We start from the raw sequence: 69,844 nt of genomic DNA on the forward strand, positions 1-69,844 counted from the left end.
AAGGTTTTGACAAACTTTTATCATGTTTTGTTTTGGGGACCAATTCCGCAACATCTTTTAAAAAGATTTCTTTGATTTTATTTTAAAAAGCATAAACGAAATCGGTCTTTTCTGGCCGTGAAATTGGGGATGTCACAGTTGGTATCAGAGCATTAGTTTAAGCAAACTAGGAATTTGTAGGATGTATATACTTAAACTTAGAATGCTAAGCGATGATTGTGAGATGAGTGCCTGCTATATTTTAGACACGAGCACAAGTTTATTTTAGGAAAGATGCCTAAAATGATTTATGTGTTAAATATTTTATGTTATAGCTATAAAGATGCCTTATATGCTATTATTTGTTCGGATCTATGGTCTGTTGCCGACCGGATCTGGAAACTTTATGTGTTTAGGATTCTAAGCGTATGACTACGATATTAGAACTAGCATGTAAACGTTTCGAAGTGATAAGGAGAATTATACGTCTATCGTAAATAAAGCTTTCCTATCTTAAATTCTCACCTGGTACAGCGAACATCTGCTTGGGTGTAAAAAAAAAAAAAAAAAAAAAAAAAAAAAGAAAAAAAAACGTTATGGTAAAGACTTGTAGAGAATTGAGTAGATGGAGGAAATGAAAAGCGTATGATAGTGAATGATACCTATCAGAAGATATCATAAGAGTGGTATCTTGCCTTTAGAATATGTCTAATAAAATAATGGAACGTTTAGAGGGGTACGGTACGTCTGAAGTACACCTCTGATTGGCAGGATGATGGAATGGTTGGTGTAATTCTTGAAGTTATTCCATCGTTTGGAATTTCCATCACCAACCAAGTTGAAGTAGAATTGATGATTGAAGATACACGTGGAAGAAGTCCTAGTAGAGTCTAGGAAAATTCTATGATTAATTGGACACATTCGTATGTGTTAAATTGTTTTGTGATTTTAGGACTTGGGGACTGCGAGACAGTACTTGGGACGAGTATGAGTAGGTGTGAATAGTAGTAGAGATCTATACTACTGGAAGCACAGGACTCACGCTTGGATCAGGGAAAGTCACAAGGTTACCAAGAAACTAGTGATTGATTCTGTTTTATTCGGATATGTCATTACCCTTGTTTCAGTAATGACTAGTAAGTTGGTTGTTATTCCGACCCTAGTGGTCATATCAAATTGAGTCCGACTACGATGAGTTTGTTACATGGTTCGGAGGACCAAGTTCGATGTAGCATCTGACTAAAGTCAGAAGGTTGAAATAAATGCGATCGATAGCATCGCGCTCGTTGTTAATGAAGCTTGTAGCTGGAAATGCTATATGCTAAAATGTGATTATATCACATTAAGATACGAACGAAGGTATATTCCATTCTGGAATTTGACTCAAAGAGACTTGAGTCTAGACGTTGCATCATCCGATGAAGGACATTAGAACATGACCCGTCGATCTGTTACAATAGATAAGGGGAAGTACTTATCCTAAGAAGAAGAAGGAGTCCTGAATAAGGATTCATTTTGTAACTTGTAGGTTACGATTGACAGTCCAACCTAGTACAAAGAGCAGGTGTAAGATTGAGCATTATGGTTATTACTTAGGATGGAAAGATAACGTATGGAATCATTATACAAGTCCTATTTTCGTTGATGATTCCGGGACATAATCATCCTAAGGGGTAGATAATTGTAACGCCCGTAGATCCGGGCTAGTCAATTTAGAGACGATAAGCATCAAAAATGACTTTTTGATGGAAGATTATTTAGAAGGATTAATCTTAACCAAGTTGTAGTATATGTCTCGAGGTTTCCGAAAATATAAACAACGCCGAAATCCGAGTTACAACGAAGAAGTTATGGCATGTCGAAGTTTCGCGACAAAACCGGCACAGTGCCGAATGTCGTAAAAAGTGAGTTTTTTATAAACTAATTTTTAGCCTTAGTAATCTAAACGAAACTCGTAGTATACGTTAAACCGAGAAGTTCGATAAAAAGAACACCCAAATCTGACTTCGTATAAGGAAGTTATGATTTTTCGAAGTTTCAGCTTAGCAGTAGACAGCTAAAAACTCGAATTTTAGATCGAGTGATTTTTAACCCACACAACCTAAACGAGAATCAAATTTCTCGTAAATAGTAGCACAACGGTAAAAAGTCTGACGAAAATGGACATCGGATGAAGAAGTTATGAATTTTTAACGGATTTCCTGTCCCGGTCTGTTAAAAATAATAATATAAAAATTAAAAAATTAGCCAACAAAGTCTAAACGGAAGTTGTAGAGCGTAATTTTACCTACGCGTGCATATAAAGAACGTCAAAACGGAGCTCGTATGCGAAAGTTATGATTTTCGCAAGTTTTTGGCACAAAAATCAAGAAAATGTGGAAAACCGGGAAATTTCGCTGAGTCACCTCGGACACGTCATCCCTCGCATGCGAGGCCTACACGTGGCACCTCCTGATAGGACCGAGCTTCGTGTGTCGTCTTCTGATTGGACCAAGTCCGCGGTCCACTCGCATTCGGACAGCCTCGCAGGAGACACCCCGCGGAGGCTCCTCGGACACCCCTTCGCATACGTGTACTCTTCTTATTGGACCGAGACTGCTAACCAATCTGAAGCTCGCAGCTGACCAATCCGAGCCTCGCCCTGCTGCCACCTGGTCTGAGCCTCGCAGACGCATGCCCTTCCCTCCTCGGTTCGGATCCAAGCCTCGCTACTATATATAGTATTGGCTACGAGACTTCCCGGGTAGAATCCGAAATTTGTCACTTTTCACCCATTTTTCATCTTTTTATTCATTTTGACTTCCCCCAAAGCCCCAGTATCATTTCTAAAGCCCGAAATACGTTCCGAAGTTCCCGAAGACCCTGAAAATTTATCTTTTCTGTTTCGAAGCCCGACCCTTCGCAGAGCCCGGTTTCTCAATCAAACTCCCGGTTTTATTAGAAACGATCGTTTTAGGAAACGAATTGTTGCCCGATTTTCATTAAATCAGGTGAGTGTGTAGTCACTTTCATATTACACATAGATATGAAGTATTTTATATAAAATACGTGCTATGTGTATATATGTTGTTTGTTTATTCGAGATGGGTGTTGAATGAATGTTTTATACATGTTTAAAATTATTTAAAATGCATAAATATTTTATCTTCGTATATGTTGGGTAAAACATGGGTAGATAAAGTATGAGGGATAAAAATACAGTATAGATGTACGTTAGTAGCTATGAATTTAGTACAGTATAGATGTACGTTGGTAGCTATGGATTTAGTACGTTGGCAACTATGGACTTAGTGCCTGTTGTGTAAACCTTGGCGACGATGTGACTTCGTGCCTATTTGACATAAATTGCTAAGGAAAGCAGTGTTGTCACCACGTTGGTTGTTTTATTTGACATAAATTTCTAAGGGAAAAGCAATGTTGTCACCCCGATGTTTGTTTTGTTTGACATAAATTGCTGAGGGAAAGCAATGTTGTCACCCCGATGTTTGTCTTATTTCACATAAATTGCTGAAGAAAGCAATGTTGTCACCCTATTGGTTGTCTTATTTGACATAAATTGCTGAGGAAAGCAATGTTGTCACCTTATTGGTTGTTTTATATTAGGATGTCTGGTTTGACCTAAATTGCTGAGGAAAGCAATGTTGTCACCCCATTGGTTGCCTTATTTGACATAAATTGCTGAGGAACCCCCGAAGCAATCTTGTCACCCCTAATGAAAATCCTTAGGCTAGGTCCCTTGTGATAGTTGTTTTAGGGACGTAAGGTGAGGATAACGGGAATGGGTAATTAGGGTTGTTTTTGGTTGATGAAATTAATAAATTATTTGTTGATTGATAAACTTAAAGAGTTTATTATTTATTGTGGGTTGAAAACCCTATATGTTCACCAGGCTTCCAAGCCTGACCCACTCAGCTTTTTATATTACAGGTAGTGTACCCCGAGCATAGTCGGATGATGAAAATTAGTGATTTTTGGATTATAGGCCAGTAGTTGTAAATAACTGATGTAAGGCTTATAATGTCTTGTTTATGCTTTTGATCTGTATCGGAACATGACATCCCGAGGTTTTGATATAAAAGGAAATTATATATTTCTTAAAGAAAGGTTTTGACAAACTTTTATCATGTTTTGTTTTGGGGACCAATTCCGCAACATCTTTTCAAAAGATTTCTCTGATTTTACTTTAAAAATCATAAACGAAATCGGTCTTTTCTGGCCGTGAAATTAGGGATGTCACAGTAGCCATATGTTGCCTCCTCTGCGTGATCGAGAGATCCGACCTGCACTGTAACATATGCAATTCTATCTCTCTGCATCTTTTTCCTATGCAATTCTTTCTATCTGTTAGGCATATAATGTCTCCTCTGCGTGACTCACAATCCGACCTGGTACACAGTATATGCATCATTCTTTTTCTCAATCCCTCTGAAACTTCAGTTAGTCATATGTTTCATCCTCTGCGTGATTGGAAGAGATCCGACCTGGGTGTATAGCATATGCATTCTAAATCTATCTTCTCTCTTAATAATTGTCTGCTCACCCGGTGTAAGGAGTATTCTGGAAATTCTTGATTACTGGAGCATATCAGGAAGCGGGAAACATGTTCTAGTACAATTAAAATTGAACACATACAGATTGTCTGTAGATCTCGCTGCTCAATTTAGGTGGACAACAATATCCCTGGTCGTCGTCAGCTAAATGGTCCCTAGGAAATATATCTAAGAATATAGGATCAAAATGCCTTGTCATTCTTAGTTTGTTCAAAATTGTCACAAATTTTTCGTGTTTAAGTGGACCACAATACCGACGATCGATCAGACATACACATGAAGATAAAGGTACCGATAAGTAGACTAAGGCTGTCTAACAACTTTGATCCCTAAGTCACAAAAATCATATTCAGTGTTTGTTTAGATAAAGTTTAGTCTATTTTGTCTTAAATTTTATTTTTGTTTTATTTTATTTTATTTTCTAATTGTCAAAATTTTAAATTTTAAATTTTGGAAATTGTTTTGTTTTGTTTTAATTTTAATTTTATTTTAATTTTTATTTTTATTTTATCATTAATTCCATTTTTGTGTATGTCAAAATTTTAGAAATGTTTAATTTTATTTTTATTTGTTATTTTAATTTTATTTTTAATTTTTATTTTTATTTTCAATTTTATTTTTATTTTTGTCTCAGTTTAGTTTTTATTTTGTTTTATTTTTAGTCTTATTTTAATTTTTAAATCCTCAAAGTGTTATTTTTGAAAATTTTTGAAAATATTGGATTGTGCCTTACACATTGTGGACAGCAGGTAAAGGTCAAAGGTATATAAAGGGGTTTACAGCCGGAAACCCCTTCACTTCTCTGATTCTGCCCGCAAACTCCTTCCATTCTCTCTCAACTTCGAAAAAAAAATTGTTTGTTTTCGTGAAATTGCTCCGTTCATCTCGTAGGTAAGAAGATTCTGACCAAGGATATGCAGCTGCTTCTTGAAATCGATGAGTTTTGAGGCCAAAATCGACGAAAAACAAACTGTCGGAGTTTACGGCCCAAGCTTACGGCCAAGAGTTTACGGCCGTAAACTCAGTTTACTGTCGTTAGCTTACGGCCGTAAATGGGTTTACGGTCGCAAACTCCAGTTTGACCGTAAACTCTGTGTTGACTGCAAACTTGATTTTGGTCAAAATAATTTATTATTTTGGGCTAAATTTGAAATTGCTTTAATAAAATTAAAAACATTCATTGCTCAAATGTCTTTCGTTTCTTATTTAGTATGTTTTAGTGCAGATCAAAAGGCAGCTTTAAAGTTCGCAGACATGCACAATCTGGCAATGGTACTGGCAGATCCTCCGGTGGCACATGGAGAATTCAAGTCAATGATTCATGGACTGAGGGAATGTTGTTTGGCCTCCGCCATCACCATGAACACCGTCGTTTATCAGAAAATTATCAGAGAGTTCTGGCAGACTGCCAAAATGAGAAGAGACGATGATGGAGCAGTGACAGTATATGCAGTCGTAAAAGGATGCAAAATTGTGATCGATGAGCCGTTCGTCAGAGAGACATTGTTGATCAATGACCTACCGAATTTTCCCACTGAAATTGGTATTGAAGATGCTTAGGGAATTTTAAAGAAGATGGGATATGAAGGTGATTCTCCTCCTACAGTGAAAAAGCTTCTGCCACCCTATTGGAGATTCCTAGCCCATGTGTTCGTGAGCTGCATCTCCGGCAGGAGGTCTGGTGCGGATGAAATATCCCTGAGAAACACTGGAGCTATTGTTTCTCTTACTGCGGGGATTGGCTTCAACTTTTCGAGGTTTATCTTGGACAAGTTTGTGGTCAACATCAATTCCATCACTCGGGATACCTTCCTGATGTACCCTAGATTCATTCAGCTCTTCATCAACAAACAATTTCCTGACATGGTAAAGGAGGGAGAAACGCTTGATATGAAGTCCTTGGGCCCTCACACTATTGGGCTCATTAAACAAAATCGCAAAGGGAAAGTTATCTTTCAAGGACTGTATCTATTGGTTAAATTCGGACGATTTGCTTAGCCAAATGAAGCGAACGAGTCCCATGAATCTTTTGATAAGATATCTTCGGGGCCTACTTCATCAGAAAGGGTGATCTCGGAAGGAGATGTGATCATGGTATCAGATCAAGAAGGGGAAGAGACAGTTGCTCCTAATGTATCCGTAGCTGAGGAGCATGACCTGTGATCTGTCCAAGTTGAAGACGACTACAATGAAGGGTCTTCCAAGAATGCCACTAAGACTAATCAGTATGAAGACCTTGATCTTACAGGTTTTGATAGAGAAGAGATTCCAACCAACTTTGGAAGCAATGATGACATTTTGTCGAATGTCCACCTCGACACATTGATTGATAATGTTAGTGATGTTGCTCACCCGACAACGGAGATAAGGGATTCAGAAGACGTTCTCGAGTCGACACCCATGTCTACAGATCAAGTGGTTGTTTCTACAACTCCTATGGTGACAGTGTCAGGGACCCCTTGACGTTGCCTCACCTACTATTGAACCACTTCAGGGTGATGATACAACAGACCAGACTTTACAGCCTCCATCTAAGAGAAGAAGACGTGATCCTAGGTTTGGGCCTTTGGATTTTGACTTGTCTCATGACATGCCGATTACACCAACTACTACCCCTGCCATCGTATCAACAGAACCATTTTGTGGAGGTCCTAGCACCACTTTTGAAGTTGGAGGCTCCTCTGCTCCACCAGGATTCTCTCCTCCTAGGATAGATCTTGATGATGCCTCTGTGCGGTTAGCTATGCATCTCGCTCAGAATGAAAGTGTAGATCCTTCTTCTCGTGGCAAAGGAATTTCTTTCAATGAAGGTCACCAAGGAGCAGATAAACCGTCAGTAGATGAGCTTCAAAAGAAGATCAATGTCCTGGATCAGAGGAACATTGAACTTGATATTCAAGTCAATGAGTTATTGAATGAGAATGCCAAACTGAAATCTCAAGTTTCTGATCTTCAGGATGATCGAGCGATAAAGACAAAGCAAATCTCTGATCTTCAAGACCATTTTAATCTCCTTACCACCAGTTACTTTGATTTGAAGAAGAAGCTTGAAGAAGATTTTGGTGACAAATACAAGACATCTGCAGATGAGTACAGGATCAATCTACATACTGAAGCTCATCCTGTTACCATGCCAACCGTTCAGACTCCACGGGTCGTAAATCGTTTCGATGAGGAGCCAGCTCATGCTCCCCATGTTGCGGCAATTATACGTGATAGTCAAGCTGAAGCAGCTGGAAAGGGACAACTCTTGTTCAAGAGGAGTTCTGACAAGAATGCACCTGGAGATCAACCAACAATCACCGTTACGGATCTTGGGGCTGTACGCTTTAGAGATACGTATGGTGATAGGTCTCGGATTATTTCTTGGGGATTTCATGATACTCTTAACATGTGGATTGTACGAAGAAAGAGTGGCAACACTGAGCTATACAAACACAGTCATGATTTCAATTCATGGACTAGGGTGGATCTATCAGAGTTATCACGATCTCCTTTTTCAAATCCCTCGGATAATCCACAGGTAACTCAATTCAAACACTTCCTAGAAGACCAGGTGAAAAGGGGTTTTCCTTCGATGAAGACTGTTGAGTCTGTTATCAAGCATTATCCTGATGTCATAGATCCCAAGACTGGTCATCCTCTTCAGGTGGTGATGTAGCCTGCAACCAATCAGGTTAAACAAATTCCTTTCCTTCAAAGTTACCAAGATGGATCTCTAAGCTCCATGGAGTACTGGGTTTTCGACGAGACTACAGCGTCTGCTGTTATCAAGCTTAAAAATGGATGCATCCGTCTTTATGATCGAAGGGATTTGTTCCAGTTCAGGAAGTGGGATATTCATCATCTGAGTCTTCATCAAATTATAGTTGCTGAGGAGATTTTTGAGCAAGCAGCGAAAGAGTACACGTCTATGGTTGCTAAGATCATCAATAAACGTATGTGGAACGGGGAAATGGGGCAGGCAGATGTGATGGTGGTCGACAAAGATTAACTTCAAGCTAGCATCAAACCAAGGGGGAGATTCAAGGGTCCAATTAATGGTTTGGTCTAGGCTTTTGTTGTAATAGGGTCTTTTGAGTCGATATGTAGTTTTGGTAGTGTTGATGGTAGTTTACGGCCATGTTATGAGTTTACGGCCGTAAGCCTGTTTACGGCCGTAAACCCTGAGTCGGCCCAAGTCCACTATATATAGAGGCTGTGTAGGTCATTTAATGGTTGTTGATGCCACAGAGTTCACGGTTGCTGTAAACAACTTGTACCAGACGTTTTTCGTTAATAGAAGCGTGTGCAAGCTTGTTGTTGATTCTGTTTCTACTTCATTCTATTATAATCTATTGTTTTGTTTGTTTTGATCACTGGTAAGATCCGTTTCAGGACCTTACATATGCATAAACCAAATGCCAACTTCAAGTAAGTAAATAAAGAAAGCAAACTGGAGGAAGAGAAAACCAGAATTATGTAGATATGGCAGCTGGAAGCAACATAAATCCAACAAGAAGTTCCGTCATCACTAACCTGAGCATAATAAGTTCAAATTAGTAAAAACAAAAAAACGGCTTATAATGCAGGTGTTAGAGCTTTAGCTACTATATCGGACCAAGAAGACATGAAATTACATACTAAGTCTCATTGTTAAGATTTATGGAGTCTTGAACAAATTGACAAGTTCCTAAGAGTTCAAGGGTCATAAATGTAACATTACATTTAACAATTGAATTATTCAATTGTTGTCGGCAAACGTTTGAATTAAATATTTAAATGGTCGGTGGACAATTATTTAATATTTGTTGGACGGCTAATGTGAATGGCAAAATTTTCAAAGTCAATCTTTGCGGCAATCTTGTGCATATTGCGGCTCACAAATATACCTATATATATGCATGTATGTTTTGCATATTTTGTGTGCAAAAACTTGAGAGAACATCAAGTGTAGAGTGTCAAGCCAATTGTAATCTTGTGAGTTTTAATAAAATTCTCTAGTTGCAGCCCGTGGATGTAGGATTTGCACCGAATCTGAACCACGTAAAATCCTTGTGTTCTTCTTGCTTTATTTTCGTGAGTTTGGGTGTGTGTGATAGTGTGTTTTCGCTGCGTGTACCCGGTTCGGTTCATAACAACTGGTATCAGAGCCAGATTAGCGAGGTTTGGAGGGTACAATCATTTTTTTTATCACGCACGAGTGTACCTGATTTGTATCTTGTTTGTCGTAATGGCTGAAGACAAGGTTGTAATCGAAAAGTTCAACGGTTCTGATTTTAGCTGGTGGAAAATGCAATTAGAAGCATTGCTATGTCAGAAAGACTTGGACATGGTACTCGGAGACAAACCGGAGAAAATGGAAAAAGCTTTTGAAGATGCGTGGAACTCAAAGGACAAGAAAGCCAAGGCGGTTATTACATTGTCGTTGACGAAGAGCGTTGCTTTCAACATCATGAATGAAACCACGGCGCGTGGTATGATGAAGGCTCTGTCAAATATGTATGAGAAACCATCGGCGGCTAACAAGGTGTTCTTGATGAAGGAGTTGTTCACTACAAGGATGAATGAGGAAGGCTCAGTTACGGTTTACATTAACAATCTAAATTCAATTATGTCCAGATTATCATCTGTGGGAATTAAATTGGATAACGAGACTCAAGCATCACTGCTACTAGCTTCTCTACCTGATAGCTGGTCTGGAACAGTTACTACTGTTACTAGTTCCGTGGGGACCAGTGGTATGACTTTTGAAGGGGTTAGAGATTTGGTTCTTGGCGAAGATATCAGACGCAAGAATCAAGGTGGGTCTTCTTCTTCTGATTTATTAAATGTCGGAAGAGGTAAAGGGAATAGCAAGAGCAGTGGGAGTCGGGGAAAAAGTTCTTCTAGAACCTTGAAGAATATGAAATGTTGGAACTGCCAAGAGGTGGGACATGTTAAGAGTCAATGTCCAAAGAAAGAATTAAACATTGCTGGTGCTGAGAGTGTGTCTGAGGATGATGCACTGATACTCAATATGGAAAGTTCTGGGGACTCTTGGGTCATGGATTCAGGGGCTTCGTTTCACGCCATGGACAACGGGGAAACGATGGTGAATCTAAAAAAAGGAGATTTTGGAAAGGTACGGTTAGCAAATGACGAGATGCTTCAAGTAACGGGCATGGGAGATATTGATCTAGTTACTTTATTGGGAACTACATGGAGCCTGAAGAATGTCAGGGTTATTCCGGAGCTGAAGAAAAAATTGATTTATGTTGGTCAGCTGGATAAATAAGGACTGCAGGTAAGGTTTGGTGGTGGTAAATGGATGGTGGTCAATGGTAATTCGGTGATTGCTCAAGGTATGAAGCGTGGGTCATTGTATATGGTTGAGGTACCTGCTGAGGGAAGTATGATCATCCCGATTAAGCAAAACAAAATCTGGTTCGCTAAATCTACTGCTAAGAGAGTTCATTTTGCAAACATGAATTCTGGAGCCAAGGGGATGTTAGTTGAACGAGTCGGAAATTCTAAACCATTCAGGGGATTCTGTGACAGTGGGAGCACGGGGTGTGTTCCGGGTACAGTTACAAAGAGCCGTTGGGTTTTGAAGACTAAGACTGGAAAATTCTCTCTTGTTGGAAGTTTGCAAAGTTTGGAGAGTGTTAGTGGTCCTCGGTGTATCTCTGGATCTGGTGGAGTGTCCAAACCGGTTGAGACAGAGGATGAGTCGGTGGTGGGATTAGCCACGACTGAGTTGGAGCTAGTAGGAGCTTCAACTGGCCCTTCTAGTACTTGAAGATGAGGGGCGGCTGCAACTAGAGAAATGGGACTAAGTTTAGCTTGTTCTTAGGAACTGGAGGCTTGGAAGACTTGGTTGTTTTAAGATTACTGGAGTTGGATAACAGAGACGGACCATGTTGTTCAAGCCTCCAAGTGGGAGATTGTTAAGATTTATGGAGTCTTGAACAAATTGACAAGTTCCTAAGAGTTCAAGGGCCATAAATGTAACATTACATTTAACAATTGAATTATTCAATTGTTGTCGGCAAACGTTTGAATTAAATATTCAAATGGTCGGTGGACAATTATTTAATATTTGTTGGACGGCTAATGTGAATGGCAAAATTTTCAAAGTCAATCTTTGCGGCAATCTTGTGCATATTGCGGCTCACAAATATACCTATATATATGCATGTATGTTTTGCATATTTTGTGTGCAAAAACTTGAGAGAACATCAAGTGTAGAGTGTCAAGCCAATTGTAATCTTGTGAGTTTTAATAAAATTCTCTAGTTGCAGCCCGTGGATGTAGGATTTGCACCGAATCCGAACCACGTAAAATCCTTGTGTTCTTCTTGCTTTATTTTCGTGAGTTTGTGTGTGTGTGATAGTGTGTTTCCGCTGCGTGTACCCGGTCCGGTTCCTAACAAATCCAACAAGAAGTTCCGTCATCACTAACCTGAGCATAATAAGTTCAAATTAGTAAAAACAAAAAAACGACTTATAATGCAGGTGTTAGAGCTTTAGCTACTATATCGGACCAAGAAGACATGAAATTACATACTAAGTCTCATTTGAATAGAAATAGATGTAAGAACTAGAAATATATACATGAGAATAGTGGAATTGAGACATATAAATTACATGAAGGGAAAGGCGATTGGATTGAAGATTGGGAGGAGATGGGTACTCTATCAGATCTAGTGTCCGCATGAGCACATAAATTCAAGAGCAGTATTTAAAGCTGAGGTTTGTATATTGGATGGATAACAAAAGATAAAGAACAGAAGGATGAGAAGGTGTGAGTAGCAGTGGAAATCATGGGCTATAACTATGGTTTGGGACCTTGATATTGAATGGTCTTTTAAGGGTTGTTTCTGGAAAGAGGCTTTCGCTCAATGATGAAGAAGGGATTCGATTTCAGAAAGTAGCAAGGAAACTCTTTCACTTATTTGCAGTAACAAGGTTCCTCAATCAATATTACAAAATAAAAAGATTTAACTTGAGTGTAAAATCCTAATGCTTACTCATTAAATAGACCATGAACATCAAGATCATTTTCCTCTTAGTTGCTGTAACTTTTGGAGCTTCACTTAATGTGTTGTGAATACATGGTACTCTCTAATCATATAACCTAAAATACCCTTTGCATAATGGAAGAAAATGATGGGGGAAGAGCAGGAGCAGGAGAAGGAGCAACATATAATACTAGCCCAAATAGGTTGATCATATGTTTGATGATCCTTCCTGTTTCACCTACAATAAAAAAAACAATTTATAGACCCACATTTCACTTTGTTTCTCATAAAGTGGTAAAATTTTGTAAAAGAAAAAAGATATCGGGAATGGAAATAAGATTTGGACTTCCAACCATTGATCTAAGCCACAGGATTTTACTCTTACCCTCTTTTCCTCCACTATAATTACCATGAACTGCATATAAGTTTGTATGGAAACCTTTCCCTTCAATTTCCAGCTTCTTTATTTAGGAATTCCTGAAAAAAAATCCAAGAAACCTGTTTATATATTAATAGAAATTACAAAGTAACAAAAATGACAGATAAGAAGAGAAATAAGGTCAAGTCAAGAAGACAAGACCAGGGGAAACAGGGCAGTTTCAGAATATGCCGGTTCACTCGATCTTCCAAATGTATCTGTTACAATGAATTCACATCTGAAGAAATTACCAATGTTATCAAATCACAGCTTATATGGGCAAGAACATTATGATTGTAATGGCTTAAAGGATTTGTTCTCTTCTGAACAAATGTACCTATCTTTTTTATTTTTTAATACGGTATGATAAAATAAGTATTTAATATTTGAAAATACGAAACAAAATAAGTTTTATAATGTAGAAGGATTAAAATCCTTACCAGTAACTGCAAGCATCTCAATTCTTGTAATCCCTTAAATGTAACATAATATTTAACAAATTTGCATTTTAAGAAAAGTATATAAAATAAATCTTGAAAAATACAAAATTAATACCTAGGAGAATTACATCAGTTGGCTCTGACAACTTCAGCTCACCAACAACCGAATCGCTACGAACAGGTGTATACCTTCAAAATATAAAAGGTTTTTTTTATATAGATGTATATGCATAGATATAATTAGTGAATTAAATAAAAAAGGTAGAGATATTAATTACCCGAATAATAAAAAAGCAATTGATGGGGGATAGAAGCTAAACTTGTGTTTGAGTTTGTGTTTGAGTTTGAGTTTTGGTCTCTTTATTGATCACTTCCTATATCAGGATTCAATTTTTCATTGATTCCACCTTTTATGATGAAAGAAGTAGAATTCTTTTGAGATTTCTTCATATAGTTTCTTCCTTTAGTCCACATGTTTTCAAGATTCTCTGGTTGAAGAACTTCTGTCCTTCTTTGGGCTGCTGCTTCAAGAACACAGGCCCAATCAGAAGTCCGTGTAGGCATGGACTCATCTTGGATGGGCCCACTAACCATGGTGGAAGATGGGTTTACAGTTACAGAAGATTTCTTTTGGATGTTAGGGGTAGATGGTGTTTTCTCTAACTTTTGACTAGAAGAAGACCCACTGTTTGACTTTGGACCTTTGTCATTGTTTGTAACAGAAGGTTGATTCTGGTGTTGAATAGTGACATTGGACTGATCATCAACTGTTTCTTTCTCCCCCTTATTGGTAGCAAGACAAATACCCTCAATCAACTCATTAATACGCCTATTGAAAAGTGTATAAATCAAAAGTTGAAAGTGTGGAGAACTAGAAATAGAAAGAGTATGATTCTTGAATACTCACTCATTACATGTTCCAATATTAAGCATGTTAAAAGCTCTCGTGTAATGTATTGAACTAAAGGGCATTGAGCTTCTTGTGGTCTAAGAACTGCAGCCAAAAGTACTCCCATAATCTGCTTAACAAACCACAAGATAAGAACCATTAATGAAAGTATTCGCAAAACATCAATGAAGATTGTGATAATCTTCATCAGAACTCTCATCTTACACCTTATATTCACTATGGGCAGATATTAAGGATGGATGAAGCTCCTTTGAAGCCATGAGATGGTGTATCAATCTTTCATCTCTTTCTTTAGAAAATAATTTTAACATGACCTCCCTCCCAAGAACTCCGTCAGCCCAAGCGCCCAACCCACTCCAGTAAATTTGCTGGAATGCATATCCGACACGCTGCAATACCAAAAATAAAAAATAAAAAAATTATGTAAGCAAAATAAGCATATCAAATAATACAAAAAATTAATTTTATTCTTACGTTATATCAAGAGGAAATATATTAGGAGCCATTCGCATGGCAACTTTATACGGTAGAATTGAAACTTCTATGTAAAACCAGATAAACATAAAAGCAAAAAAAAAAGGAACAGTTTTGTTGTAAACTTAATTTCTATCTTTTTTTTACATAATGAATCATCTGAAATTGAGAGAGAAACAACAAAGCTAAAACATTCATATTTTTTTATAAAATCAAACATTCATATAAATTGAGTTCATTCTTCTAAATTCTACCCCTTTCTAACATTATAATAGATCAACTCAAGAAGGCCCATCTTTCTCAATCCCAAAAGGTACCTCTAAATGCCAAATCATTGATAAGGACTTTTCACAAACACTTAGCGTGCAAATTTAAAGGCCACATTCTGAAGCTGACCCATGAAACTAAAAATAGACATACATGATTCACTACTACCTCGTGGATTGTTAATGCTTCTGATGTTGAAACAGCTAGTTCCACTGCATCTGTGATGTCAACTCTATGAGATTTGGGGTTTATCCCATTTTACCCTTTTAAAATTCCAAAATTGCCCCTTTCAAAATTAAAGTTAACCCAGCAGCCATGGAAAGAATCAAACTCAGCAGCAGCATTTTCAAAAGGAAAAAAAATATTTTGATCAACCGCAAACCAAACAAGAAGATTCCAGTATTGCCCTTTGTATATGACATAACAATGATCCCAATAGTCTTGACTAGGATTAAAATCAGCAGTATGAAGAACAAGAAACCCTTCCATAAATTTGTCAATCATGGACCAATAACAAAAAAACTTTTGATCAAGCAGCCCCTGTTTCTCAAACCAAGGAGATTAGAAGAAAAAAATATCAAAGAAGAGGCTACTGCGATAAAAAGGAACAGGGGTGCACCCATTTTTTTCCCAGTAATACCGAATTCTATCAAAATTAACAAGCTGGCCAAAATGTCCCTGAATAAGTAACCACTATTTTCGAAAGCAATACAATCCAGAATAGATAAGCAAAAATAAAATTGAAAGATTGTTGTAACCCACTGACCTCAAAAGAACCCAGGCAGCCACAAGAAAAAACTTATAATCTTCCATTTACCAAAAATGCCCATGACCGGTATACACTTGCACCTTCAACCACCAACCAAGGACGCCAAACACACCAGAAGCTGAACCCAAGAACCCCAAGAACCTTAAGCTAATTACGTGAGATATTTGACATGGGGAGTTCAATTTATTTATTAATCACCCACCAAAAACAGATAGGGATCAATTTTGAAAAAGATATAAGATAACAGAAATGGAGACGTCGCCATGGAGGGTAACAGTTTTAGAGAGAGAGAGAGATAGAGAGAGAGAGATGTTGCCATGAAAACTCTATTGACTAAAACAACTAATATCTAATTTTTATCATGAGAAAACTAGTAAGCTTCGGGATTTTTCAGAAATTATGGAGGAGTGAGGATAGGAGAACGAAAACATTAGGAAGAGAGAAAAAACAAAACATACCTTAGTCGAACTAGGGCGTGTAAATTTGAGCAATCGTTATAGTCTCTAACGAGGTCAGGTGCCAGGGTCTCCGACGAGGAGAAGTGAGAACGAGGTCACTGGAGGAGAGGTGACCAAAGAGGTTGTCGAATTAACGAGGCGAGGCGAGGTGAATCTTCTATTGTTGCTACATCCGGCCTATGAATGCTTTGACGTCTTCCTTTAATAGTTGGTGGCTGATGTGTGATGAGTCGAATAGAGTTCTTGTATGCGAAAACCCTAAATGGATGTGAGATTGAAGAAGAAAAGCGTACGTGAGGGAAGTGTTTTTGAAACTCTTGATGAAAATCACGATCATATGTAAGTGGGAAATAAAAGCCCTAGTTGCTGGTCGCCATTTTGTGATCTTTAGGAATGAACGCGAGTTTTTAAGAAAAAAATTATAGAAACGATTATATGAGTTGTCGAGGTTTATAGCAGAGATGGTATCGTGATTACGGTTTGCAGAGAGAAAGGAAGAAGAGAACGATGGGAGATCTTGAAGCGGGGTATCTAAACATTTTAGAATTTTAAAAGGATTTCATTTCCCCCTTTTAAGAACGCGCGTTTTGAGTAAAAATCATAAAGCGACATTCACAGAGGACGCACATTTTAGATAAAGTGCCCTCCGTGTTTTAAATTTTTTTACATGAGACACTAATTTAAGGGCACGCAACAATGCGAGACCTAAATCCTTGAATTTTTTGAAGAGATGAGACTTTTTTAATGTCACTCTCTTTTGCGTAACATAAATCAATGAGTGTCGTGGTTTGCGCGTCGTAAAAGGGTCTTTTCTTGTAGTGATAGGTTTTTCCTTCTTGATTAGATCTGAAAGTTTTTCCAAGATCTCTAAGACTCCCACTTCCCTCTTGACATATAAGACTCACTTGCCAAATATTCAAAAGATAGTGCAGATTCTTTATCAACACAAACACTTCACACAATTGGCCTTAAGTTGGTCTCTGTTTTATCCAAAACATCACAACTTACCAATTTCAAATGTACAAGAGTATGACACTTTTACTCTTACATTTTACAAGTGTTTTAAACCTTTCTTTAAGATATGTCACTCAAGTTACAATCTTTTTTTTTTGGAACGAAATATATCTCATCTTCTTGATTTAACCACTTCAACAATTCATGATTCCTCTTCTTAGCCATAAGAATGCACTAAGATGTCCTTAGAGGACCAATTGTGATATGGTTTCTTAATCATTAAGATGATCACAAAACATGATACTAAAGTACTCTCCCATCTTTTCAGATTTGAGAAACTTTTATCCTTCTGCCTAATTTGATTCTTCTCATCCGTCCTGCCATACACTGAAATTTTTTTCAATGTTTCAGAATTATACTTAAACTTATAAGTATAACCATATTTCCTAAACCTTAGTAAATCATGACGAATAGTCTTATGACCTTTTGTGGTGGACATTGATCAGTGCACAATAATGTGTACTCGATCCCTTAGTCCTTCACTTGACTCTCATATACATGTGAACAAAGAACTAGTCTTAATTTTCCAAAGCTGAAAGTTCTCATTCATCATACTATACAACTTGTATGATTCCAAGTTTCTATCCAACTGAAAACTTGGGTGATGAGAAGCTTTCCTTATTTGGTAAATTTAGACACTACCACAAATGAAAGAATTAAATTCATATTTCCATTATTGCTAGAAACATATAAACATCAATTTTCCATAAAAGTCATTGCAAGGAGATATAAACTAAGATAAAATCAAAATTTTATTTATTTATAAAAATGCGGAAAAACATTTTTCCTTACAATGCAACTTTAAATGAAAACTATCCTATTACATATTTCCTAGCAATCTATCATAACTCTCTAAGTAGTAGCTCAAGAATCCGATCTTCAAACCATGCGATTGAAATCCATCTTCGCGATCAGATTCAACATACACTTTCTTTAAGTTTCCTTCCCTTTGCATGATCATGCCAAACACCAAAATGTAAACGAGTCACATTTTGTATTAAGAATCATCAATAAGGAACTTAACAGAGTTAGATAGTGGACTTACCCGAAGCAGAGTCAAATCCTTTCGATTTTTCCTTCTCTCTTAGATCTTTCAGGTAGTTAGGACAGTTTCGCAACCAATGCCCCATCTCTTGACAATGAAAACATATAGACTCTTTGGGAATGGTACACGGGACTATCACAGACTTAGCTTTTGCCGTTACCTTTTGGTCAATCGGGTTGACCAAGGCCGATCCCTTTCCATTGGGAAGAGAAAGCTTTTCTGGACTTACAATGTTACCATTGTCAATGTCCATGGAAGTTTAAGAAATAGACCTTCCACCCATATTTGATTGACCATTGCGCCACATCATTTCTGACTCAGCAGCAACAAGCAAATAAGATAGATCTATCAGGGTCATGTCGTGATCTGTCACATAGTAGTTCTTAATGAACTCACTATAAGACTCATGAAGTAACTGAAGAACCCAGTCAATAGCCAACTTCCTTGGGACAATGACACCCAACATTCTCAACCTGTCAAAGTGTGACTTCATTCCTAAGACATGAGTGCACACAGGTCTTCCATCTTTATGTTTCATTGCTAGTAGGGCTTGAGTGACCTTGACTTTTTCAAGTCTTCGAGCTTGTGGGTCAGGGAGAATAAATGGAGGAGGTGGAGGTAGAGAAGTATGATTTCCATGAGATTTGCGAAGATCACATTTGTCTAAACCAGACATCTACAATGGGGGATATTCAAGTTAGTTGATTTTAAGTCCTTAATATAACACCCAATATGAAATATTAAGGCTAGGACCCAACACAATATTTTATAACTTGGAAGAGGGATGCCGTAATCCAAGCTATAAAATATTTGAAGGTAGGTGAATGACGATTCACCAATTTCCACCATGAAAAACGAAATAAATTATTAGGTTTTAATTGGATTTGAAACTCCTAGATATTTTGAGATTCATTGAACTTTCAATGGCATGTTTCAATCTCGAGTGTGCCCTTCAGGTTTTGTGACTGGGATGCCGAGGATCACAAAACAACGTGTGAAGTAACCATGCAAATTACTTGGTACCCTTAATGTATTACCCCTCAATCGATGTGCCGGTTAACCACATGCGCTCCATCGATACTATGATAAACATTAAGTTACCCTTTGCCTACCTTGTTAAGTCCAGCTAGTGTGCTGGTTAACCACACGCGCTCCACTAACCGACTTAAACAAAGTGCAAAGTGTAATTTCATGGGTTAGCACCTTATTCACACTTTTCCTAAAGTAACTAAGATTGGGAATTTATAAAAAACATTTAGTTACTTTATATTCATCATTAATACTTTTAATGAAGATTTAAAGTCCTTGTCTTACCCGTTCGGCTAACGACCCTCCACCGATCAAGGAAGCGGTGGGTGAGAGTGGACACCCATTAAGCTTCCATTTTATAGGCAACAACCTTATACCCCCCTTATAGACCGGCTTCGTGAATGAGGCCTACTAACGGTAAAACGACTTGATCTTATATATATATATATATATATATATATATATATATATATATATATATATATATATTATTAACTTATAATATTATAAAGTATAAGGGTTGAATTTTAACTTTTAAAATTCTAGGGGGTTGGAACTAAAGTTTACTAGATGACTTTACATGTTCCAAAACTTGAGGGCAAGTTTTGTAACTTTACAAAACTTTTCAATTCATAACTTATGAGTTATTGTTTACTAAAAATGAAGACTCTTCATTTTTTGTAACTTATGTGTTCTTTTAATGGATTTATTACAAATTGACTTTTGGTTATCCATAACTTGAGGACAAGTTATGGACTCCATTAAAACACATCATGATCATGAATTAACTACCAATCAATAGCACATAATTCCTATTATCTTGCAAGAACTCATAAGAACATGAATATTCATATCAAAATTTCAAGAACATATGAACACATATAAACATGGAACTTTGATATTAGCCATTGTAAATGGATTAGAACAACCATTACACCATCTAAAACAAGTTTTAAAACACCAAAACAGTTTAGGGTAATGTTTCTAGTCCATTTCTAGCAGCAAAAATCGAAAATATGCACTCTGCCTGACCAACTCGTCGAGTGCAAGAACCAACTCGCCGAGTTGGTTGAAGATTCGCTTGGACTCGTCGAGTCCCCCCATGGACTCGGCGAGTCCCTTGTGCAGACAGCAAGAATTTCGACTTTTTTCACTATTTTGCATCAAGTATCAAACAAACAAGTCTAGGCTCTGATACCACTGTAGGTTTTTGAGCATTCTAACACTCCTAAGGTGTACATGCAACCCTAGAAACCTTGGATCTATGTTTGTCGAAAATACATGCAAAATTTGATTTCCAAGGTTCTTAATCCTATCTAGCATACATGGGGAACTTTAAACATAAAAGATAGCTAGAAATACATACCTTGTAGTGATTTGGATTCCTTGAAAACCTTGTGAGCCTAGCACCCCAAGTGTGATGCCTCAAATGTCTCACACAACACCAAATGCACTTGGAATAAACTTGAGAGAATGTCACACTTCTAAAAATCGGCTTGCCCTCTTTATACGCTCTAGTGCCGATTTTGGTCTACAACATGTTGCTTATATAGTGTGTCATAATTAGGGTTACACCAAGTAAACCCTAATTGACATGACTCTTCATTTCTTGGATCCATGGGTACAAGAACACCATGGAGCCTCCATGGAGCCTCCTATGGGTTTTAGCCCAACTTGATAATCCATGAAACATTAGCCCACTATATAAGTATGGATGATTTACATAATCAACCCATATATTTAATTAGTCTCCTTTTGATCACTTAATTAATACCAAATTAATTCTTGATCAATACTAATTAAATAATATTATTAATGTATTAGAACTTATAATATATTAATAAACCTTAAGTGTTATTTCTCTCATTTTGGTCTATCCAAATGCATGATGCCATGCAACCCAAATGGACCATGCTAATCGGGTCAAGTACATCCCAGAAATACTTATGAACTTAGACACCTAATCCAACACTATCTTCCCCTAACAAGCTCGCGAATACTATTACATATCGCTCAAACTAGATAATTTTTCGAATGAGAGATCCTACCCTACAACGGTTGGACTCAAACAATAGCTGCGAAATAGAGCTAGACCTAACCTTCTGAAATTATTTAATCCTCGCAATATGTAACTTGACATATTCGTTTAATAGTTAGTAAAAGACAACTAGAACTCCAAAAAGCACAAAGCAAGCAACATTTGAGCATCAAGTACACATAATCAAGCATATTCTAATCAAGTCATCATACTGACTACTCTCTACTAGCATATAGTTCTCATATAGCTGATACACATATAACAGGCACATAAGGCATCCTTCCTAGATCCTTAGTCCTAATCTAGCATGCAGTTCTCAATAAACTGATAAGCATATCATAACATAAACTTGTATGGGTAATTTGTGAGTATTTACTTGAGCTCGGCTGATTGCATGCGCCACACCCTTTTTCAATTTTCAAAGTTCTTTTCTTTTTAAAATTCTTTTTGGTAAAAATGCTTTTCTTTTGAAAATTTTCATACCAAGTCCTTAGTTTGAGTTCAAACACACCTAAGAGTGTGCCCAAATCCTCAAACCAAGGCTCTGATACCAACTTGAAACATCCCAAAAATACAGTCCAAAAATTTCGTTTTTAATTTATTAAATAAACCATAAATACCATCATCATGTAAGCATCATAAAACATATATCTCTAAAAACATCACATCAAATGTCAAGGTATCAAAATATCATCTCGAATATCAGAGTAAAGTATCCCAGGTTATAAACTATGGTGTGTGCCATGCGATCATCCGAGCCCTTCCCTTTGCTAGCAGAAGTACCTGAAACCAAAACTGAAAACTGTAAGCACGAAGCTTAGTGAGCTCCCCCAAACTACCACATACCGGCATCGGACTGAAGTCCGAAACACATAACACATGACATATAAGCTACATCTTCATCGGGCTTGCCCTGACATCGGACCGAAGTTCGGAACATACAACAAATACATGCAAGAATCATGAAGACATCAAGCATACAACATTCCTCGGGTTTGCCCCGGCATCGGACCGAATTCCAAAACATATAAGATGCGTCGGGCTACCCAAGCATCAGACCTAAGTCTGGCATACACTAACATACATGAACGTCTGGCATTGGTGCCTTCGACCCGCTCCTACTGGAGGAAAACGCACCTCACAAACTGGATGCTGATCTCGTGCGTGAGGAATCTCTAATGGCTGCTCCCACGACTCCCCGGCTAACTCTATACAACAATACTTAGTCAGAAAACTAAAAATCCATCTAAGGGTAAAATGACCATTTTACCCCTGGTCAAAGTCAATGCTCTGATCAAAGTCAACATTCTGGGTTGACCAACTCACCGAGTCAACCTTTCAACTCGCCGAGTTTTATAATTCAGAAATCCTGGAATCGTGACTCAACTCGCCGAGTTGTTCCTCTGACTCGTCGAGTCCTATCGAGTTGCTCATAGTAGTGACTTGGCGAGTCAACTCGTCGAGTCCCTACTCAGAATCATCAACTTCTACCATACACTGGAACGGGACAACACGACCTGACTCGTCAAGTTCACTCATGGACTCGACGAGTCCTTCTGTCTGTTTGGCCATCTTAATAGATTAAGCCCTTTCTCTCTAGATCTAAACCCCATACTTCGATTGTTCACTGAAATGATCTTTCTAAGGGTAAAGTTTCCAACTTTACCCGTTGATAACCCTTTTTGAAGGGTTTAGCTAAAACCCTAATTCCTTTAGGACATAGATCTTGTCCAAACAACCTTAGTATCCCAAACCAAAACATGAAAACCTAGATCCATGGCCTAGATACCAGTTAACCACGTAAAGTGTCGAGCTTGCTTCCATGCATGGCCCCTTTGGGGCTTAAAAGGCCATAACAACATCCTTAGGGTTTGCATGAGACTCAAATGGCATAAAGTTTGCACCTTTATGCCTCTACAGCCCTTAATGACTCCAGATCTGAAAGTATAATAAACTTGGGACATCCATGACTCATAAATCATGCTACTTGGAAAAAAAATCCCCATAAAAGTGACCACAAAGAGATCTAAGAAACTATAAGGCAAGTTGAGAGCTTGATTATCAGAAATTGATGAGAATGGAACGAATTCCTTGGATCTATAACCTTCTCCTTGAACCTTCAAGCTTCTTCTTCTTCTTCTAAGCTTCAAGAACACACAAACCACCCAAAAATGGCTCACACACTCCCAAAATGCTCTAGGGTTTCATGGATTAGGGTTTAGGACAAGGAGAATGTAAATGAGGCCAAGGGGTGGGGATTTGGATGCTTAAATAGGGTGCAAGACCCCGAAATTAGGGTTTCACCCTGGCCGAGCTACTCGCCGAGTCGGTAGCTCAAACCCCGCGCATATTCTGCCCTCTACTCGACGAGTTAGGGCCACCAACTCGTCGAGTCCTTCTTTCAAAATGAATAAATAATTAAATTAAATACATACCAGAAACCAGGCGTTACATGGTCATTATGTCCAGATTATTTAAAAAAAACGCCATTTATAGTTGTCCAGATTGAATGTTTAACATATTAAGCTCGGAAAGTAAAAAGAAACAACCCCTAAAAATCGTATATAAAAAATTTCTAATGTTTTTATATAAAATAATGTTTGTAGGTTTTAAAGGTGCAAGGTGCAGCAAAAGCAAAAGATTATTCTGATGTATTGTATCTTGACAGTGGGCACAAGAAGTATTCGGAAGAGGTCTCCTCATGTAATATTTTTATTGTTAAGGTTGTTCTAATCATTTTTTGTTATTTAATTGTTGTTTTAAATAACTAATATTGTTATCCTATAATTTGGTAAAGGGAAAAACTATTTCCACTTTGGATATAAAAGGGACTATCCTCCCAGGCATCATAAGAAAGAGTATTATTGATGTGGCTCGTGATGAAGGATTCCAGGTACTTCAAATGTCTAAAATACCCCTCCAATAATAATAATAATAAAATAATGGAAGAATAACATAAAATATTTTGGCTCTCAACTTTTAGAAGAAGAATAACATAAAATAATATTTAAAATAATAAGTTCCTTAATAATACTTTATTGTGTTATATGTATTTTATTACTTATTCATAATATATACTTCAATCTGATTATCGATTATGTTTTGTCTGCTTTAGTACTTTGCATCTTGTGAAGAAGATGGAGTTTAAGTTATCATTCGGTTGCAACTTATACATCCGTTAAATCACCCAACAACTAATATAGTTTTCTTAAACTGGTTTTAGTTTAAGTTTGGTAGATCATTCAGTTTAATTTCGAATTTGAAAGTCTAAGGTTTGACCTAAAAAGTCTCAACATATCCATTCTTCTGCAATGACATTTGAAAAGTAATTTCACAGGGATGCACCTTGTGGTTTTGTAATCTGATCATGGAAATTTTCGTAGTGTTTGCTAGTTTGGTGTAGTCAGTAAACCACTAGCTTATGCAGGTCAAGCTGGTGTATATATCTTAGGTTTGTGGTCCATATGATTGCAGAAAGACAAAATTTACCATTCTAACTAATAAGTGGTCCCAATCACTAGTTACTAACTTTGAGTTCTTCTCACAGATGTGGTTATTTTCTGGTTGTGTTTTACTATATGATTTGGTTATCCCTTTTGAAATTGTATTATTGCTAGTAGTAATTTGACTTGCCAGTTTTAAAGGGTAAGTCAGAATATAAATAAATTTGTTATTTAAATTTTTATAAATAAATTTTTCATTTAGTTTTCTTGTTTTTTTGTAAATTCACGTTTGGTGTTTTTGATTTGCATAATTTCCAAGTGACACATATCAATTGCCCTCCACCTTATTGGCTGTAAGTCCTATTCTTGACACACTCTCACTTTATTATTTTTATTTTTATTATTTTCTAGGATTTGTTCCTTTTAAAACATCTTTTTTTTGTCTATATTCTAAATTACATTTTTTGTTCCCATGGGATATTAAGAACCATATATTATTACCATGTTTGTTTATGAAATCAATGTTAAAAGAATATTTTTCTTATCCTTTTTTTAGTTTGGTATTTTTTTTCGTGAATGTAGTATTCCTTATAATTATCACTTTACCTTTGTCTTTGTGTCGATGCAGTTTAACATACAGAGGTTGGTATTTGAAGAATGACAAGGGATTAAAACAGTAGAAAAAGCCAAATCTGCACCATGGTAGTTAATAAAAACAGGTGATATTACATTGTACACAAGTAATAAAGATCCAGATTTCCAAAATAGTTTGTGTTTTATGCTTGTTATTTGGATTAGGAAGATTTGTTTTTCTAGTTTGACTAATGTTAATAAAATAACAATTAAATGTGATTTATTTTGAATATTAGTACATTTATTTTATGAAATAGATTGTTTTGTTATATAAGTATTTTATTTTGTATTATGAGACTTTAAATACGTTATTTAATTTTAAAATTTGTAAATCTATCAAAAAAAATATATATATATTTTAAAAAGTTTAAAATTATGACACGCAAAAATGTGTGTCGTCTTTCTTTATGACAGGGGCATTAATGATACGCAATGCCAGTCATAAACGCGTGTCGTAAAGTTACGACAAGCAAATGCATGTTGTCTTTTTTGTGAGAGGACCTTCCTTGACACACATTGCGTGTCGTGAGAGCGTTGTAAATGCGTGTCATAAATAGACGACGTGTATTTGCATGCCGTCTTTCGTTATGACAGGGCCTTCCTTGACACACATTTGCATGTCGTTTGAGCGTTTTACGACACGCATTGTGTGTCGTAAAAGGGTGTTTTTGTAGTAGTGTTAATATTCTTCATCGATCACAGATGCGTCTTGAAAAGTAACCATGACTAAAAGTCCTTGTGGATCACAGAGTCATAAAGACCCTTCTCACCACAGTTGTTCAACGACCCAGTATTGGCTCAGCTAGAGACTACTCGCAGTATCTGTGTGAACACGAAGAAATGCACTGCTATTTGTTGAGTATCGGAAAACTACTCGTGGCTATTTTTGATGTTAGCCCCTGCATATCCTCGATCAAAGATCTCAATATCCAAATAAACGAAGAACACGATGAACACTTATGAGGAGCAAAGATGATTTTTCGCCAAAGGAGACCCAAAAACACAAAAAACTGCAAAAAATTTATGGATTGTTTGAAAACCGATTGATACCAAAACAATTTTAAGCTGTTGTCAACCTCTGATACAAATTGTAAAACCCCGATCTAGGTATAAATCTAAAACACGAGATTAGTGTGGAATCCTAATCAAGTGATAAACACAGAACAATAAATACAAACATGAATCTTCAATACACACTATTATTGATTAATAGTCAGGTACATAAGATCAAACGATTTCTCTCTAACTGTTAATGCTCTCTAAATCTCTCTCTGATACAACCGAATGACTAACTCTATTCACGGCTGAAAATAACACATTATATACTAATACCTAAATACTAAAGCCCAGCCCAACCAAAAGCATCATTAAGCCCACCGAAATCACATGGTGATTCGGTCCAATTACCACCGAGATCATAGTGATTTCGGTCCTAAACCGAGAACTCTAAAATCCTTGAAAAGCAAAGTATAAACCACAAATTTATGTCCTAACACTATCCTATATATTCTATTTGATTATTATCTCTCTCCACTGTGATATATAATTTTATAATTTGCAGGATTGCAGTCTCACAACAGTGATCGACCAGATACATGTGAGTCTGTCATTATACTTATCATTGTATATTATGTTCACATAAACAATGAGTTTATTATAAATCAAAGTATCTACATCATTGTCTATCAACTTAAACATTGACTTACATTTTAATTAAATTTCACCCATATCAATGTTGATTTCTCTAAGTATGGTTGGAAATGGGTATACTGGTGCACTGTATTGCATATGATGCCTTAAACTTGATCTCTGAATAACAGGTAAGTACTGTTAACAAATTCATGTTGCTGATGCAAAAAATTTATTTGGGTGTTGCTATCTTACAACTTTTTGTAGAGTGTAAAATGTAAATAGCAAGCATCAACATCCATTTCTTTGCACCTACCCTTGAGTAAGCTGTATAATTCTTATTAGGTATAAGAATAATTTGTATTTTAGATTTTTTTAATACTAATGCAACATTTTTCTTTACAATAAAGTTAAAATTTGAGATCTACATTATTTCACTTTTTTCCTAGGTGTAAGTTTTAGGTTAATGATCGTTAGTTTTTGTTTTTTTCAGGTTGACAGTTTTGTTTTGTCAACAACAATATGTACATGCATCACTGAAACAAGTTGCCCCTGATGTTATCCTTTTTCATCAAAGGTAATGGTTATGTTTCTTGGGATTTTTTGTTAATAATAGCATATGGTTTGTATCAAATTGTTTTTTTTATTTTACAATGATGCAAGCCAAAAACCCTAAGTCTATAACTATCTTACGTCATTATACTTTGCCCCTGATGTTATCCTTTTTCATCAAAGGTAATGGTTATGTTTCTTGGGATTTTTTGTTAATAATAGCATATGGTTTGTATCAAATTATTTTTTTTATTTTACAATGATGCAAGCCAAAAACCCTAAGTCTATAACTATCTTACGTCATTATACTTTCGTTTTGCACATAAAAACATTGTACTTTGAGTTGGATTTGAAGTGATTCCAGGTTTTAAGTCATTATCATTGTCACTTAATGGGTTAAGATGCCATTTAACTCATAATAACCAAAGCTGGAAAATATTGTACATTTGACCAATTTGCCCCTGTCTTAGAAAAATTCTTGAAAAATCATCAGAAATCGGAATTAGGATCCGTAAGATCTCAACGCTTAGAAATTAAGTCTACTTTGTCCCTAATTTATGCCCTGACCTGATATTGATCCTAACTATGTCGACATTGGCCTTTTTTTAGACCATGCCAAAATGAGCTGCAATGATATGCAGTTTCATAAAAATCATAGTAAACTGCAGAAAAAATGTATGGACCCATGTAAGTAGTTCTGGAACAGGTATTGACTTGAACTTCATGGGCATGGTTTCGTTTTCTGTTTTGGATGCGTTTAAAGAGGCTAAAACAACTTTGTTCTGATGTAAGAAAAGCTGACCCCAGAATGAGACATTCATCAACAATTTTCAAGAAATGTTTGTTGCGAGAGAGGTTGTATTGGTTTTTTCCAAAATACCCCTGGAATTTTATGATACATTCATCAGCTACTTTATTGATTTCATGTTTGTGTTTCCGCAGATAAACATGGAATTGATTTTGATAGCTATGGAGTTCTTATTAATGTGAAGTTCAGGTATTAACCTTCGACTTGAAAATTAAATAACTTTGTAAACGAACAACAAATAAAGATAAATACTTATACTCTTCAAGCCATCTTATAATTTTCAGAATATTAAAACTTGACTATTTACATTTGATTTTTATTTCACAATTCCAGGCAAATAAGACAGCTTCAGATGCAAACTGCTCACGATCAGTCTGGAAGGGTATAACCAAATGTTAGAAGTCAATACCTGTTATCTATTGCTCTATAACCGGTTGTCCTCGAATCAACTTTGTACTTTGAAAAGTATACATTATTATACCCATGTCATCTAAATAAAAACTGTTATAATACAAAAAAGTTCAACCGGTATAGAATCGACTATTGTTCCTGAACTTTATGTAGTAACGCACCAATCGTGTACACCGGGCCAAAAGTGTCTAAATTAAAAACTAAACTTGTCCTAGTTAAAATGAAGTAAAGGAAAAAAAAAAGCAAAAATTCCTTTTTATTTTTATTTTTCACACCAAGTTTATAGCTTCTCATCCCCTGTAGTTTTGTTAATGACTATGGCAGCCGACTTTGTGTGCTCTAGTTTCGTTTTCTTCTACTTTTCCCGCACATAAAAAACCACCAACAATTGAATAACTATTTTGACATTCGAAAGTCAAAATTGTCTAAATTTCCAAAATATGCATCATGTTTTACATTTTTCTTCTACAATTATCAAATGATACCTTGGTTGTGTTTTTGATATAGGAGTTGCAACAAGTTTTACCCAATATCTGTTTAACGATTTTAGGAGAAAGGCAAATGATATTTAAAAATTAGAACAATCAACTTTGGAAAAACACTAATCAAGATTACAAGTCTAGAAATTCAGTCAAGATTACAAACAATGAAGATTACAAGTCTACAAACAATGAACAACATAAAAAGTTACGATTCCTTATTTCCACCATGTTTTTTTTTAAATCAGAACTTTTTGATCTAATATTAATTTACCGAAATTCGACTAATATAGTTCAATACATATCGATGGAAGGAAAACGGGCAACAAGTTGCGCCGCTAGCCCTTTCTGGATGGCAAAACTAATTCTTTTGAAAACAACATCTGTAGATCTAGGAGATATAACATTAGAATGCATGACCCGTTGGACTTTGTTGAGGAGCTCCACCGCCTCTGGTGCAAGAAAACCAAGTGTATCGAATGCAAAAGATATAAACACATGTTGATTTTCTATACATTCATTCTCATGCTTGGCCACTTTGCACGCAGCGGCTTTCAAAGTGGCATGCCCAGCTGTGAAACCCCCACTCCTCAAACTGGCGATAGGAGAGACCCCAGTAAGATCCATACACGCGTGCTTCCCTCCTACCCATCCAAAGACCAAAATGCCAGCCGATCTAAGTGTGGATCTTCCATCCTGTGGGTCCGTCAAAAAGTTCATTGGTGCTTCTTTCTTCGCAGAAATACCAACACGCCGACAAGCATCAAACAGGACATCCCTAACCAAATCATGTCTGTACTTGAAGCCAGGGAGCTCTCTACAATGAAACGCGTATTCCCCAAAGGCATACAAACAACCCTAATTTCGAAAATTCAAGCCATGGGGTTTATTAGCCATAAACCCTAATTTTTCAAGTTCATACTTTTGTATCAAATCCAATTGAAAACAAAACCAAAGGCTCTGATACCACTGTTGGGTTTTACACAAACAATCCTATGTGTGCATGCAACCCTAATTTGGATCTATGTTTTCACTATTAGACATACAACAAATGAACACAAAAGGAAACCTAGCATGCATCTACTATTTCCGAAATTCACAAATAAAAAATAGAATACATACATTTTGTTGCTATATAGTAATAACAACTAAATATTGAAGTTCCTTTGCTATTGAGAACAAGTACCACAATTGTAGTACCTCTAATGGCTCACAAACACACTTGAGTGAGAGGATGAATATAAGAAAGAGGAGGGAGGGTAACTAGCTCCAAAATTCGGCTCTAATAGGGTTTCTCCAAGGGTGGACGAAATCTAGAGTCTAAGGGGGTCTATTTATACTTGAGGCTAGCTAGGGTTTCATGGTGGAAACCCTAATTCCTTAGCTTAGGGCCTAAGCAAGTCCATGGACCTCCTATCCTTTAGCCTTGGACGAAAACTCCTAGATCCTTCTAGGATTTTCGGCCTTTGCTCAATAAGGTGATCCATTGACCTAAAGCCTCAACTATCAAATAATTACAAAACAGCCCCTGCACTTTTAATCAGTTCATTTAATCCCAAAATTAATTCCAAATTAACTTCTGATTAAATACTAATTAATAATATGATTTCTAATTAATATATTATTCATATAATATATTAATAAATCATATTTATTCCCCAATTTATTATTCTTAACAATAAATCAACCTCTTTCCTCGATAGTCATCCTGTCTAGTCACCAGTATGAAGGCAACCCAAAAGGACCATGCTACTATCGGGTCAAGTACATCCCAATTATAGTTATGGGCTTAGACACCTAATCCAATAGATTATTATTAGCTCTTGCAGCTATACCTAGTTTTGTGATTCACCAAATTGATGTGAAAACTGTATTCTTGAATGGTGACTTAGATGAGGAAATATACATGAAACAACCTAAAGGGTTTGTGATGCTTAGAAGTGAACACAAAGTGTGTAAGTTGAAGAAATCATTATATGGTTTGAAACAAGCACCAAAACAATGGAATCAAAAATTTGATGATGTGGTTTTGTCTAATGGTTTTGCATTAAACCAAGCTGACAAGTGTGTATATAGCAAATTTGATACTTCTGGTAAAGGAGTTATGATTTGTCTATATGTGGATGATATGTTGATTTTTGGTACTGATTTAGAAGAAGTTGATAAAACCAAGAAATTCTTATCATCTAGATTTGAAATGAAAGACTTAGGGAAGGCTGAGGTGATTCTTGGTATAAGAATTAAACAAGGAAACAATAAGATTTCAATTTCTCAGTCTCATAACATTGAGAAGATATTGAAAAAGTTTGAGTAAATTACATGAATGGTCCCTATGGTTTGGGGTAATTTGTGCGTTTGGTCCCTAACTTGTTTTTTTAACTCGGAAAGTCCCTACTATTTGTTTTTGTTACGCCATTGGTCCCTACTGTTTGTTTTTGTTACGCGCTTGGTCCTTATCTTACCTAAAAGACTATTATTTAAATAGAGAAAAATGGTGGAGTAGATAAGGTAAGGTGAGGGGGATGAGGTTGGTGGTGTGTTTATTTAAATAAATTAAAAAACCAATGGCAAAATAGGTTTTTTAGGTAAGACAGGGACCAAGCGCGTAACAAAAACAAACAATAGGGACCTTCCGAGTTAAAAAAATAAGTTAGGGACCAAACAAGCAAATTACCCTAAACCATAGGGACCATTCGTGTAATTTTCTCAAAAAGTTTAATTTTGAGAATTGTTCTCCTGTTAGTACTCCTATAGATCCCACTCTCAAGCTTCTACCTAATAAAGGATCTCCAATGTCTCAACTTGAATATTCAAGAGCTATTGGTTGTCTAATGTATGCCATGATCAGTACTAGGCCTGATATAGCATATGTTGTGGGAATGCTTAGTAGATATACTAGTAATCCTAGTACACATCATTGGCAAGGTGTGAGTATAATATTCAAGTACTTGAAAGAGACCATGAATTATGGTTTAACTTTTAGTGGATATCCTTCTATTTTGGAAGGTTATTCCGATGTCAGCTGGATTAACAACTTAGAGGATCACTCCTCTACAAGTGGTTGGGTGTTTCTTATTGGAGGAGGTGCCATTTCTTGGGCATCCATGAAGCAGACTTGTATTACTAACTCAACCATGGAATTTGAATTTGTTGCATTGTCTGCTGCTGGTAAAGAAGCTGAGTGGCTAAGGAATTTGATTTATGAAATTCCACTCTGGCCAAAACCGATATCTACCATTTCTATCAGGTGTGATAGTGATGCAACCTTGGCTAAGGCTTATAGTCAAGTGTATAATGGGAAGTCTAGATATTTAGTTGTTAGATATAACATGATTTGTGAGCTCATCATGACTGGTGTGATATCTGTGGAGTTTGTGAGAACTCAATTGAACTTAGCTGATCATTTAACCAAAGGGTTAGCTAGAGATCTTGTGCACAAGGCGGCTGTAGGGTTGGGTTTAAAGTCCACCTAAAATCTTTTACATTAAGATACCCAATTCCCATCTAATGCAATATTAGATGTTGAATTCAATGTGGAAAGCTTGATATTTCAAGATTGGAAAACATTATTATCATCATCCCAGGGTATGTGTTCAGTACTGCAAGTTAAGGAGGTTGAAATTTAATTTCTTAATTGTTCTTTGAAAAATTGCACTTGCAGGTGCAAGAACAAAAGAACTACCTATATAAGCATGAAGTTTAGCTGCTTCAAGAAGTTGAGACTTGACTTTGATATGTTTATTGAAGGATGGGACACAAGCTAGTAAAATATAGTGCCAAGTTGACTTGTTTTGTATATTATCTTCATGTATTCACTTAGAATAGAAAGGGTTCAATCCTTGGTGACACCCTGATATTCGAATACTTGGAATGAGTAATATACTAATGTGAAATTCAATCGTCACGATATTTCATTTATGCATCAGTTTGTTATGTTTTTTGTTTTACGTTAATCAAGATTACACTTAAATGGGGGAGGTTTGTTGGTGATTTGTTTCACTAATTGTATTTAAGTGTAATGGGTTGACTTTGTTGACCAAAAATCAATCTTGATGAATATTAAAAAGTAAGGAAGGTGCGGAGTGCACACTTGTTTAGGTTTATTCAAGATTAAAAGTAGACTGTCCTTTAGGCGCGAAGCCCCTAAACGAACGGGGGTCCGCGGGATGCGCCCCTGGGAGCGGGGTCCAAGGGGCGGCAACCCCTGGCAGGGTCCAAGGGGCAGAACCCTTGGATGGGGTCGAAATCTAAATTTTTCAGACCGGATTTTGAATATTTGAATGCATCAAAAATCCAAATTTTGAATATTTGACCCGTTTTTTGTTTTGCATTAATCCTTATAGAAAAAGGGTTTATGACAGTTTTTGTATGTTGAAAAAACTGTTTTATGACAGTTTTGACAGTTTTCAAACAAAGAAGGTTTTTAACCAATTCACTTTCATTCTCTATTCTGAATCTCTTCTCTATTCTAAATCTCTTCTGAGTCTTATCCAATCAAAGTTTAGGGAGTACCACCCAAATACTTTATTTTGAAAGTGGAATCAAATTCTGAATATCCAAGTGCCTTTATTACTCCGAAAATCTAACATATCCAAGGGCATCTAAAAGCTAATTTAAGTCCTCAATATGAACATAAATTTAATAGCCACACCACATATATTATAATACAGTTACACGTCCAATTTAATAGCTGCAATTACAATCTACTTTTTTCTTCAATCACATAAACCAAATCAAGAAAATATCGAATATAGAAAGTTATCAAATTAAACAGCATGACGAATTGAATCATATTCCTTACATGTTCTTTTCACCTATCTTTCACAACTAAAGATAAATAAAAAAATATATGAAATTAAAAACCCATAACATAAATGGGTACAACAAGTAAACCATCTTAATTCTTCTGGAAAATTAGGATGCATCTATTTTGATTTAGAGTATTTCGGTTAGATGCAGCCTCTCTTTCTCAAGCAGTTTAACATGAAGGATTAGACCTTGAAGATTCCCCATTACCCTATGAATAAAGGAAAAGTAAGAAAATTTTAAAAGTTACATAAGCATACAGAGATATAATGATAACTTATTTGGTTGTGTATCCCTCTTTTTATTTTGTCATATGATAGGAAGCTTGGGTGTGAAAAAGTATACCTTACGTGAGTTACCAATTATGCCAGGATTCCTTTGAGATAAAGCTCTGAACCAGGACCCTTTCTTTTGTTCTGAACACAACTTGTATTGAGCATAAATATATTTATGTGGTCCAACATATCAAAAGACATAGTCAACTGACATAAGAGATCGACCCATTTAGACGGATCAATACATGTTTCAATTCATATAAAATTTAAAAGTAGAACTTTTATTTTTGTATATATAATTTATAAAAACAAAATCTTATCTTATAAGTCAATAAAATCAATAATAAATTGGTGGATTTGGATCATATGATACGAAAATAGAAAATTTAATAAAAATGACATCTACCTTGATAGTCGGGGCCGTCTGTAATAAATTTACAATGATAGGGAGACAAGTAAATGCCATACATAAAAAACCGCCTGTTGAGTAGGATGTATTCTCCTGTCATTGTTTGAAAAGGAGAGAGATCTCCACCAATTATGTGATTCCATGACTTGTAATAACCCAATGCATCTTCTTCTTCATCTATCTTCTCTCCATCATCGTACATAAGACTCACCCCACACTCCTTTGTAAGTTCATCACCGTGATCTGTAACAGTAATAGTAACGTGGTCACCAGCATCCATCTCATTCATCCCAAACATCCAATGACTTAACATCACCCAACACTTTTGATTTGGAATATATCTGTCCTTTCGATGTTTCGTATATCCACATGCGGTTCTTTGTTATATTACTAATTGTCATCATTGGAGAAAAAGGGAACGGATCATCATCAGGGAATAACGGCCACTCACTGGTAGGTTTCATTGTGTGCAGAGAGCAGAAGTTGAGTCCTGTAAGGAGGTTGTTTGGAGATGATGATGGGATGGTAAATGATATTGATGGCCCCATGCTTCTATGCCTAAACCAACTAGGCATCTCCTCCGCCTCATACAATGTGCTGAATATTCCAAATTCATAAATCATCTGTCAATACAACCACCTTAATTAATCTCCATAATATTTAAATTATACATGTTCACATAAAGATAAACAATTAACTAGAAAAAACCTCTATTTCAAATTCCGAAGTAGTTCCCATGCACCCTTTGTTAACGAATTCTAGATTAGTCCAGCCCAAGCTACGTAATACCTTTTCCTCAACACATACCATTGGTTGGATTTTGATCATGCCTTCAATTTCGAATGGCCAAGCTATCCGGAATGGTGATAACTTGAGTGGGGACATTTGCAAATCAAATACAACTTTATCTATAGAACGCCCATGAGAAAAGAGCATCAACCTGCTTAGTGTACGTGGAGGACGCTCAACTGACTTCAATTTTTCACAGTTTTGCATGCTAAGTATCTCAAGCCTAGGAAGAGTTCTCACACAACTAGGCATGGAATCGATAGGATTGCCATCTAAATATAACTCCTTTAACATGGATAGGCAACTGAAGTCCATGGGAAAGGATTCATTGGACAAATTGTTATTTGTCAGTGACAAAGTTACTAAAGACCTCGGTAAAGATATTGCAAAAAACTTCAAATCACTTGGTATAGCACCCATTAACGCGGAGAAAGAGGTTCTTATGTTTATGACCATGTTGTTAGCCTTGCAAATTTCTGGTGAATCCATATCCCTATTCTCGATTTGAGAATCACTGAGATTACAACCATCCAGCAACAATGTTTTAACATTCTTTAACATGCCTATGTTTCTTGGAAGTTTTTCAAGCTTTTTGCAGTAGCTCAGATCAATGAGGACAAGTTCAACACATCGCTCAATTGATTCACAAACCTCAAACAAACCAATGCAATTTCTAACTATTAACCTCTCAAGTGCAGGAAGTTGGTCAAATTCACAAAGACTACGAAGTTGTTTACAAAAACTTAAATTAAGAATCTTCAACGATCCAAGCAGCTTTTTGTCTTTTAAGCACGATTCATCCAACTGCAAAAAAAAATGGAAATAAGTTAGAATAACAATGAATTTCATTAACTCGGCAAGGATGAATAATGAATGAAGATAAGTTACCTTTTGCCTCTTCTCAAGTCGTTGTAGATTGCTGTAACAACCGGCAAATGATTCAATATTGCTATATGACATGTCAAGAGAAACAAGATTCCTCATAGGTAAGCCTGAAGGTATAGACTTTAAAGGAAACCCATGCATACACAAGCTTCTTAATTCCTCAGGAAAGTTCTGATAAGACCCATTCATAAGCACATAACCCATGCATACACAAGCTTCTTAATTCCTCAGGAAAGTTCTGATAAGACCCATTCATAAGCACATAATTGAGTTGTAGTAGCATCAGACTATCCATGTTACTCAATGCTTCTGTTTTCAGCTCAAATGATCCACCCAACTTCTCTTTCTCAAGCATGCGCATGTCAAGGGCAAGGCCTAGAAGATTTCCCTTACCCTAAGAACAAACAGATGGCCAAAAAATAAAATGAGATAATAAAAAGTAATTTAAATATGCACACTACCAACAAGTATACATAAGCTCTCACCTTTTTTTGTTTCAACACTTTGAATGACTCCTTATGACACCATATTCGACTTCTCTTCCATGGCTTGTTAACCGACTCTTGACGTACTACAAATTTTCCCGTCTCTTGAACCAACTGATGCATCTTCAATTCGTTATCCCATCCTATACTAAGAAGACATCTGTCAATGAGATTCCTGATTCCAGATCTTGTGTTTATATCACATGCCGTTAATATTGTCTCACTAACATCTCTATCTATTCCAACAAAATAACAAGCAATATGCTTAAACAACTCCTTATCATTGTTGGATGACAAAGAATCAAAGCTCATTCTCAAGACATTATGTATATGGGAACTTGTTTCTTTCTTTAACCCTTCTATGCATTCGTCCCAATAGGCTACATCTCGATTATGCAGACTTGCCCAAAACTTCAAGAGCTAATGGATGTCCTTGACAATACTTCACAAGCTTATCTAACACCTCTTCAAAACCTGCCTTGGGATAGTTGCACATGAATGCATGAAAACACAAAAGTTGTCTTGATTCAGTCTTATGTAAGCCTTCAAGGAAGTGTTTTACATGCTTAGGTTTAATGTTTGTTTTGAATAGTGCACAACTCTCAGTCAACCAACTGTCCTTTGTTGTAATTATAATTTTGCTTCCCGGATGAAAACCTTTTCTTCCAAGTAATGCATCCAACTGAACAAGAGTACTTATATCATCAAGAACTAGAAGGATCCTTTTACGGGCTAGTGCTTTCTCTATCTTTGTGGTGTATGTTGACACATCATGAACTTTAATTGAACTTGTTTTTGAAATGTCGTTGTAGAGTTGTTCTTGTAAATCAAGCAACCCATTAAACTTTCCATCACATTTCCTTGTGATATCTTCAATATAGCTACTTGTGTGGAATTCACATGAATATAGCCCATACACATGTTTGGCTAAAGATGTTTTCCCGATCCCGCCTATACCATAAATAGTGACTATGTCAACCATATGTGAGGATCCATCTTTCAACCATGAAGTGACGAAATTAATATGATAGTCCATCCCAATAAATAGTAGTTGAGCACTTTTTAAGGTTACATGTAATCTACGGTGGATGTCCTTTACGATTTCTTCAATGATCTTTGTCTCTAGCCTGAAAATTGATTTAATAAGAACTTCAATACACAATCTACAAACCAACAAACAAGATTTGGGATTTAAAGATCAAATCAAAACTATACCATACTATTGTTATTAATTAAGTTCTTCACATCAAAATCATATCGTATTTACACTTCTAACCATACAAACATATAATGTGTAAGGTCATAATATTTATGTATGAAAAGACCAAAGTTACTAGTGTAGTACAAATTATATCGCATATGGGCCACCTGTGAAATGACTGTGAAATGACTACTCTGACCTTTCATATTCAATTTTAATTTTTTTATTGTTGTTATCTAAATTAACAAACCAAAAAACCTTAGCCCACTCTTCGCCTAGAAAAGCATCACCTCTCCCCGTTTAACTACCACCATCGCTATTCTTCATCACATTGACCCTGCCAGTGATTCCTCCCCATTCATTCACCTGTAACTTTTTTCATCATCATGACGTGGGTTTTGAGGATTTGGAGATGGAGAAATTGGAGGTGTGAGGGGAGAAGAAGGTTTTTTTTTTTTGGATTTTTGGTTTGATAGATGAGAGAAATCATAGGGGATGGAGAAGAAGACTATTCGTGACAAAGAACTTATGGGCATAGTAATGGAAGTACAAAAATGGGGCCATTAACTCCAAGGGAGGCACTCCATTATACGAAGAGATCAAAGAAGTTTAAAGTTTTTGCTCGAACAAAGTTTTTGTTGTACAAAGGACAATTAGTTACTCCTAAAATGATGGTGTCAACTTTGGAAGATCAACTGCGTGAAAGAGAGGCCATTTTGGACGAGAGCTTAAATTCTATCTATTTCATGCGCAACAAAATATGAAATATTGGGAGGATAGTAAAATGAAAGGCGTGGACATTGAAGTTGGGAGGTCCTGTCTACATCAAACTTCAACCCTACAGAAAACAACAATCTCTGGTTAGACACTCAAATGAAAAATTAGCTCCACGATTTCATGGTCTTTTTAGAATTTTGAAGTGAGTCGGTTAGGTAGCATACCGATTACAACTTCCAGACACTAAATCTAGCAAAAGAAGATCAAACAGACCCTCCGGCCATTCAACTTGGAGATGGAATTTGAATCAGAAGTCCTAGGTCCTAATGGGAGTGTGTTCCATAAGTCAGGCCTCAAATACGTACCACGGAGTGCTAATTAAGTGGAAGTCTGGAAGAATTGTCCAGAATATGAAGCTACATGGGAAGATGTGGAAACAGTTAACAATAAGTTTCCAATTTTCCACCCTGAAGACAAGGTGGCTCTTTGGGGTGGGGTATTGCTAAGCCACCACTCAAATATAAGTATGCTAAATAGGGTGTGCGAAAAGGGAAATTTTGATAAGACAGAGTACCGGTTTGTTGGTGCAAGGGCAATTCTAGTATTTTTTGTTCCGTTTGGGAAAGATGTCATTTACACCTTATTCAGGAGTTTTACCAAAGAAAGGAATTGAAAAGAAGGGGAACGAAGATAAGGAGAGAAAAGAAAGGGGTATCCCAAGTTGGAGAGTAGTGAAAGGAAAATAAACATTTTCTTCCTTTCTTTCAAATCCTTCCAAATTGAAAGGAAAGTAAGAGGGAAAGTTATCTTCCGAATTCCTTTCATTAAAAAAAACTAAGGAGCACCAATTTGTTATTCCTTTCTTTTCAACTCCATCCATTTCCCTTCTCTTTCATCGTTAAGTTGAACTCGTGAATAGGGTGTTAGTAGTGGTAGGGAATAAGGTTTGTTATCATTATTGTTAGATTGCTAGAATTGCTATCATTATTTGAGAGTCTAGCCTCTCAAATTACTAGTTGGAATCACTTCAATTCATATATACCCATTTTCCATCCGTTTTCTTGTTTAGCTGAGCTTATTCCTTAATTTCAATTCAAGTCATAACATAATGGTGGGTTATTGCTTGTGATTTCGGTTTATTAGAAAGGGTATATTAAAATAATTGGAATGGTTTATCTAAATGAACTATCATATGATAAAATACTAAATAAACAACACACATGTGCATTTATCATAAAGGTTAATCTATCTTTATGAATTGATTATGAGATCACATAACATGAGGCTTAGATTCAAGTTTGTGCATCTTCTTTGTCCTAATACATGAAATGCATAACTATTTGATGATATTGAGAAAACTTATTGAAATGCACAGGGAGAAGAAGATATTGACATTCATGCCTTAATCAAACAAAATTGAATGCGTATGGAAATATGGGTAAGAATGTGGTTACCTTCCTTTTACATCATTTCCTTTTAAATTGCCAACTTCAATAAGTGCTTTATTCCATGGGTCCATCTTTTGAGCCCATTGACTTCTTTTATTTGCATTTGTCTCTGCCTCCATTGTCTGTTTATGCTTAGCCATTGCATCTCCAAAACTACTCTGTTGCTTCCTGACATGTGTGGGCTCCACATGATAAAATATTGGGATAACAATATGGTTGGATGTCATACGTTGTTCAAGGATCAACACCAATTCATCCAGGCACCATGTTGAAGAAGCATAATTTTTGGACAAAACGATAACTGAAGCCCGAGATGCCTTAATTGCACTCTTCAATTCCGGTTTAAGATCTTCCCCTGTTTCAATCTCTTCATCATCCAAGAAGGTATTGATACCGGCATCAATGAGGGCCTTATGAAGGTGATCGGTGAAACTATAACGAGTGTCAACACCTCTAAAACTTAAGAATACATCATATCTGTAACCATCAGTTGATGAACTATGACCATGAATTGATGAAGAAGGTGAAGATCCTTCTGGGAGGAGTTCAGAGAGAACAACCATTAGGATTTATGGGTTGATGAAGAAGAGGATGAAGATCCCAGGATTTTGTGTATCTCGGTAAGCTCTGAAAATCTTCAGCGGTTCAATGTCAGGATCAGTACATAATGCCTGTACATAAACTCCAAATTATTAGTATTTAAAATATGCAACTTAAATCTCATCAAATAACTTAAACCTCAATAATAGCAATAGCTTTTAATTCTCAAATAAAACTCTAAGTGATTAAAATACAATACATATGCACCTCTGGGTTTTGAGTTGGTTTTGGAGCTATATAGTGCATATTTAAACCCTTGATATTGATTTTTGTGTTCAAAGGCATATCTATAGCTTAATTAGTGCTAAACTCGGTTGTTTTGTGTGAAAGGGACATATGGGAATGAAGCTTAGGCGTTTTAACATTGGAAAAGGAAGAGAACAAAAGCTGCTGTACTTGAAATACAAAGACGGTCTGATAAATCTCTGCAATATCAATAATTATGTGACAGGTTTTTGGATCCGTTGGCCAACATATATATAGATATATACTGATATAGAACAGCCATTATATTTACATGAAATTTATTTTAAATGCTCTTACCCACTTAACTAAATTAGTTAACCTTTTTTTCTGACTAAGTTTGGTGCAAGAAAATAACAAATCAGTTTACACATTTAACCTACAGTGCCTCTGTTTTCATTTGATTAACCCACATAAACATTCCTATTGTTGTCTAAGTAAAATCCATTTGAACTTAAGTAAAGTAATTCTCAAACAAATCAGCACCAAATACCAGCCTCGAAACAATACCAAGATCCACTTTTACCTCCCAAGAAAGAAATTGCAAAACATATATAAAATTTAAAGCTTTTACTAGATATCAACAAACAATTGAATCTAACAAAAAAAATATTAAATTTCTTGACATGGTTGTCTATGGATCTCCAAAATTACCAATAACAATCTTCTCAAATTTAAGTTCTTTTATCACTGGATCTAGTATCAGCATACATCTTATCTAAAGTGTCACTAAATTTTAAGTTCCAAATGATATGTTTTTGAAACTAATATGGCATGCGTTTTCTATAGTTTATACAAGAGCATAAAGATATCATTAAGTTGTGACTTCAATGGTAAACAAAACACACATTATGAAAATCGAATATTGAAGCTTGTTCATTATGAGCGTCTAGCTTACCATTAAGGAGCAGATAGCATCATTCCAAAAGAATCAAATATAAAAATCGTGTTATGAATTAAAAAATATAATGGAATGGAGGAAGCAATTTTAAAGGATTGAATAAGAACTGAAATAAAATAAAATTCAATCACCTAATGAGGAAAGGAGATGGCCAGAGAGGAGAGTCAACGATGATGTTCGGGTTTTCCTTTGCCTTACGATCGAGTGGAAGGAACGGTGCTGCTTCCGTTTTTAATCCTTGTGTACAGGTAAAGATATTTATTTAGAACAAGGCAAATTCGAAGATAAGAATGATATTGTGTCCACCAAATTCAAGATAATTATAAATATTATATTCGTTAGAGTATATTTTAAGTAGCAATAAGACAAAATTAAAAAATATATAAATTCTATAATTAATGATATTATCAGGGAAATTTTCAAGAAAACATAAAATTAATCATACTATTAAGTCAAATTTTAAAAATGGAATGACATTTGTTATATAACAAATTCCATGAAATTACAAATTTTAACTAGGTAATTTTAACCAAGTGCTGGTGTAGAGATGGAAACGGATGGGGAATCCGGGGACCTTAATCTCCATCCTATCCTCATCATCATCCACATTTCAATCCCCATCATCATCCTCATCGAGGAATAAAATTGAATTTACATCCCCACCCCCGCCCAATGGGGATTGGGGATAACGAGAATCGAGAAAAAAAAATTTCTACTTTAATAAGAAAACTTTTAGGCAAAGAAAAACTCTAAATTTAAATTTTACGAACATAAGTTTAAAGATTTTAAAAAACATAAAAATATTCATATATTGTATAAAAACATAAATAAATTTTCTACCAAATTTAAATACAAGCATGGAAACTGAAGTCGAAATTTTTTTTCAGAGTAATATTTGAAATAACAATACATAAACGAGAAAAATGTTATACACGAGATTAAGTTAGATAAAAGAAGAAGGAAATGTGTAATTTCAAACTAGTAATTACTAATGAGTTGAGTTACTTGGATCAAATTTTAGGTATTGTATATGTTTATTATTATTTTTATATATTAATATATATCGGGGTCGTGTCCAGGGACTAAATGTATTCTCCTCCCTATCCACATCCCCATTTTTATTTGGGGATTCCTCTTCCCCGGTCAATGTGGGGATTCCCGGATCTGTGTGCGGGTTCCGGGTTCCCCATCGGGTATGGGGTTTTTTTTTCATCCTCATGCTGGTGGGTATCGGTCACACCCTCCACACCATTTTGTTTGTCACATTATATGTCATGTTATCTTCATATCATTCCATATTTGTTAGGAAATACTCACCACGCCACTTTAATTTCCACACAAACATCATTTTTTTCAACAGTCATCTCCACCGTCTCCTTTTATCCCTTCATCGTTGCCCAGCGTTCCAATCTCCAAGAATTGCCACGAGATGAGGCCATAGGGTGGTGCACGGCGTAAAAGATCTACATTCTCAATAATCATTATAGAATAATATTTGATAATAATATATGATCCTAAAGGGTCACACTAACAACTTAATTCAAATATATTATTTATAAGAAATTGATTCTTAATTGATAAATAAATATAATTCTTGTAATTAATCATAAATTATTTATTTTATGAAAATAATATTATTGCATGATAAGTATCATGATTTATATCATAAGTTATAATATATAAAGTCATGTACATCTTTTTGAACTTAAGGCATTATGTCTTTTAGCTAAGATGTCATAAGGTATAATATATAAATTACATAGATGGTCCCTGTGGTTTGGAGTAACTTTCACGCTGAGTCCTAACTCTATTTTTACTCTTGCACAGTCCTCAGTTTGGAAACTTGTTACACGCTTAGTCCCTGTGTCTAACAGATATTAAAAGCCTCCGTTAAAACACATCACGTGCAAGGCACACAAGGGTAATATTGTCTTTTCCTTTTGAGAGAGGGTATGCGCCATTTTTAAAAGACTAATCATTTAAGAAAGAAGGCAGCAACGATCATCTAAGGTCCTGGATGGAAGGATCTATACCAATGATCAATCAAGCAAATGAAAATAAAGAAGAAAATGAGTAGAAGATTAAATGAACTTGAGCTTGCATACGATTAACACATGAAACCGTCTGATACAACTCAATGGACCGAAAACTGTAATGAACAACTGTGGATCAACAAAAACTACTGACAACCTGACAAGACTATTTATATCCAACTGGACCGAAAACAGGTTTCGGTCAGGCAGACCGAAAACCTGTTTTCGGTCACTTCCCAACCGAAAGCTTGCCTAGACCGAAAACGTCAAACACACACAATAGACTCCAAAATACAATCTCAAATGCCCTAACTCATCTATACATGTAATGCCTAGCCCAAACCATATACTATGACCTTTCAATCTCCCCCTTGGTTTGCGGCTAGCATGAGTTAGTCTTTATCAACCAGCAGACGAACCACCAGCTTCATGGATTGAGTTGGGACCTTCTTGAGTGGGTACAAACGAGGATGGGGCGAATGTTAAAGATAGAGGAGTCACGGTAGTTTGAGTCAGGTCAGGAAAAAATACTCCCATCCTTGGATCATTTCTGCGTCTCTTCAAAGGAGGCTGGGAGGTCAGATGTAAAATCCTGATATCAGGGGTCTGGCATTTTTGGTTGAATAGGCATGAGTTGTGAGGGGGACTCGACGAGATGGCTCCTCAACTCGTCGAGTTGAGTCGCGGATTGGAGTCGTGTCAAATGGATGGACTCGACGAGTCGGGTATCTGACTCGCCGAGTCAGTGCTGTAGACAGAAACCCTAATCCCCGGGTTTGTGGGCCTATTTAAAGGCTCTTATGGCCTTCATTGCGGCCACCCTTTCCTCTTGAGAGATCCAGAGCACCAGAGAGCATAGTAAGTGAGAGAGTAGGCCATTTTATTCATTTCTAGTGTGGATTTTTCAAGGAAGAAGGAAGGAGGACGAGCTTGGTGAACCAAGGAGCTTCGATTTGCTATTATCTGGTCAGAGGGTGTTATTGGAGGTACAAATCTACACTCATTCTTGTGTATTTGATGGATAGCTTGATTTTAGGGTTTTCTTATGCCTTCTTTAGCTTGATTGTGAAGCTTATGAGGTCCCAAGGTGGAATTCCTTCTAGATCTGGAACTTAAGAGGTCCAGAGAGTCCTATCCAGCTTGCTTTATGCTAATCCTTTAGAGTCATGAGCTTTGGTTGCCATTTTGAAAGTGATTTCTCCATTTTGAGTCTTATGAGCGTCGCATGTGTATCAAGGTTGTACCTTTACGTGTTTATTGAGCTTGGGAAGGTCAGATCCATGGATTAGAGGAACAGATCTGACCTCAGATGGTCATTTGAGTTTGAGCATGGAATGGACTCGCCGAGTCCATGAGCAGACTCGACGAGTCGGACCGGGTTGTCCCGCGACTCATGTCAGTTGATGATCAGCCGAGTTGGGTGAGTGACTCGGTGAGTCAAATGGGGCTTAGGGGACTTGAGTTCACGTGTGGACTCACCGAGTCATTGCCTGACTCGACGAGTCTGGTCAGAGTTGACCGCTGACTTTCGTTGACTTTTAGGGTTTAGTCAACCAGTGGGCTATTGGGCCAGGGGAGGGGTAGAATGGTCTTTTACCCTTCTAGAAAGCCTAGTAAGAGACTTGTCTAGCCTTTGAGAGCCATTTTTGATTAAGAGTAATTTATTGTGAATAGGCGGAGGCTAGATCAGTATTTCGAATTCGAGGCCTTTCGAGATTATCCGAGGTGAGTCTTCTCACTATACTTACCTAGAGTGGTAATAGAGTTATATGACAGAGTATCTTGTATGCTATTTATGTGATTGTGATGCACTGCATTATTTCTCTGTGATTTATGTTGTGTATGTTCCAGAGTTTACAGAGTTAGAACCGGAAGGTTCACAGAGTTAGGACCAGAGGGTCTACAGAGTTAGGACCAGAGGGTCCACAGAGTTATAGCCTCGAGTGGCTAATATGTGTTATATGTGGTATTTGGGGAACTCACTAAGCTTCGTTATGTGTTATGTGTTTCAGGTTGTTCTCAGGAATCGCAGGAAGGCACCGGCTTGATTGTACACACCAGAGAAAGAGTTATGTTTTGAGGATCCTGGATTTTTAATGGAGTTGTGTTTTTGTAATTTGAATAAACGAGACTTCCATACAATATGTTATGAAAAGTATGCGATTTTAAAATGAAAAATCTGTTTGAACAATTTACGGTGTTACAAGTTGGTATCAGAGCCTTGGTTTGAGGGATTCGGGTGCACCTTCGGGTAAATCTGGACTCAAACTGAAGATTTGAGAAAAAATTTCAAAGAAATGATTTTTCTAAAGCAAACAAGAGTTTCTAAGAGAAAACGAGAAGGAGCAGTGTGTACAATCAGCTAGAGCCCGAACGGTGATTTCCCAAAATACCCTTACGTTTGTATTATGAAATATTTATGAGATATGCTATGAGATATTATGCATGCTAGAGATAGCCTAGGTATTTCATATGTTAGGACTAGAGTGGCCTGATTTGTGATGCCTTAGCCTAGGAGTTACTGTTATCTGTTATGCACTTCCGAGTATATGCTAAGTAGGAGAATCCAGCAGGAATCCTTGTAGAGAAGGATTTGAGTACAGGAGTAATCTAGGAGAGATGCCTAGATGAGCATTATGGAGCCTAATCGAGAGAGTAGCTAGATACCCGCGAGGGGTAGAGTTGCAGAGTTCGGTGATATCTTTTAGTATGAGCAGAGCAAGTGTAGTTTATCACCTAGAGTGAGTTCTACGTATTCATTCGATGCCCGAATGCTGCTTGCTTTGTGCTTTGTGGGACTCTCGATGATGGGAGTCAGCTACTAAGTGAATATGACGATATTCAGGAGGTAGATGGCTGGCATCATTAGGAATTCTTCAGCTGCTGATGGCGGAGAGGTGTGAGGACCTAGGGAGAACCTAGGGGTGATCATGGTCAGATGAGTGTGCTGACAGAGTAGAGCATTTCACTGGGGAGCGAGCACGCGTAATAAGATTGACGGCTGAGAAGGTTGAGCAACTACTTAGGGAATCTGGGATGGTCCGTGTAGAGAGTATGGGTAGATGTGGCAGGTAGTATGGGCCCGTACTACTGAAAGCAGAGGACCCATACTCGATGCAGGGAGTATTCCGGAGGATTCTGAGTAGCAGATTGAGAGGTGATGTCATGGTTCGATTTCCACGATTGGTAGCAGATTGAGAGGTGATGTCATGGTTCGAGTTCCATGATTGGTAGCTGATTGAGAGGTGATGTCATGGTTCGAGTTCCATGATTGGTAGCAGATTGAGAGGTGATGTCATGGTTCGAGTTCCATGATTGGTAGCTGATTGAGAGGTGATGTCATGGTTCGAGTTCCATGATTGGTAGCTGATTGAGAGGTGATTCCAAGGTTCGAGTACCATGATTTGTAGCAGATCGAGAGGTGATGTCATGGTTCGAGTACCATGATTCGTAGCGGATTGAGAAGAGATAACATGGTTCGGGTACCGTGATTCATAGCAGATCGAGAGGTGGCCATGTGGTTCGAGTACCATGACCCGTGGAAGTTAGTGTTATTGGTTCTACCAGTTACCCCGTGGTGATTGGTTAGACCGAGATCAGAGGTGAAAGATTATGGGGCTAGAGGGCCATGATGAACGAGTTTTAGTGAAGCATCCCTTAATAGGGAAATCGAGTTAGCCCCGAGGGATTTTTGGTGAGATGTCGATTGGAGTCGCAAGACTCAGGAATGAGTAGAGATGGCGGTTATAGAGGATTACAGCCTGAGTTGAGCAATCAGCCGAAGGTGGAGGTGTCTTTTGCTGTGACCTGAGCGGTGTTATTTATGTTCCTGTGGGAAACAGGAGAGGTATTGAGATTTTCGATTTCCAAGGTTGGGGGTGAGCCCTGTGGGGTAACTTTGGTTACGATCTTTCATTAGAGTATTTGGGCAGTATGTCTGTCGAGAGGTAATGTTAGAGCATGAGCAGGTTGTCATTGGGGATTGAGATGCTTAAGGACAAGGATACACCCTATTTGAGCATAGTAGGGCATGTATTTGATGGGTTTTGAGCATTCTAACTCTTCCTAAGTGTACATGCAACCCTAATAACCTTGGATCTATGTTTGTCTAATAATCATGCAAAGTTGAATTCCAAGGTTATATTCCTATCTAGCATACATGGGGAACATTTTTAACTTGAATGAAAGATAGAATAACTTACCTTGTTGTTGATTATGATCCTTGAAACCTTGTGAGCCTAGCACCCCAAGTGTGATGCCTCAAATGCTTCACACAACACCAAATGCAAAGGAGTAAACTTTGAGAGAATCTTACACTTGCAAAATCGGCTCTAGCCCTCTTGTTTCTTATGTGTAGCCTATTTTGGTGGAGAATGGGTTTCTTATATAGTGTTGACACATCTAGGGTTACACCATGTAAACCCTAATGTGTCATGACTCTTCATTTCCATGACCCATGGGTTTGTAACTCCCATGGAGCATCCTATGGGTGGAACCCAACTTGATAATCCATGGAGCCTCTTAGCCCACTATATAAGATATGGAAGATTTACATAATCTACCCATATATTTAATTAGTTATCTTTTGATCACTTAATTAATTCTAAATTAATTCTTGATCAAACTAATTAAATAATATTATTAATATATTAGAACTTATAATATATTAATAAACCATAAGTGTTATTTCTCTCATTTTAGTTTATCCAATTGCATGGTGCCATGCAACCCAAATGGACCATGCCGGGTCGGGTCAAGTACATACCAGAAATAGTTATGGACTTAGACACCTTATCCAACAGTCTCCCACTTGGATAAGTCTAATAACTATAATTGTAATACTTCAGGAACCGATCGGAAATCGTAGCTCTTTCAAGGTCTCTCGGAACTGAGAAGATGATGATACGCCATTTATGATAAGTGATCATATAATCCTCTATTCTAGATATCAGCCGGACAAATACATGGAACAGTGTCTTACTTTGTGTCCAGCAGTTTGTTTCCCGATTTCCGATTTGTTTGACATAGAACTCAATTGAACACATCAACTTAGTTCTGACCGGGCCCGGTGCATAGGTCAAAACAAAATCATCGAGGGGCCCAGATATCAGCTTCTAATCCAAGAAGGAACAGATAAACTTCGACTCATATGTTTGTTTTACTACTCATTGAATTATACACAAGAGCACGTTTTATAACATCGAGTTACCAATGCGTTTTCGTACAATCAATGCATAACCAACTTATAAGTAACAAATCATATCTCTAGGTTTGAAGACTTATATGATATTACCGTCTCACGATCACTCGAGATAAATTCCATGAAGTGATTCCAGTGAGCGTGGGTTGAGTCCAATGCTCAGAACTTATGAGCACTCATGAGTGTTGTAGCCATGTCCAACAACTTAGACCTCTGCAACCAATCATGACAGTCTTGATTCATACCTACTTCCGACATATGACCGACTGTGGAGGTTTGAATAATATGATATACCAAACATAATTATTCTGGAAGTCAAAACATGCAAAAGAAATATAGTAAACGATCGACAAGAGATAGCAACACTTTACTCATAAATAAAACACCTTTTATTCATCATCTAATGTCAATTACACTTTACAAATTTCAAGGTTATCTAACTACTAAATCTAATATCATCCTTCAGCCCTATGCTCCGAGCATGCTGGAGATGCTTAACCTGAGTCAGTCCTTTCGTGAGGGGATCTGCTGGATTCTCATCCGATGATACCCTCTTTGCCACTAGGAGTCCTTCTTCTATTCGATGTCTGATGAAATGGTATTTTCTGTCGATGTGTCTGGATCTCCCATGATCCCTTGGTTCCTTGGCTAAGGCAACTGCACTTTCACTATCACAGAAAATTTCTATTGACTCTTTAAAAGCTGGTACAACTCCAAGGTCTCCAATGAAGTTCTTCAGCCATATCGCCTCCTTGCTGCCTCGCTACCTGCTATATACTCTGATTCGCAAGTTGAATCAGCCACTGTCTCTTGCTTGGAACTCTTCCAAGAAATTGCTCCTCCATTTAAGGTAAAGACCCAGCCTGACTGAGAGCGGAAATTATCCCTATCAGTCTGAAAGCTAGCATCACTATACCCTACAACTCTCAAGTCTTCACTCCCACCGAGGGTAAGGATCCAGTCCTTAGTCCTCCGTAGGTACTTGAGGATATTCTTTACCGCAGTCCAGTGTGCCTTGCCAGGGTTCCCCTGATACCTGCTAACCATGCTCAAAGCAAAGGCTACATCAGGTCGAGTACACGTCATAGCATACATGATCGATCCTACAGCCGAAGCATAAGGTATTCGAGTCATTTATGCTATCTCAGCCTCAGTACTAGGGCTTTGTGTCTTACTCAATCTGGCATTACTCTGGATGGGTAACTCTCCTTTCTTGGAGTCCTGCATGCCGAATCTCTTCAGCACCTTATCCAAGTAGGTACTCTGACTAAGTCCAATTAGTCTTTTACTCCGGTCTCTCAAGATCCTTATCCCTAGAATATAGGCAGCTTCTCCTAGGTCCTTCATAGAGAAACACTTCCCAAGCTAGGACTTAACTTCATGCAGAGTTGGGATGTCATTTCCTATGAGTAGTATGTCATCCACATACAATACCAAAAAGCTAACTATACTCCCACTAGCCTTGACATATACACAAGATTCATCTTCACTCCTAGAAAAGCCAAATTCTTTGACTTTCTCATCAAAGCAAAGATTCCATCTGCGAGGTGCTTGCTTTAACCCATAAATGGATTTCTCAAGCTTACACACTCTATTAGGGTACTCTGTGTTGACAAAACCCTCTGGATGACTCATGTAAACATCCTCAGCCAACTTTCCATTAGGGAAAGCGGTTTTGACATCCATTTGCCATATTTCATAGTCATGAAATGCGGCTATGGCTAACAGAACCCTAATAGACTTAATCTTGGCCACTGGAGAAAAGGTCTCATCATAATCAACTCCCGGAGTTTGTGAGAAACCCTTTGCAACCAGTCGTGCCTTATAAGTGTGTACATTACCATCCATGGCGGTCTTCTTCTTGAAGATCCATTTGCACCCTACAGTCTTACGACCTGGTACATTCTCAACCAAGTTCCAAACTTGATTGTCATACATGGACTGTATCTCGCTGTCCATTGCCTCTTTCCACTTGGCTGACTCAGGGCCTGCCATGGCTTCCGCGTAACTGTTAGGTTCATCCAGACCTATCAGTGTCTCATCACTGATAAGTGTATCACCTTCCGCAGTAATATGGAATCCATAGTAATGCTCTGGTGCATTCCTAACCCTTGTGGAACGCCTCAGAGCTACAGACTTGTCAATTGGCTCAACAGAAGTTTCCTCCTCAATTTGAGTGCTAGGGTTTGAAGTTCCTTCACCACTTGACTCTTGAATTTCTTCAAGGTCAACTTGCCTCCCACTGTCTCCTTGGCTTATGAACTCTCTCTCTTGAAAGAAAGCCCTCCTAGCTACAAAGACCACATTCTCACTAGGTCTGTAGAAGAGGTAACCAAAGGATTTCTGTGGGTAGTCGATGAAAATACACCTCTCACTTCGAGGTTCGAGCTTATCATGAGTCTCGCGTCTCACGAAAGCCTCACAACCCCAAATCTTAATGTGGTCTAGTTTGGGTACTTTACCAGTCCACATCTCATGAGGAGTTTTGGCAACTTTCTTTGTGGGAACTAGATTAAGGATATGGGCGGCAGTCTCTAAGGCATACCCCCAAAATGAGATTGGTAGCGAAGCTCGACTCATCATGGAACGAACCATATCCAACAAGGTTCGATTACGCCTCTCAGCTACACCATTCAACTACGGTGTCCTGGGAGGTGTCAATTGTGAGACAATCCCACATTCCCTAAGATATTCGAGGAACTCTGAACTAAGATACTCTCCACCTCGATCGGATCGAAGCATTTTAATGTTCCTGCCCAATTGATTCTCGACTTCCTGTTTAAACTCTTTAAACCTCTCAAAAGTCTCTGACTTATGCTTGATTAAGTAGACATATCCATATCTACTGTAATCATCAGTAAAAGTCAAATAATAACGATTAGCATCCCTTGTGGCATGTTTGAAGGGCCCACACACATCCGTGTGTATAAGATCCAACAAGCCTTCACCCCTCTCACAAGAACCTGTGAAGGGTGACTTTGTCATTTTTTCAAGTAAGCATGATTCGCAACTATCATCTGACTTTAGGTCAAATGACTCCAATACTCCATCCTTTTGGAGTTGGCCTATGCGTTTCTTGCTTATATGTCCAAGACGACAATGCCATAATGATGCCTTATCCAAGTTATTATCATTAACAGAATCAATACACAATACATTATTTCCTGAGTTATCAACCACAGATACAGTTTCATACACACCATCACAAGGTAATGCTTTAAAATAAAGAACATTATTAAATAAGGCATTAATCGAACCAACTTCATTATCAAATGAAAAGGTGAAACCTTTTTTATACAATGCATGAAAGGAAATAATATTTCTTGCCATTTCTAGCGAATAACAACATTTATTCAAATCTAAACTAAACCCACTACTTAGCGATAAAGTATAAACTCCAATCTTGGTGACAGGTAAATCTTTCCTATTCCCCATGATTAAGTTTATTCTTCCATGCTCCACATTCGCACTTCTTCTTAGTCCCTGCAAATCAGAACAGATATGAATACCACAACCGTCATCAAGGACCCAAGAGTAAGAATGGGGTGAGTTATTAGATAAGATAGTGTAAATACCTGCATGGTTGGGTTTAACTTTCCCATCCTTCACATCTTGCTGGTACTTTGGGCAGTTCCGCTTCCAATGTGACTTTTCATGGCAATAGAAGCATTCAGCCTCTTTAGGGTCAGAAGAAGGAGTGACAAAACCTTTCTTGGTTCCACTTGAAGAAGATCCATCAAGGGTCCTAGCCTTGGTACCCTTCGAAGAGCTCTTTCTCTTCTTCCCTCTACCTTTCCCGATTGCCAAAACCGGGGCGGAGTTTGGAGTAGGAGTGTTAACAACTGACTTACCCTTAAGACCTGTTTCTGCGGTCTTGAGGAGTCCTTGAAGTTTGCTGAGTGTGACCTCTTCCTTATTCATGTGATATGTCATGCGGAATTGATCATAGCACGATGGTAAGGAGTGCAAAATGATATCTATTGCAAGCTCCTCAGGGAAGTTCACATTAAGCTTCAGCAACCGATCCACATACCTTTGCATTTTCTGCATGTGGCTCGTGACGGATTCCCCGTCCTTCATCATGGTTGTTATGATAGAGCATATGATTTCATACCTCTCTTTTCGTGCACTTTGATGGTATCTTTCCATCAGATCTTGGTGCATTTCAAAAGGGTAGAAGTCCTCATAGGACTTTTGGAGTTCCGCTGTCATGGTGGCCAACATGATGCATGCCACTTTTGTAGCATCCCTTTCATGTGCCCGGAAGTCAGCGATCTCCTGGGGAGTTGCAGTGGTCTCATCAATCTCCTTAAGCTCCTTGTCAAGGACATATTCTTTGTCCTCGTAGCGGGTAATCATCCTGATGTTTCTGATCCATTCATTGAAGTTGGATCCATCAAAAGTGACTTTCCCACACAAGTTCATAAGGGTAGAGGAGCCATTAGGATTAGAGCCAGAAGCAGCATTGTTTGAAGACATCTGAAAGAAGAGAACAAGATTAGTTTAGATATTAAGAGAGTCCTTAATAAAACACCCAAATATAATATTAAGGCTAGGATCCAATCACAATATATTATAACTTAGAAGAGGTATGCCTTAATCCAAGCTATAACATATTTGAAAGGTAGGTGAATGACGATTCACCAATTTCCACCATGAAAAACGAAATATAAATATTAGGTTTTTAATTGGTTCTTAGAAATTCCTAGATTCTTTTGAGATTCAATGAACTTTTCAAAGGCATGTTTCAATCTCGAGTGTGCCCTCCAAGTTTTGTGACTGGGATACCGAGGATCACAAAACGAGGTGTGAAGTAACCATGCAAATCACTTGGTACCCTCAAGGTTTATCACTCAATCGATGTGCCGGTAAACCACACACGCTCCACCGATGCTATGGTAAACCTTAAGTCACCCTTTACCTACCTTGTTAAGTCCAAGTTAGTGTGCCGGTTAACAACACACGCTCCACCAACGACTTAAACAAAGTGTAAAGTGTAATTTCATGGATTAGCACCTTATTCACATTTTCCTAAAGTAACTAAGATTGGGAATTTAATAAAAGCATTTAGTTACTTTATAATATCATCATACTTTTAATGAGAATTTATAAGTCATTGTCTTACCCGTTCGGCTAACGACCCTCTACCGATCAAGGAAGCGGTGGGTGAGAGTGGACACCCATTAAGTTGCCATTTTATAGGCAACAACCTTATACCCCCCTTATAGACCGGCTTCGTGAATGAGGCGTACTAGCGGTAAGACGACTTGTTGTTATACATATATATATTAGTAACTTATAATATTATAAAGTATAAGGGTTGAATTTTAACTTTTAAAATTCTAAGGGTTGGAACTAAAGTTTTAATCAAGACTTTACATGTTCCAAAACTTGAGTGCAAGTTTTGTAAACTTCCAAAACTTTCCATTTCTTATAACTTATGAATTAATTGAGTAATAAAAATGAAGACTCTTCATTTTTATAACTCTTGTGTTCTTTTAATGGCTTTAATAAAAGTGAGACTTTTGGTTTTCCATAACTTGAGGACAAGTTATGGACTCCATTAAAACACATTATGATCATGAATTAAACTACCATGAAGGTTACAAACAATTCCTAGGATCATCTAATCTTCATAAGTTCAAGAACATGAATATGAACACTTTCAAGAATAAAAAATTACACTTAAAAAAAACTTGTAATTTAACGATTTTTTTTTCAAGCTGTTTGCACACAAAAAAAACAACAAACAAACCTAGGCTCTGATACCACTGATGGGTTTTGAGCATTCTAACACTTCCTAAGTGTACATGCAACCCTAATAACCTTGGATCTATGTTTGTCTAATAATCATGCAAAGTTGAATTCCAAGGTTATATTCCTATCTAGCATACATGGGGAACATTTTTAACTTGAATGAAAGATAGAATAACTTACCTTGTTGGTGATTATGATCCTTGAAACCTTGTGAGCCTAGCACCCCAAGTGTGATGCCTCAAATGCTTCACACAACACCAAATGCAAAGGAGTAAACTTTGAGAGAATCTTACACTTGCAAAATCAGCTCTAGCCCTCTTGTTTCTTATGTGTAGCCTATTTTGGTGGAGAATGGGTTTCTTATATAGTGTTGACACATCTAGGGTTACACCATGTAAACCCTAATGTGTCATGACTCTTCATTTCCATGACCCATGGGTTTGTAACTCCCATGGAGCATCCTATGGGTGGAACCCAACTTGATAATCCATGGAGCCTCTTAGCCCACTATATAAGATATGGAAGATTTACATAATCTACCCATATATTTAATTAGTTATCTTTTGATCACTTAATTAATTCTAAATTAATTCTTGATCAAACTAATTAAATAATATTATTAATATATTAGAACTTATAATATATTAATAAACCATAAGTGTTATTTCTCTCATTTTAGTTTATCCAATTGCATGGTGCCATGCAACCCAAATGGACCATGCCGAGTCGGGTCAAGTACATACCAGAAATAGTTATGGACTTAGATACCTTATCCAACAGTATTAGCTGCAGCGGCAGACGATCAAGAAGAGGACATTGGGGCGGTGGCTCTTATTTTCTATGATGAGTATCGAGTATGGTAATGAGGACTCCACTCTTATTACAACCCACGTGATGGAACGTTGGTTGAAGAATCGAGGATGAGGAATATGATGGTTCGTTATTTTCAGACTGAGAGTCAGGGCAACGACTAGACGGTTGAGATGTCCGGTTGTGGGATGGTACGAGATTCTGAAGGACTAGAGATAGTCATGATGAGAAGTTTCTGAGGATTTCATCGGAGAATTGGGGTATTTGGAATTGCTTGACCTCCAACAGGGAGATCATCGAGCATTGCGTATCACCTTCCAAGAGTAGGTGCGATGTTATTGGTAAAAAACAGTATGTGGGTTAGATTGTTGGAAAACCAATTGGTGATGGTTCGAACCCTGAGTGGGGGAGAACCGGGTACTTTTTAGGAGATCAGATAATTGTTCAAAAGCGGTTAGAGAACTGGATAGAGAGGCCGGCGGTGCGAATTCCTGAGGCCAGGGTTATTGGGGGTCAAGGAGAGGTGCAGAGCGAGATAGTGCATGTGGTACGTGTTTGAGAAAGGATGAGTGTCTCCACGGCAGGTTGCCGTTGGTGGGAGACCTTCTGGTGGTTAGGAATCCTTCAAGGGTAAAATGGCGAATTAGAGGTGGTTGGCTTGCGAGGTTAGTTCGGCAGTTGAGAATTTATGGTTCAGAGTATGAGCTATTATATGTAGTATAGGAAGGGAAGAAGTTGATTGGGCAACCAACTTCAGGGTCATTATGGGTATTCTAGCATAAATTTTGAGCATTAGAGGAGGAAGTTTCGGATTGTCATCTTCGTGTTCTGAGTCGTTGGCAATTTCTCCGTGTTTTAATTTGGAAGATGGAGTATTCCGGGGATACAAGTGACACGTGATATAGGCCGGTTGTGGGGTTCCAAGGAAGCAATGCGGTATCCGAGTATGATGCCATGAGTATGAGATCAGTGGTAGAGTCAAGACACTACGAGGTGTTGTGATGGTATTTCGGGGTATCCGAGTTTAATGTCCTGAAATCTCGGATTGTTTTGAATTTGAGTTCGAGATGACGAGTGGTGTATCAAGTGTCTATGGTTCCGGTGGGGGCCCTTCAGCTAATTGGCATTAAATGGATTTATTTGAAAATGTGTATTGCAGCGAGGAAAAGAGGTTTAGTCACGACGGTGGTCGTCCGAAGCCCGGATGGGTGTGTGTGTACCTATCTATGCTGGGCTGCAGAGCATGAGTAATGATCGCAGTGTGGCGTCGATCTGAGGATGAAATTGTGAAGTGGTAAGAGTTAGTGGGGTGGGACTGCGAAGAGCTGCAGTTCAATGAGTTAGTCAGAAGGGGATGTTGTGATGCTACGGGGAGCCGTAGTACTTACTAGTCAGAAGAGGGTGATGTGATGCTACGGGGAGTCGTAGTATTCACTAGTTAGAGAGAGGGTGTGGTGATGCTACGGGGAGCCGTAGTACTCACTATTCAGTGAAAGGGTGTGGTGATGCTACGGGGAGCCGTGGTACTCACTATTCAGTGAGAGTTCGTTGTGATACTGCGGGGAGCCGTAGTACCCACTAGTCAGCGAGAGAATGTTGTGATAAAGTGCTCTCTGATCAGAGCTTGAGGCAGAAGAGTTTTAGGCTTGGGTAGCCCTAATTATTGAGCTTTGGGGACCTAGTGGTCGGACCAGGAGCGAGACTGTGGTCTCCTTAATGATCAGGAATCGTTATATACTAAGTTAAGGTGTGGTTATCACAATCAGAAGGAATTAGGGAGGTGATGTACGCATGGGTTGCGGGTCATGAGTCATGAGTTGAGTGGTTCATAGGGATGAGTGGTTCCAATTCTGGGTCGGACCAGACTCCCGAGTTTGAGTTTGGCTCTAGTGATGCCTTGAGTAGGCGAGATGAGATTCTAGATTCCGAGGCGGGTCCCAAGTTGAGAAGTATTGTTTATCAGCTGATGTCTTAGACCTGTGTAGGTTGACACTCGGGTACGAAAGGTACCGCGAGGCGCATGTATCTAAGGAGTAGTGTTCGACAGAGGTTGAGGGTGACGATTTAGTGGGATTGTGGTATTCGTTGGGGTAAAGAGAGCTTTGTGACTTGTGTGTCACCGGGCCGAGATGGTTGTTTTGAGAAGAAAGTCGGTGAGACATTTTGGGTCATGTTATGGGTGAACTTTGGAGGTTCAACTGTGGGGTCAGGAGTGAACTTAGTGCCCAGTATTGAAAAGGGATATGAGAAACAAAGTTGGGGCTTACGAATGTGATGTCTGAGGACATTTCTGAACGGGTATGGTTTTTTCCTTGTGCCTGAGGACAGAGTGTTAAGGATTCCTTGTTCGGATGGGTTCTGATAGCGGTTTTGTGGATGAGCCCCGGTGAGGAGTGGACCCTTCCGTTCTTGGGGCGTGATTCGGATCTTTTAGCATGTTGGTATGAGTGAGCGGTATCCGATTGTGGGATTCGGTCTTGTGAGAATAAGAGGATCAGTGGGTTATCAGGTTGACATTCGAGGAGCGAACATCATGGTGATCGCTTGAGTAGGTGGTCTGGCGGCGAATTAGGCCACTAGAATTTCCAGATAGAGGGAAAGAGTATATTAGCGGCCGAAGAGTTGGTTTAGTTTTGGGACTTGGGAGTTCTGTGTTGTTTCAGGCGTCCGTTGAGAAAGATATCGGTGTAATATGAGATCCTTCCGGTGGTGTCTTTCGTGTTGATGAACTTTGTGTGGTTTCGGAGCGATTTCGAGGACGAAATCTAATCCAAGTGGGGGAGAATTGTAACATCCTGATATCAGGGGTCTGGCATTTTTGGTTGAATAGGCGTGAGTTGTGAGGGGGACTCGACGAGTTGGCTCCTCAACTCGTCGAGTTGAGTCGCGGATTTGAGTCGTGTCAAATGGATGGACTCGACGAGTCGGGTATCTGACTTGCCGATTCAGTGCTGTAGACAGAAACCCTAATCCACGGGTTTGTGGGCCTATTTAAAGGCTCTTATGGCCTTCATTGCGGCCACCCTTTCCTCTTGAGAGATCCAGAGCACCAGAGAGCATAGTAAGTGAGAGAGTAGGTCATTTTATTCATTTTTAGTGTGGATTTTTCAAGGAAGAAGGAAGGAGGACGAGCTTGGTGAACCAAGGAGCTTCGATTTGCTATTATCTGGTCAGAGGGTGTTATTGGAGGTACAAATCTACACTCATTCTTGTGTATTTGATGGATAGCTTGATTTTAGGGTTTTCTTATGCCTTCTTTAGCTTGATTGTGAAGCTTATGAGGTCCCAAGGTGGAATTCCTTCTAGATCTGGACCTTAAGAGGTCCAGAGAGTCCTATCTAGCTTGCTTTATGCTAATCCTTTAGAGTCATGAGCTTTGGTTGCCATTTTGAAAGTGATTTCTCCATTTTGAGACTTATGAGCGTCGCATGTGAATCAAGGTTGTACCTTTACGTGTTTATTGAGCTTGGGAAGGTCAGATCCATGGATTAGAGGAACAGATCTGACCTCAGAAGGTCATTTGAGTTTGAGCATGGAATGGACTCGCCGAGTCCATGAGCAGACTCGACGAGTAGGACCGGGTTGTCTCGCGACTCATGTCAGTTGATGATCAGCCGAGTTGGGTGAGTGACTCGGTGAGTCAAATGGGGCTTAGGGGACTTGAGTTCATGTGTGGACTCGCCGAGTCATTGCCTGACTCGACGAGTCCGGTCAGAGTTGACCGCTGACTTTCGTTGACTTTTAGGGTTTGGTCAACCAGTGGGCTATTGGGCCAGGGGAGGGGTAGAATGGTCTTTTACCCTTCTGGAAAGCCTAGTAAGAGACTTGTCTAGCCTTTGAGAGCCATTTTTGATTAAGAGTAATTTATTGTGAATAGGCGGAGGCTAGATCAGTATTTCGAATTCGAGGCCTTTCGAGATTATCCGAGGTGAGTCTTCTCACTATACTTACCTAGAGTGGTAATAGAGTTATATGACAGAGTATCTTGTATGCTATTTATGTGATTGTGATGCACTGCATTATTTCTATGTGATTTATGTTGTGTATGTTCCAGAGTTTACAGAGTTAGAACCGGAAGGTTCACAGAGTTAGGACCAGAGGGTCCACAGAGTTAGGACCAGAGGGTCCATAGAGTTATAGCCTCGAGTGGCTAATATGTGTTATATGTGGTATTTGGGGAACTCACTAAGCTTCGTGCTTACCGTGTTATGTGTTATGTGTTTCAGGTTGTTCTCAGGAATCGCGGGAAGGCACCGGCTTGATTGTACACACCAGAGAAAGAGTTATGTTTTGAGGATCCTGGATTTTTAATGGAGTTGTGTTTTTGTAATTTGAATAAACGAGACTTCCATACAATATTTTATGAAAAGTATGCGATTTTAAAATGAAAAATTTGTTTGAAAAATTTACGGTGTTACATCAGAGTTGTCATGGAATCACTTACAATGGGCTCGGTTGTCGGAACAACATTGTCAAGGGGAGGAATCCCTGATGATGAGTCCATAGGAATTGATGAATCAGCCATCTGAATGGTAGACGGAGGCACAGTCTCTTGAACATCAGCTTTCTCCCTTATCTCCGGTGTTTGATTAGCACCATCATGGATGCAGTCAAAGAAGTCATCAAGGTCTTCGTTTGACAAAAGATTCTCATTCACACCACAATTCACCGCTACATCATCTCTGTCATAACCGGATCCATTCCCTTAAATACCTGATCCAAACCCAGATCCATAACCCGGTGGGCTGCATCCATTTTAAAATTATAAAGCCCAAAACCCAAAACAATTTTTTTAAAAAATAAAACCTTTTGAGGATTAAAAATAAACGATAAAAAAATAAAAATAAAAATAAAATTTAAAAATAAAACTAAATTTTGAATTTTAACCTAAATTTCACCTCTAACTGAAATTAATAACCTTTTGAGATTGTGGGATCAAAGTTGTTGGACAATCATTTTCTATTTATCAGTACCTCTCCTTTCATGAATAGATCTGGTCGATCGCCGGTATTGTGATCCACTTAAACACAAAAAATTGTGACAAATTTTAGAAATGCTATCAGTGACAGGACAGATTGATCCTAAGTTACTAGATAAAAATACCTAAGGACCATTTATCTGACGACGACCAAGGATATTGTTGTCCACCTAAATTGAGCAGCGAGATCTACAGACAATCAAGAATTGTTCAATTTTAGATGTACTAGAACATGTTTCCCGCTTCCTGACATACCCCAATAATAAAGAACTTCCGAAATACTCCTTAATTTAGGTGAGCAGACGATTATTCATAGAAAGGATAGATTTAGATTGCATATGCTGTACACTCAGGTCGGATCTTTTAATCACGCAGAGAGTGAAACATATGACTGACTAGAATTTCAAAGGGATTGAGAAGTAGAAGGTTGCATATGTTGTGTACCAGGTCGGATTATTAATCACGCAAAGGAGACATCATATGGCTAACAGATAGAAAGAATTGCATAGATAGAAGATGCAGAGAAACAGAGTTGCATATGTTGCAGTCCAGGTAGGATCTTTCGATCACACAGAGGAGGCAACATATGACTAACAGTAAGAAAGAAAGAAAATAATTTTCTACAGACCTACTTTATCGGAATTCCCCAGTCACCCCGTTAATACCGGAATTAAGGACAGAATCTGCACATCGAGGAAAAGTTAAACCACGGTTCTAGATACAGATTCTTTAATGTGACTGGTGGATTCTCATGTATATCTCCCTGCTCAACCTATCCGAGCGTCGTATTGTCAGGCTAAATGGAACTATCTAGATCAGAAATTGTCAAATCTCTAGATTCCTTAAGTTCATATGCGCCTAGTCAAGACCATTAAACTTTCCGTGCCTACAAGCGCATCGAACAGAGAGCCTAGACAATTCAGCTTTGGTACCTTACACAGATTCAGATTGCCTGTTATCACAAGCTGATATCACTTCCCATCACATCACTTCTCAGTAATATTTTTGAATTTTTTTTTTAATGTTTTTGGATTTTCTGATTTTCTAATGTTTTTGGAATTTTTTTAATTTTCTAATTTTTGTTTGGTTTTTGTTTATTTCTCCCCCTAAATTTGTGCATGGGTGAGAATGAAATTAAAATGCGCAAATTTAAACTAGCCTAAACAAAAATTAATCCTCAAAATGAGTCATTTTCAAAAAGTTTACCAGCACATCGAATCGAGATTTGTTAAACGGCTTTGTGAACAAATTCGCCACATTATTAGTAGTCGGAACCTGTTCTAGCCGAATGAGCGAGCGCTCATAACAATCTCTGATAAAATGAACTTTGATGTCGATGTGCTTGGTTTTTGAGTGCTGGACCAGATTTTTAGCAATTTGGATCGCAGCCTCATTATCACAGAAGATAGGGGTTTCTTGAAAGTTCAAACCTTAATCCAACAGCTGATGTTGGATCCATATGACTTGAGAGCAACAGGCAGACGCAGCTACATACTCTGCTTCTGCTGTTCATGTCGATAATATAGGCATTCCCATCCCGCTTTGATTTTACGAGAATCCACTCCTCCGGGATGACAATGCCTGGCTTTAAGATTAGACATTCTTTATCGGTGAAGTGTGTCGGGTAACCCTTGTCACAGATTTGAGAAACGCTCAGCAGACTGTACTTCAGCTCAGGAGCATAGTTGACATTCTCAAAACTGAGCACTCCGTTCGTCACCGTTCCTTTCTGCGTTATCTTTCCGCCTTCTCCGCCCGCAAAGGACACATATCCCCCATTAAATGTTTGAATGTCGTGTAGTTGGGAGATATCTCCTGTCATGTGCCGGGAGCAGCCGATGTCGACATACCATGGTCTGACGACATTCCTCCGCAACTGTCCTTGCACAATGAGCGGAATTATTTAGATTTAGGGACCCAGGTCATCACAGTCCTGGGTTGACCCCCTTTACTTTCACAGATTTTTCCTTTGATTTCTCTTTTTCAATAGGTACAGAGGATGATGATGACTGATCAGATTTTAATTTTGGCACCCATTAAAAATTAGGTTTTGAAACATTTTTCGTTTGAGTTTGCTTCGAGCAGGTGGATTTTCTACTCGAAGAGTTTGAAGATCCAGACCTACTCTTTGACGAAATCGACTTTGGCTTAGCTTGGGTCAATTTTGGCAAACTCTTTGTGAATTTATTGAAAACTTGTTTGTTCTTTTGAAAACCTGCCATTTTCTTGTTTTGATTTGTTTTCCAGTCATCATCTCGAGAGCAAGTTCTGGAGGATTTTCTAATTAAAGATCGTCCTCTAGACTCATTCTCTCCCCTTTTTGACATGTGATGCACAAACATTCGGTTTAGACAATTTCTAGCAATATGACCAGCAGTACCACAGTTGAAACAAATTTGTTTATTATCATTGGAAATGGTACTGCTCTTGTCAGATTTCTTACGTTTATTAACATTTCTATCATTTTCACATTTGCAAGAACAAGCACAAGATTGTGAAGCAAACGTAGAAGATGTACAAGCATTCGAATCAGATTTAGCAACTTTATCAGAAACAACACCATTATTTTCAAAATTATCAGTCTGAAACAACACACCACCAGAAACAAAGACATTAGTGTTTGAGTTTAACACAGACTCATCACAAAATTCAACACCAAATTTAGACACAGAATTATTCGACTCAGACTTTTCAGCTTCTTGCTCCCCCTGAACTACTGACATATCTGCACTTGAGGTAGAAATGTTAGTATCCAAAATTTTATTATTAGACCGTGTTGCTTGTTCAGAAGCTGATTTCCTATAAACCATGAAAGGTTCTCTGTCAATTTCTTCTTGAGATAGAGGAATAACAGTGTAAGTATGATTGAAGGGAGGAGGGAGACTCTCAAATCCTAATCCTACTTTTATCTGGTTACCACAAGTAATGCCCTTCCACTGCATTTGTTCCGCGATCATTTTTGCAACTACTTCACTTGACCCATCGAATTTTTTAAAATTAAATTCAGCATTTTCAAAACGATTTTTCAATGCGTCAAGCTCAGCGGTCATAGCAGCAAATTTTCTTTTGAGATGATCATAGTTCTCGCATTTGTTGTTGTAATCCTCTTGCAGTTTCTTAAAGTCCTTTATTTTATTTTCTAATTGTGTCTTTAAAGGCTTTTGATTTTTCCTAAGGGTGTATCCCTCATATTTAAGGTCCTCGTTCTCTCTCTTGATTAATTCAATTTGTTCACGTAAGAATTTAACAGTCTTAATGCAAGATTGAGATAAACCAAATTCAGTGACCTCGGGTTTAGCTGGCTCAGGAGTAGTTTGCACCATGAACGCAAACTAAAGATTCATCATCTCTTCTTCAGGGTCTTTCTCTGCTTCTTCCTCCACACAATCCTTGATTTGAGCAAGATGCGCATTTTCAGGTCCTGAAATATTCAGAGCCTGAATTTGATCTTCCCAATCAAAGGATTGAGCCACCATAGCCAAGTTAGCAGTCTGATCCTCTGTTGACATTGTTCATCGGCACCATGGTTCGCTCAGAATTCTCCCGTCGATCTGGCTTTGGACATTCTCGAGCAAAGTGTCCAGGTTCATGGCAATTATAACACCTCAGCTTTCCTTTGTTGAACCCTACTTTCTTGTCAGAGTTCACACTCCAGTTATTCTTTCCAGTTTTCTTGGAGAATTGTTTTGCCCTAAAAACAGCCATAGCCATTTGCCATGTGATGTCCATCTCCTCCACATCCTCTGGATGGATCTGATCTAGGTCAGCAAATGATAATTGTGGGGAAAGTTCTCCGGCCACAAAAGCATTGTAGCAGTTCACCAGACCAGTGGCGAGGGCCAGATTTTCTTCCTTTTCTTTCAAAGATGAAGCTTGAGAATTGATTCCATGAGATTGAATGGGTGCATTTGAGGATGAACCAACAATAGAACCAACTTGTTGAAGAGAGGTCTGAGGTTGAGGAACTTGAATGTGTTGCATTGAAGGGATGACGTATGAGGTGGGCTGATGAGTCACATAGGGTTGAACTTGAGGAACATGAGAAACTGGAGGAGCTTGAGGAGTTGAGAAGCTTGAGAAAGCAGTGTTGTTGGTGGTTTGGATCCCAATATTTGTTGTGGAGTATGAATTAACAAGATTAATCTCCCTTTGCTTATCATCGAGCTCGCAAGCCTTGATGATCGCCATTGTTTCAGCTAAACTCAACATGTTCAAATCTTTGGTCTTTTTGATCACTGAGACGTTCATATCCCAAGATTTTGGTAGAGAATTCAGCAACTTCTTGTTGATCTCAGATCTTGTAACCATCACACTAGCAGAGCTCATTTCTATGGTAAGTGTGATAAACCTTTGCAACTGATTTTCAAGTGTTTCTCCCAAGACATGGTTAAACATATTGAACTTCTGTCGCAACATGTCTTGGCGACTCTGTTTCATGTCTTCATTGCCTTCATAGACTTCAATCAGTGCTTCCCATAAGGCCTTTGCTGATGTATACTCACGGAAACCTTGAGCAATTTCCGGAGATAATGCCATGGTAAGTGTGGCAAGAGCCTTTTCCTGCTCCTCGACTCTCTCAAAATCATCATCCGTGTAATTTTCAACCTGTTTGTCAGTTATGGTTCCATCTTCCAATGTGATTGTGATGCGGATTGGACCTCTAAGAATGCTTCGCCATATCTTGAAATCCTTCATTTTGATGTACTTCTCGATCCGATATTTCCATTCTGGAAATCCTTCTGCGGATAAAAGTCGTGGAATTCGAGAAGTGGTTCCCATAATCGCATCCAATTCATGGTGAGCTGACATGCTTTGAGATTCCATTTTTGTTTTTGATTTTTGTTGTTTTTTTTTTGATTTTTTTTTTAAAATTTTTTTAATAAAAATTAACTTGAAAAACAAACAAAAGGATCAAGAAAATAGGGTTTTCGGTTTTGAAGAGAAGAGGTTTTCTGTTTATCAAGGGTTTCGGTTTATGATGATAAGGGGGTTTTCGGTTTCTGAAGATTAAGGAGATTTTCGGTTTCTGAAGGTTGAGAGGTTTTCGGTTTCTGAAGGTTCAAAGAAAAATGATTTTCGGTTGAAGAACACAACAGATTTTGGTTGAAGAATAGTTTTCGGTTTCTGAAGCTCAAACCGAAAACTCACAGATTTCAATGAAAAACTTGTTTTTCCGATCTGATTTTGATTTCCACACACCGAGAATACCAACTACAGCTTCAAAACACACTAGATCTGACAGAAATCGGTTGAAGATAGGTTTTCGGTTGTTGAAGATTCAAAGAAAATGATTTCGGTTTCTGAAAAACTTGAAGAATAGTTTTCGGTTTCTGAAGATTGAACCGAAAACTAACAGTTTTCAATGAAAAACTTAGATTTTCGATCCTAAATCGATTTCCACACACTGAAACCTCAAACACAGCCTTCAAACAAGATAGATCTGGACAGAAAATGATTGAATATATGTTTTCGGTTTATGAAGATCCAACCGAAAACAATGAGAATTCAACCGAAAAGCTGAATTCCAAGCAGATTTCAATTCCACACGATGCAGATTCTGATCTGATCTTCAAAACTCGAGCAAATAGTAAGCTCCTAGATACCGAGAACGTAAAGAACAAAGTTGTGAAAACCGAGAACTGAATAACAAGCTTGATTGACACCGGTTTTGCTCTGATACCAATTGTAAGGTCCTGGATGGAAGGATCTATACCAATGATCAATCAAGCAAATGAAAATAAAGAAGAAAATGAGTAGAAGATTGAATGAACTTGAGCTTGCATACGATTAACACATGAAACCGTCTGATATAACTTAATGGACCGAAATCTGTAATGAACAACTGTGGATCAACAACAACTACTGACAACCTGACAAGACTATTTATATCCAACTGGACCGAAAACAAGTTTCGGTCAGGCAGACCGAAAAACTGTTTTCGGTCACTTCCCAACCGAAAGCTTGCCTAGACCGAAAACGTCAAACACACACAATAGACTCCAAAATACAATCTCAAATTCCCTAACTCATCTATACATGTAATGCCTACCCCAAACCATATACTATGACCTTTCAGATCATTTTTCAAACAAACCCCCACCCCCCCACACACACACACACACACACTCAATTCAACATATCCGACGAAAACCCCAACATCATCGACTTCAATTGGACATCGTCGACATGGTTTCTTGGCGTATACCTGCAGCAATGGAAAAAATCGATGTGGGACGTCGTTATGGTAAGCATTAAAAAGATTTCATGATAATTTGAATGTACTATATGATTCTTGAAAAATAATTTCAAATTTTTTTCCTTTTATAGTCGAACATCCAACAATTTTCTCTATTTTGTTGCACCATGGTGGTGAGTTTATGAAGTTCCCAAGAAGAAAGTACATCAAAGGAAAACAAGATTACGTGGAGTTATTAGACATTCAAACATTTTCAGTTTATCACAAACACGATATGATGGAGCAACTTGGTTATGTTGTTGAAAGTATTCCTTTGTATTATCACTTCAAAAAAACCTCTTTCTGATCTGGACTTTGGGTTATCTGCTTTAGGGAGTGATCAAGATGTGTGTCACTTGGGAACATATGTTTCCAAACATAAATTGATTGAAGTTTACATAGAACATGGTAGTACTCAGTTACATACCTATACAATGTCCCCAAGTCAACCTAAAATTCATATAGTTGAAATTATTGAGCCCCCATCCTGTGCACGAAGGTTATCTTTAGGTTGGAAGGATAACAATATGGAGTCTGGGTCATCTTCAAATGTACAAGTACTAGAACCAATTGTAACACCACCTGTTGACTTAGATAAACAAGGTCATATTACGGGGGATAAGGACAATAATGAGGATAATATTGGTGAGGATAAATGGGAAAATGTTGGGGAGGGTATTTAGGACAATGTTGATGATGGAAATTAGGATAATGGTGAGGAGGGTAATTGGTACAGTTTTGGTCGAGTTAATTGGGTGAATGGTGAGGAGGGTAATGTTAGTGATGAAGCAAGTGAAGATAAAGACGGTGACTTTATTGTAGATGAAGATAACGTATTAGATGATGTGTATGTAGACATGGAAGATTTTAACAAGAATGTGGACCATGATTTGGAGTGGGGAGGGGTCATAGAAACACAATAGTTAAGCAAGAGCTCCAACAAGAAGATGATGAAGTGTTGGATAATGAAACTTTTTGTTTGAGATACTCGACATCCCAGTCACAAATAGAAGAGTATAATATGAGATTAACATGCCATTGGTTCTTCAATGAATCTAAAATGATCTAGGAGTTTCATTTTGATTAAAATTGGTAAAATGCTTTACCTACCCAAAATAGTTTCATGACGTGACTACGACATCCCTCTTCATATTATGAATTGTATTTATGGATCCTAGCCTTAATTTAAAATTGGGTTAATAATTAAAGATTAAATCGACTTCTTTAAACTTTATCTCTTAATTTAGATTGAAATCCTTTCCTACCTCCTCGCTCCCTTTCTAATTCTAACTTCTCTATAGGATATTCCTTGATGTTGATATTGAAGGGTGTTGAGCATTCTAACACTCCTAAGGTGTACATGCAACCATAGAAACCTTGGATCTATGTTTTACTAAGATACATGCAAATTTGATTTCCAAGGTTCTTAACCTATCTAGTATGGCATGGGGAACTTGAATCATAAAAGCTAGTAAGAAAACATACCTTTCTTGTTGCTTGGATTTCTTGAGAACCTTGTGAGCCTAGCACCTCAACTGTGATGCCTCAAATGTCTCACACAACACCACAACACTTGGAATAACCTTGAGATAAGACACTTATCACTCAAAATCGGCTAGCCCTCTTGTTCTTCACTTAGTGGCCGATTTTGCTTGCCTTGGAGCTTCTTATATAGTGTGTCACAAGTAGGGTTACTCCATGTAAACCCTAATGTGCATGGATTTTTATATTCCATGATCCATGGGTTTGTAACCTCCGTGGACTATCCATGGAGCACCTTATGGGTTTTAGCCTAATTCATATAAACCATGGATCATTAGCCCAATATACAAGAATAGATGATTTACACAATCAACCCCATATATTTAATTAGTCTCTTTTTGATCACTTAATTAATTCCAAATTAATTCTTTGATCAATACCAATTAAATAATATTATTAATATATTAGAACTTATAATATATTAATAAACCTTAAGTGTCCTTTCTCTCGTTTAGTCTATCCAAGTGTTGCAATGTCATGCAACCCAAATGGACCATGCCAACCGGGTCAAGTACATTCCAGGAATATTTATGAACTTAGACACCTAATCCAACAGTCTCCCACTTGGATAAGTCTAATAACTATAACTGCAAGAATGACTTCAGGAACCGATCAGCAATCGTAGCTCTTTCAAGGTCTCGTGGAACTGAGATGATGATGATACGCCATTTAAGATAAGTTATTATATAATCCTCTGTTCTGGATATCATCCGGACAAATACATGGAACATTGTCTTACTTATTGTCCAGTTGTTTGTTTCCCGATTTCCGATTTGTTTGACATAGAACTTAATCGAACACATCAATTTAGTTCTGACTGGGCCTGGCACATAGATCAACACAAAATCATCGAGGGGCCCAGATATCGCTTCTAATCCAAGAAGGAACAGATAAACTTCGAGTCATATGCTTGTTCTACTACTTGTTGAATCATACACAAAGGCACATTTTATAACATCGAGTTACCAATGCGTTTTCGTACAATCAATGTATAACCAACTCATAGTCAACAACTCATATCTCTAGGTTTGAAGACTCATATGATATTACCGTCTCACGATCACTCGAGATAAATTCCATGAAGTGATACAAGTGAGCGTGGATTGAATCCAATACTCAAAACTTATGAGCACTAATGAGTGTTGTAGCAACTCTTGCTATGTCCAACATCTTAGACATCTACAAGCCAAATCATGACAGTCT

General features: G+C 37.7%; 3 protein-coding genes and 1 non-coding gene across 11 annotated transcripts; 1 reads left to right on the top strand and 3 right to left on the bottom strand.

Moving 5' to 3' along the window:
• Positions 1-11,662: 11,662 nt before the first annotated feature.
• On the bottom strand, positions 11,663-16,746 carry LOC145107793 (uncharacterized). 4 transcript variants are annotated; one of them, XM_079044764.1, is made up of 11 exons: positions 16,247-16,746; positions 15,188-15,906; positions 14,485-14,667; positions 14,276-14,387; positions 13,647-14,197; positions 13,484-13,557; positions 13,369-13,401; positions 13,091-13,146; positions 12,896-12,987; positions 12,520-12,748; positions 11,663-11,915 (listed from the first exon to the last, which is right to left on the bottom strand). In XM_079044764.1, the coding sequence occupies exons 4-5, from the start codon at positions 14,338-14,340 to the stop codon at positions 13,729-13,731; spliced, it is 534 nt and encodes a 177-aa protein (XP_078900890.1). In that variant the 5' UTR covers positions 14,341-14,387; positions 14,485-14,667; positions 15,188-15,906; positions 16,247-16,746; the 3' UTR covers positions 11,663-11,915; positions 12,520-12,748; positions 12,896-12,987; positions 13,091-13,146; positions 13,369-13,401; positions 13,484-13,557; positions 13,647-13,728. The 4 variants fall into 4 exon arrangements, with proteins under 4 accessions (XP_078900890.1, XP_078900870.1, XP_078900877.1 ...); XM_079044744.1 differs by having other exon boundaries at positions 11,663-11,951; XM_079044751.1 differs by having other exon boundaries at positions 11,663-11,951; positions 15,188-15,929.
• Positions 16,747-27,241: 10,495 nt separating this feature from the next.
• Positions 27,242-27,303, top strand: LOC145151861 (small nucleolar RNA snoR101). The gene has a single exon (XR_013732411.1). It is a non-coding gene; the product is annotated as a small nucleolar RNA snoR101 (small nucleolar RNA).
• Positions 27,304-34,051: 6,748 nt separating this feature from the next.
• On the bottom strand, positions 34,052-42,323 carry LOC145163296 (disease resistance protein RPP2B-like). 5 transcript variants are annotated; one of them, XM_079082138.1, is made up of 9 exons: positions 42,218-42,323; positions 40,349-41,013; positions 39,119-39,310; positions 38,468-39,015; positions 36,977-38,103; positions 36,495-36,885; positions 35,526-36,410; positions 34,479-35,440; positions 34,052-34,344 (listed from the first exon to the last, which is right to left on the bottom strand). In XM_079082138.1, the coding sequence occupies exons 6-8, from the start codon at positions 36,693-36,695 to the stop codon at positions 35,099-35,101; spliced, it is 1,428 nt and encodes a 475-aa protein (XP_078938264.1). In that variant the 5' UTR covers positions 36,696-36,885; positions 36,977-38,103; positions 38,468-39,015; positions 39,119-39,310; positions 40,349-41,013; positions 42,218-42,323; the 3' UTR covers positions 34,052-34,344; positions 34,479-35,098. The 5 variants fall into 5 exon arrangements, with proteins under 5 accessions (XP_078938264.1, XP_078938274.1, XP_078938260.1 ...); XM_079082148.1 differs by lacking the exons at positions 38,468-39,015; positions 39,119-39,310 and having other exon boundaries at positions 34,479-34,549; positions 34,815-35,440; XM_079082134.1 differs by lacking the exons at positions 38,468-39,015; positions 39,119-39,310 and having other exon boundaries at positions 34,479-34,615; positions 34,815-35,440.
• LOC145125679 (disease resistance protein RPV1-like) lies at positions 37,368-40,905 on the bottom strand. Its single transcript, XM_079061108.1, has 2 exons — positions 40,349-40,905; positions 37,368-38,139 (listed from the first exon to the last, which is right to left on the bottom strand). The coding sequence occupies exons 1-2, from the start codon at positions 40,903-40,905 to the stop codon at positions 37,368-37,370; spliced, it is 1,329 nt and encodes a 442-aa protein (XP_078917234.1).
• Positions 42,324-69,844: the final 27,521 nt, after the last annotated feature.

This window comes from Lactuca virosa, chromosome 1, assembly GCF_052849685.1.
Source record: "Lactuca virosa cultivar CGN04683 chromosome 1, Lactuca_virosa_CGN04683_v6, whole genome shotgun sequence".
NCBI lineage: Eukaryota > Viridiplantae > Streptophyta > Magnoliopsida > Asterales > Asteraceae > Lactuca > Lactuca virosa.

What these genes read in the sequence shown, in the direction of transcription:
- LOC145107793 (XM_079044759.1), bottom strand. Translation starts at nt 14,340, where the DNA reads ATGCCCTTTAGTTCAATACATTACACGAGAGCTTTTAACATGCTTAAT. An exon ending in AATATTGGAACATGTAATGA is followed by an intron (nt 14,198 to 14,275) that starts GTGAGTATTCAA and finishes ACTTTTCAATAG; the next exon opens with GCGTATTAATGAGTTGATTG.
- LOC145163296 (XM_079082148.1), bottom strand. Translation starts at nt 36,695, where the DNA reads ATGGGTTATGTGCTTATGAATGGGTCTTATCAGAACTTTCCTGAGGAA. An exon ending in GACTTGAGAAGAGGCAAAAG is followed by an intron (nt 36,411 to 36,494) that starts GTAACTTATCTT and finishes TTTTTTTTGCAG; the next exon opens with TTGGATGAATCGTGCTTAAA. An exon ending in CTTCGGAATTTGAAATAGAG is followed by an intron (nt 35,441 to 35,525) that starts GTTTTTTCTAGT and finishes TTGTATTGACAG; the next exon opens with ATGATTTATGAATTTGGAAT.
- LOC145125679 (XM_079061108.1), bottom strand. Translation starts at nt 40,905, where the DNA reads ATGGTTGTTCTCTCTGAACTCCTCCCAGAAGGATCTTCACCTTCTTCA. An exon ending in GGAAATGATGTAAAAGGAAG is followed by an intron (nt 38,140 to 40,348) that starts GTAACCACATTC and finishes GTTGGTTTGTAG; the next exon opens with ATTGTGTATTGAAGTTCTTA.